Raw genomic sequence first — 60,948 nt, forward strand, 5'->3', positions numbered from 1 at the left:
TCAAGAATTTTTCTGATCGTTGACATTTCCCGATGACACTCTCAACGTCCGCCTTGCTAAACTTCTAATTGGGTTAGTCATATTTGTCTACATTTGGTCTACATCTTCTTCTAACCTAAAACAACCCTTAAGAATATTCTTAAATTCTGCTACTTTCGGTCTTTTCAAATTTCTCCAAAATTCTTGGTGTAGCACCTCTTATTCCCTCAATTGGTTAACTATTCATAGATCAAACCATGGCTAAGAGACTCTACTGTGAAGCACATGCGTCTTTCGAAAAAACCTTATAATTTTTACAAATCTAAAATCCCTAATATAAATAAGAAGACAATCAATTTTGAGTGGGATGACCCCTACTCCTAATCATGCATTATTGCAAATTGCAAAAATGCAAAACTATTTTCATTTCTAACACCATATCAAACCCGCCATGAATACCTTGGTATCCATTTACTCTTGAACCAATGTGACCATTAAAATCACCAATAACAAATAGAAATTGATCTTGAAGAATATTTCGAATCAAATCATCCAAACAACTTCAAAAAGTCATGAACTCGATATTCCCCAACTAAACTTGAGGCGCATATACACATGTTACAGTCTCGATAACCATCTCCACAACTTATCTAATAAACATAATTCCATCGTCACACTTTTTGATCTCCACTTTATTTTTGAGTTTTATAGACAACAAGATACCAACACCATTACGGGAGTGAACTAAACCTGAATACCACAGTTTAAACCCCTTAGCCTCTTTGATCATTTCCCCATTCCATCTAGTTTTATGAATACAAGCTACATCTATTTTCCTTTTCCGCGGTACATCAACCAATTCTTAAAAAAATCGATTAAAGTTTCAACATTCAAACTAGCTTATTGGACCCCACACCGTCCTAAAGACTCCCCATCTGGTATTTGTACACCCCTTATTCCTCTACGTACATGAGCTCTATGATGGACCATACAAATTGTATAATAATGATTTAAAATGTTATATGTATGCGATAGAGTATGATTAATGTCAATACAAATAAGGATAATGAATAAGAATCAGATGACAAATATGGTAAAATGGTCTGAAGATTTGTAATTAAATAACAAAAATGATGTTTTGTGTGAGGATATAATCCTTACAGAGTAACTTACATGGCCAACATATTCAAAACAACTCATTTCAATATATAAATTCATGTTTTGCCAAATAATTTAGGGGTCATTTGGTTCGAGGATGATATGAGGTTGCAATGATGAATCAGGTTAAGCTGGTATGAGTGTGAGGTCTCATATATGATATCATGGTTAAGTGGTTGAATCAATATATATACAATTTTGTAAAGAATTAGTTATTAATTTATATTAATTAAGAATATTAATAAAATTATTATTGTTATATATTATTACATCATTGATTTAATTTTGTAATAAACATTAATATTTCATTACTTAAATAGAGACAAAAAAATCAAAAATAAATGCATCTCATGCCCACCTCATCACCACTTGGGTATCAAAACCCTACCTTGGGGGTTTTAAATATTCATACTCATGAACCAAACGACCCCTTAGTTTTGTAAACAATATGAATTTTCATGTTTTTCTTAAAAGAATATATTAGAAAGTATTTCATTTTGACTATTTGATAAAAATAAATAATTTTTCAAGATAGAATATACATTTATTTTAAAAAAATAACTTCTTATTTTTCCGTATATGAATATGATAAACCAAACATTGTGTCTGTTCGGGGTTAAGAAGTCAGCGCTTCTTTTGAGTAGAAGCCCAAAAGATAAGCTGGGCTTCTGTTTGGGAAAAAGAGCAAACCGCATTGAGTGGGCTTCAGAAGTGATAAACAGAAGTAAGGAGTCGATGCTTTTTTCTTTAGCTTCTGAGCTTCTCATCTTATTTTCTATTTATCTTCTCTTTCTTCTTTCTATATTTTCTCTTTTCAGTGGTACTCCGTGCGCTCTAGCACTCTGTCTATTTGATTTTTTGCTTTGTAATAAAATATCTTAACACATTTATTTTCTAAAAACTCATTTCCACCGTAACAATATTATTTGAAATTTTATTTCTCGGTTGTTTTATTTCGCAAGTATGTAATATTAATATTGCCTTTTTTAATAAAAATTTGCTGTAAAAGATATCTACTAGTGTGCTGTCATGAATAGACCTATACAAAAAATATTTGAAAATATAAAAAAAAAATTGGATAAAATGATGAAACACGTTAATATTTAGTTAATAATTTGGAATTTGTAAATAAAAATAAAGGTTATGAACTTATGATCGGATTATATAATGTAATTTTTTTTAATGTTCAAAAAGTATCTAATTTCAAAGAAAAAAATTTATAAGTTTAAATAGTCAAACACTTAATAACTTAAAATTTTTACTTCTGCTTTCCACTTCAACTTCACTTTTTTATTTTAAGCAAGAAATCATTTTTTTTAATTCTTTTAAAGTTAGCCAAACGGCATTGTTATCGTTGTGGTGCAACCGAAACAAACCGGACTTTCTAATTGTAAACCGGATGAGACAGGCCCAGCCCATGGGTTGGGGGTGGGTATATCTAGGTTATTAAGTTTCAACGACTGCAGTCGCACGCAGACAGAGCAAACTCGTGTTTGAGGTAAACAAGCAAACTTTGTTTATTCGATCATTGATTTGTTATTTGCTGTAGATTTTTAATAGCTTTCGAGTCTTTAAATTAGTACATGTAATATGTATGTATTCTTGCATCTGCTTACAGATTACTTCAGTAATCATGGCTGATGAGGAAAATGTTAACGCTATCAAGGAAGAGGCTGCTGCGGATGTAACTCGCTCTCTATCTTCATTTTCGATGCTATATAAATTTACATACTATCGATTTAAATTAAAAGTGGGCTTGTTATCCACTGATTTTTTCACTTGATTTTAGATTGCCCCATTCGATCCTTCAAAAAAGAAGAAAAAGAAGAAAGTTGTGATTCAAGATCCTGCCGATGAGCCTGTGGACAAGCTAGTTGAAACTACAGAATCTGGTATATTAATTCAACCGTGACCCCAATTTTAACATGCTCTAAAGTTGTTTCGGATGATGATTTTCTCTGTATTTTCACCTTGCAGTCACTGAAGGACTTGACACTGCTTTTGCTGGTTTGAAGAAGAAGAAGAAGAAACAGGTGTGCCGTGGCATCTCTTGTCGGAATTTTAGTGAATGTATCTTGTGACACATGTTCACCTGGCCCCTTTAATTGCAGGTTCAGACTGATCTGTTGGATGATGAGAAAGAAAACGAGGCAGATGATTTGGCTGGTAAGTTATCTTTAATTTTTTTAACTAGTTAATTTTTCAATATAATTTGTTGTGTAGGAATCAATAATTGATTAATTTCTCCGTTATGGTTGTTATCTTGTGACATCCCTTGCTATCCTATTCTCACTCTCGTCTTCAGATGACATTGGAGAAGATGAAGAAGGAGAAGGCATTATATTGCAACAGCAGTTACCATGGGAAGGAACTGAGCGAGATTATGAATATGAAGAGGTCAGTCTGAATGTTGCTATGAACTTGGTGACTGCATTGTTTGTAGCTTTTGTTTTTGTTGGAGTGTGCTTTGTTCACTCTCTTTTAATGTAAGTTTCTAAGTCTGACGTGCAACTTATATTTCCTAATGTCCTTTGCTGTCAAGGAGAGTACAAAATAGTATTATATTCTTGCACACTAATGTTCTGAATCACTTCATTGGGTTAGCACATTGCTGAAAGATAAAGCTGTGCAATAGAAGTTTCTATAACATTTCAAAGCTTGATGATTTAGTTAGCATAACCATGTCATTTATATGTTCCTAAGCCAATTAAGATTGGCTGATATTTTTTTATTAAACATATTGTTGGCATAAGAATGGATTTATTTGTTAAATAGTGAGTTCAATAAGTTTGCACGAGAAAGAAGCTCAGTAGGTTGAAACTTGAAATACATCTAGCAGAAATTTATTACATTTTGTTTAAATGTCAAAGTTCGTATATATGGCAGATGTGGAAGATTACGTCTTCCTTTTCATCTTATTGTTTCTCCTTATCAATAATTTTTTAAGATCCCCTTTTGCTAATTAGTGTATATATATAGAGGATCTTGCCCTGACTAAGAGAATAAGAGTGTCTATTGTTCAACTTATCCTGTTATTTAGCGGGTGTGGGTAACACTTTTCTCTTGATATTTGCAGCTCTTGGGCCGAGTGTTTAATATTCTTCGTGAGCATAATCCTGAACTTGCTGGAGATAGAAGGAGAACGGTGATGAGGCCTCCACAAGTTCTTCGTGAAGGGACTAAGAAAACTGTTTTTGTGAACTTCATGGATCTCTGCAGAACGTATTGTCAGATACTTTAGCTCTATAGCATATAATAGTTTTTCCTGACATGCTATCCTGCATTTTTCTTTATGGATCACTCAACTATACCGTAGTAATGATAAGTGAGTCCATATGCCAAATCTAGCTACATGTTGTTGGTCATATACCTTTGTTTGCTCATATACTTTCTTGCTATATCTGGATTCTTAATGTGCGTCTCCCCAGGCAAGTTAGCGTGATTTGCGTCTGTTCTGTCCTTATGCAACCATAGACAACTTGTACGAAGCAAACTGTTATGTAAACTTCATGAATCTCTGCAGAACTTATTGTCAGATACTTTAGCATTCTAGTATATAATAGTTTTTTCTTACATTATATCCTGCATTTTACTTTTGCATGGATCACTTAGATATAATGTACTAATGATAAGTGAGACAATATGTCAAATTTAGCTACATGTTGGTCATTTACCTTTGTTTGCTCATGCTTTCTTGCTATATCTGGCTTCTAATGTGCGTTGTGCATGTGCGTCTCACCAGGCAAGATAGGGTGATTTGTGTTTGTTCTGTCCTCTCAATGCAACCATAGACAACTCGTAAAATCTTTATCTGTGTAATTTTGTTGTACAAGTTTTGGGCCCCAAGTCGCAGTTTTCTCTAAATTGTCATGTGTCGATGTCTTTGTGCGAGAATCATACGTATGATTGTTTTTTCGAACTTATTGATTAATGTATAGTTTACTGTTAATCTGTATTGTTTCTTTTTCAGGATGCATAGGCAACCGGAGCATGTAATGACATTCTTGCTGGCTGAATTGGGTACAAGTGGGTCACTTGACGGACAACAAAGATTGGTAGTTAAAGGAAGATTTGCCCCAAAAAATTTTGAAGGGATTCTGCGACGATATATTAGTAAGTTTCTTGCAGTTTTTTTTTTCATAATCACATGTCCCGTCAGGATGCTGTCTCTAATTTGTGCCCTGGAACTTTAAGTTGTCCCCCGTTTGCTTTTCGGTTTGCTTTTATGAGCTACATGAGTTGACCACTTTAAGTACCGGAAGTTGAAAAAGACTCATCTTGGAGATATAATCTGATTCCAAGAAGCATATCGAATAAGAAATTCATAAAATACCTATAAATTGTTAGGACTTCATTAATCAACACTCAAGCATTGTGTCAAGTGCAGCCAGCCTTTGAAGGCGTTTTTTTGTGTCTTTACTGTCTTTCAATTGTTTAATGTTGTCTTGCAATTTCAGATGAATATGTCATTTGCAATGGCTGCAAAAGTCCAGATACAATTCTTTCAAAGGAGAATCGTCTTTTCTTTCTTCGTTGTGAAAAGGTGCACATTCTCCCAACTATGCACTTTCTCGTGTTAGATATTTATATGCAGGAGATTTGGCTAGTAGTTTGTGATATTTTTTTTTTTATCTCCAATCAAAATTCCTTCGTGGTTTTTTTTGACCTTGGAATAATAATAGTTCAGTAATGCTTTCTTGGACACTTCAATGCTTCCCATGGCCAATTGATTATATTTTACGTGGTTTTGAAGTTTTGATGGGTGACATTGCCGTCTTAATCAACATTTATCAAACTTTTAAAATAGATGATATTGGACCGTCTTCCTCTCGATTTAAATCTTGAGAATACATTTCAGTTTGGACCGATTTAAAGTACTTCAACTATATCGGTTGTTGTAATCAGAGAAAATAAGTTCTGCAGCATAAAATTTGAATGATTTGGGAAGACAGAATAGCTGTGAAGCAGGGATACGGCAAACTACTGAAGAATCGCAGGGGGGTGGGCGCACCGTGCGGGGGGTGCGCAGCGGTGCGGCGCGGTGCAGCAGGGGGTGCGCCAGGTGGCGTGGCGACGAATATCCTTGACCGATACGCGGCGGTGCGGGAAATGCGGTGCGGGAGGGGCAACATCGGTAATTTCACAGCATATTAAACAGCCGTAATTGAAGCCCCCGATCTAGTCTCCTTCTTTCCGGCGAGCGGCGGATGTTTCTTCTTCGCATAAGGCTCGATCTGCTCCGACTGCTATGCATGTATATATCTGTGTGTATTGTATATCTCTGTTGGTGCAGTGGTTGGTTGTTGTATTGGGCTTGGGCCTGGCTATATACGTGGATTATGAACAAATAACTGCTAATCTGGTTGTTGTCTCCTTTTAATTTCTTTATTTTGTATTTGCTGACTTTTTTATAATTTTGTTAATTTTGTTTTACTAATTATTTTATATATAAATTATATTTTTTTAATATTATATATATAAAAAATATATTTTTAATATTTTATTTTTGTCGTATCCCGCCGCACCCGTATCCTCATTTTTTGAAATTTGCCAAATTCGCGCATCCCCGCACCCGCACCCGCACCCATGCTTCCCAGCAGAATAGTAATATTAATATGGGAGCGTCACTCTATGGTGGTGCCAGCGACGGCGAGCTCGGCTGTCTCTAGCGATGCCTTCGGCCTTTTTCTCCCATAAATACACGGGATCATGAACATCTCATCTTTTCTAATCTTTCCGTAACAGACATCTGAATGAAATTTGCAGTCTCCATAATTTTTATTGGGATTCTTTTTAAGCCATTGAATCCATTTCCTTTCATACTATTTATTTATGTTTTTTTCTAAAATTGGGTTTCAATTGTCCGTCATGTTTAAGTTCTCAGTTCTCACTAATCAATTTCTTTAAGATCTTCCTTTTTCAAACGAGTTTAGGGTAAATCTTTCTCTTGTAAGTATTAGAGTTATATATATTTTTAAAACTGTAATGGGGCCGTTTGGCTAAGCAGAAGCCACTTTTTATTAAATAGAAGCCCTGCTTCTGCCCCGAACATGCACAATATACATGATTTGGAGTGCTTAGTCATTGGGTTGACTCAGCAGGCCCTGTTCAGCTCATCTTGGGTATGATATTCTTTACCATTTAATTGAAGATGGGTTTAGAAAAGCCTCCATTATAATGGGGAGTATAAAAAACTGAATAACTACTTTGTTGCCTCATAATCACAAACTATTAGTCTAAAGGTTTAGTCTTGAAAAATCTTTGAGTTCAAATTCAGGATCTTTACTTTATTTCATGAACTCTGTAATCATGAAATCCATTTGTTGTCAGCTCTGGACTCTTTAAATATATTAGTGATAATTGTATCTTTTGGATGTTAAGATGAAGAAATATAGTGGTGGAACAGTAATGAGATGTAGAATAGAAGATTGGGTTTAGGAGAATTGGGGTTTGAGAGGTCATGGTGACTTGAAAACAGAAGAATTAGGATCAGGAAGGTTTTTGTTTCGGCGTTGCTTTGTTTATAATGAGTTTGCGTTTGCAACAGATTGGCATGATTTCTCTATTAAAAGCCAGATACTTGTAACGGTTGTGCAAGTTTTTCATGTTAAAATGCCTCTATGCCTGTTATTTTTGGTTTACTTACTCGAATGCAATCTATTCCAGTCTGATGACAAGTTGCAATTTAGACTTTAATGGAATGATCTTATAGTCATTTAACCCTTATTTTTTGTAATTAGTTGCATATATTGTTACTTGAATATGATGTTATTTTTTTAGTTTAGTTGCTCAAATGCAAGCTCTTACAGTTTGATGACTAAATTGGAAGTTGGACTCCAATTGAATGATGTTCTAGCTATTTAACTCTAATGGTACTTAATTAGCTGTGTCAATTATTACCGCCTAATTCTATTCTTTTATTTTCCCTGTAATTTTTTTTTTGGCTGAGTTTACCTTGCCAAAAAGATGGCTGACTTTGTTTTTACATACAATAATTTCCACCAGTACCCTTGTTCAAGTAAAACACTAATAGTCTAAATCCGTGAGAACTGATTAATCATTTATGGCCTGTTTGGGAACTTGAATTTCATTTGAGATTCTGGATTTGAACAAATGATATGTTTGGATATACAAAGAAAGTTGGATTTGGATTTCATTTGAAATTCAAGACATTTAAATACCACTATGAAGTTGAGAATTTGAAATGACTCTCTCATGTTATTTGAAATCCAAAATTTGAAATGAAATACATGTTCCCAAATGCAATCTTAAGTTAATTTGTATGTACACCAAGTCACCAACCAAATATTAATTATTAATTATGTTGTATATTCCAAGCAAGAGTTTATTATCTTCCACCTCTATTATTATATTTATGTACTACTGATTAAACGAGATTGATCGCCCCTTTGGTAGTTTCTACTGCCTCTACTCACACATTACAAGAGGTGCCTAACCTGCAGAATAGCTTTTAGGCCTTCCTTTGTTGATTGACAATGACAAACGCTTGCAAAACTAAGTAGGGCTTTTAAATTGAATCTTAAGTAGTTCATCAATTGTGCAAGGCCTACCATAGGGGGTTGGTTAGTTGATGTCGAAAGATCTCGCATTAGTTCCGAGCTCCCTTCGTCCAAAGAGGTTGTCTGATTGATCGGCTTTCGAGTAAGCGGTTTTGTTCTTCGCCTCATCATCTATTGTAGATTAGTAGTGCGTCTGGCCCACTCTACTATAATTGTGAAAAGGTTGGAACACTTGGCCAAAGAAGGGTCCCGGTGGTTTAAAAGATCTCGCAGGTACCCCAAGTTGGCTACGTTATGTTTGTGCTTCCGTTTTTAAGTTCTTGAACTCTGAAAGGAATGCTATGTAATAGTAGGAACTGCAAAACGAAGTATCTCAACCGAATCAATAGAAAAACAAATCATTTCTTAAACTACTATTATCTTCTTTTAATATGTATAAATGAAAAAAAAGACCATTAACCTGATTTAGCTAATATAAATACGTGCAAAAAAAAATATGAGAAGTTACATAACTATCTTGTATTTATCATGCAAAATCATAATTAATTATGTGTGTACATATTTAAAGAAGGAAACTTATAATATTAATTGATATGTATGTGTGTGTGTGTGTGTGTGTTTAGGGTCCTACTCTACTACAAACCAGTGATCAGAACAATTAGCCTTCAATTAAATAAATACATATATACACATTACCTTCTAATCATCACCATGATCATTGATTCCAGCCACCACCATTGATTCTTGCCACCACCAAACTTGTTGATTTACTACAAATAGCCAATAGGGGGCAATAATATGTTTATTTAAAAACACAACAAAAAGAGCATAGATTTGTTTAAAAGATTGTATAGATCTAAAGGTGGGGAAAAGAGTTGAAGGTCAGAAGAGAGGCTGCTGGAGAAGATGAACGGAAATGAAGAGAGAAAAAAGAATCCATGAGCAAATGGGTGAAATGGGCAGCAATATGTTTGAAGAGGTGGGACAACAATGGTGGAGATGGCGGTTGGCGTACAGCCGGGGTCGGGTGAGAGTGGCTGAGGTAAAGATGGTGGGTGGCTGGGTAGGAGTGAGTTTGTTTTATTTAGTGATTAATCGAAGTAATTTAGTGATTATTGGAACTCGTCTTGTTTTATTTAGTGATTAATTGAAGCAATTTAGTGATTGCGTTTACTGATTGGGGCTTATTTGTAGGTTTGTAGTTTAAGATGTTTTGTATTGGAGCAAATGCCTATATATGGGTCCCACTTCACTAGAAACCTCCTTGATATAAAAATTAGAAACTAAAATTTAAAAAAAAAAATCATATCGAAAGCACATGTGGTATGCCAATTGATCGTTGGGAGATGAAAAAAGAGGGAAATCAGATTTCAAAAAACCCTCACCGATTACGGGAAAAATCAAGATTAGGAGCCCGTTTGGCTGAGCTTATGGCTTATGACTTAACGTGACTTATCTGATAAGCTGACAGCTTAAAATGTCTGTTTGGGTAATATTGACTTATGAGTTATTAAAAATATAATAATAAAAATAAAAGTGATTTATGAGTAACTTATGACTTATGGGTAAATCTTATCAAAGAAAAACTTTTTAAAAATTAAGTCACTGAAAAAAGTACCTCAAACTAACTTCTGGCTTTAAGTCAGCATCTGGCATATTTCTGACTTTAAGCCAGCTTCTGACTTGTTACACAAACAGACATTTTTCAGCTTAAATCTGGAAACAATTTTAAGTCCCAGCTTAAAGCTTGGACAAACACGCTCTGGATTTATCTAAGGGCTTAGATTAGTTTTGAGTTTTCGTTTTAATTTTTGGTTATTTGATCATTTGTACACACACATGTATTTACCATGGTTATCACGAAGACGAGGCGTCGAGTGTTGGGGTGTTCCAATACAATTTGGGTTGCCTAGACATATATGGGTAATAATTGTATGTATAGATAATTATTATAGAAGGTATGAATTAGCCATAAAGTTAGATGAATAGGTAAGACGTGTATAACAAGTATGGTAAATCTTTGTGGCTGAGTTTATGGTGCTATATCTATAGTTATATTGTGTCGCTTGGAGTCGCTCCAAGTGGCTGCTTGATTATTATGAGGCTTTAGTATGTTAGTTGGATTGTATTATGAATAGTAGTTTTGATTAATACTTCAAGTTGGGACGTTGATTTCAGCGTTATGCTTTTGTTTTATATTTTTGTGCGCAAGCTATTCATTAGAAGGTAATCTCATATTATACTCATAACACTGAGTTCCTTGAAGCTCAACTTGGTGCAACTATGCACCAGGATAATCATGATCATGATAACCTATCCAATCAATGATAGAATGATAGTATGGTGACAAAACATATAACTTGTACAAATCTTCCCATTTGAACTTATTAATCTATCACGTTTGATTAAAATTATAAAATTGACGTGTTAAGTTATATTTATATTAATTCTAGTAATTATATGTATAAAAGACTTGTTGACTATTTGTGACTAGTCAGACGATTTATGGATTAGTCTTCTTGAAGGTACTCGGGTGTCGAGACTCGATTGGCTCCGTAATAACCACGGTTCTACCTATAATTTGTAGATGAAAATTTTCTTATAAACACCATATGGACCCACAACTAGAACCATACAAATATATTAGAGTGGAGATCCGCTGGGGCCTCCCTCACCACTATTTGGATATTAGATCTGGGGGACTGTGTTGATGGAAGAACCATTCTTTTATAAAGCTAGGGTCCATGTTTTTTTCCTTTTCCCCTCATACTATTTGTATGTTTAGGCACCATCACAGTGAGTGTAGTTATAAACTGTAGTGAGCATGATAGTGCATCTATTGGTTATGTTTCCTGCCAGGTTCATAGTGCCATTTTAGTGCAGTTGTTTTCGACCAGTATAAATTATTTTCCACCCTTGTAAAATAGTTGATGTTTGTGCTTTTCTTGCAGTGTGGTTCTGGTAGGTCTGTTGCTCCAATCAAGGCTGGTTTTCAGGCTCGTGTTGGTCGTCGAAAGGCTGGAACCTAGGTCGTGCTTGTCACATCTATGCCCAATTTGTGTGTTCACTGAGTTGTGCTTGTCACATCTATGCCCTCTATGTATTAGTATGTTCCATCAAATTTTATTGACTACCTGTTCATAATGTTTGATGACATTACAGAAGTCTTGTGTATTTTGAGATATTTGAGTACTGAACTCTGTGATTAAGCAGTGTGATCATCTTCGAATCTCGTTTATTCAGTTTTACATGGGTTCACATAAATGCGCTTATTTACAAGAGGCTGACTTGTTTTTGATAAGAGAATTTTTGGGTGGGTATCCCCTAACAATCTAACATGTATGTTGTAATAGAAAATCCAATTTTGTTGGGAAAAAATATCATAAATCTTTTGGTGTATGTACGTGTACTAGTTTATAATCAGTGTTTCATAATATAGTGTTTTATATGAAAAATGTTAGGTATGTCAAAAAATATCTTCTTGATTATTCTCATACTTATAATAAAATTTTGGGATATGTAACATTATTCGTTATTACATGTGTGATTGTATTCTAGAAAGAAGACATATAGTCTTAATACTTCAATTTTCTTAGAAAATGATCTTTTAATACTTAAAGAATGATTCGCTAGATTGTAATTATATAATGAAATATTAACTGAATTTAATATATGAAATATATATATATGCCAATATTCTTAGTACACCGTTGTAATTCATCAAATTTATTATAAATTCTATTATTGAATACATATAAATATATTTTTGAAACCGATTCTACAAGAATGATTTTGAATGATTATTATTTTGTTATACAATCATGTTGAGATATTGCATAATTTTAGATGATATTTAGAAAAAAAAATTGTATAACTTTGTTTTCGGTTTAATAATCAAAATTTATAACTACACTAGAAATTGCTGAATCAACTGCTCCTATTCCATAAAAAAATATTATATATATATAGGCAAGTCCTCAAATACAAACTCCTTACAGTACAAATATACAAACAATCACTAAATGTGTTGAACATAAGCACTAAATGTTTGAATAGAATCACTAAATCTACCAGGCGGGTCTGATGGAGAGATAAGGGAAGGGAAGCCCTTATGGGGCGGCGTAGCCGCGTGGTGATGCAGCGCGGCCGGCAGCAGCCCCGACGCCAACACGGCTGCAGTGCCAGAAACACGATTGAGGGAGAGAGACACGATTGAGGGTGAGCAGAAAAGCAGTGGTGATATCGTGTGCGTGTATAGCACTGCTCAGTGAAGACAAACAACCAGAGAGAGAGCTGCTGGCATTGGTGGTGGTGGTGGGTGGTTGAGAGAGAGAGAGAGTGTGTGTGGCGTTGGTGTGTGGCGCTAGTGGGCGGTGGTGTTGGTGATTCGAGGTGATTATGGTGGTGATGGTGATGGATATATGTATGTATTTGTTAAATTAAAAACTGTTAATCACTAAATATTATTGTCATAATCACTGGTTTGTACGTTTGTACAGTAAGGAGTTTGTACTGGAGTAGGACCCTATATATATATACATTATGTATATATTTATAACAATTTGCTACGGGACTGCATATAAAAGGATATGCTATTATATATAAGATTCTATTCCAACATTATTAAATTGAAATAATACATATGATATGCAAATTACCAGATATGCAAATTAAAAGTTGTAAGATGAATAAAAATACGGTGAAAATAGATTTCGAAAAAGTTACTGAATATTTTCTAAAAACACATATAAAATTGTTTTGTAAGAACACTCATATAAAATGAGTAATTTGAATACATATAAAAGAATTAGGTATATAGGTGAGTAGATAAAAATGAAAATAAAATACCCTAGAAATTATTTGATATAGCATGTGACCGATAAATAAAAGGGCTTAACTCATAAATACCCAAGTTTAAATCATTTTTTGCAAAATTACTTTCATTTTTTAAAACAAATTGCAAAAATACTATACTTCAAAACATATTTGCAAAAACACGGTGGTTGCATATGCAACCATATCTGCAACTCTAGCAACCATATATGCAACCACAAATGCAACTTTGAATTTTTTTTAAAAAAAAATTACGTCAAGTTGAATTATAAGTTGCAATTGGCTGCAAGTAAAAAAAATGAATGCCCCTGCAGGGCTGATAACAATAACACAAAAACAACCACAAAAGCAAAATCAACAAGTATTGCAACCAAAAAATCAACAAAAAGAGACGAATTTGATGGGGGATGTGGGAGGGGAAGGAGAAAAAGGGGTTAGGGTCAGGGATTGAGTGGATATGGAGACTCGGTCAATTGAGTATATCACAACTCTCGTACATCTTCAGTCCTCTCTAACATTCGCTTCACCTCCAAGATCTCACAGGCCGAGATGGAGGTGGGCGATGTGATGACGAGAGATAAGGTAAGTGATCGTGGTGGAAACGGCCGCCCGACGGTGAATTTTTTGAATGAGAAAGACGAAAAGAGAGTTGGTTAACTGGGATGGGGAGGAGAGATGAAACACGTAAGGTTACAATTGTTTTTTGAAAAGCACGTAAATATGAAAAGATTCTGTAAGTACCGTATAATTGCAATTAACTATATGAAATGTGGTATATTGGTAAATACCCTAAATAAAACAATTATATTACTTTTTGCATTTTAACTAAGAAAGTGTTCATGTATTATACCATAAAATTAAGAAAATTGTATTAGCGATGGTAATGTTAATTGAAGATACGGTATAACCTCATTTACAACCTCGTTTGTAACATTAATAATCCAAAAATCAACCAAATTAGTTGAGTTTTTTGATCGTAATTTAAAAAGTAAATTTAAAAACTTACATTTTTTCAAATTTATCTATATGTAATTTGAAATCGAGAATACGATATTTATGGAGAATATATTCGACTTGTGTTTTAATAAATTTTCCATAATTAGAATTTTTAGAGTTTAAGCATAATGATTCAAAATCTAATGAATGTTGGTGAGATTTCAACTTCTTGAAATACACTGAACGAACCATAAATTATCATCAGATTTTAATAGATTTAAATAATCTTAATTGAATATTGTCAGATTTTTATGCACAATTTAAAATCTTGATGAAATATTACAGATGTATATGATAATTTAAAATTTAAATTAAATATTCCAATATTCTAATATAGTTTTACAAATCAGTGAATACATTCAAATTTCATAAATAAATAAATATCTTTTAAAATTTTAATTAAATGCAACTCTGTGTATATAAATGCTGACTTGGTTCAAGTAGGCCTGTCAATGGATCGGGTTCGGATCGGATCAGCGTAAATCCATATTCATATCCATTTATTTTATCGGATTCAGATTCGGATTGGATCATGGCCGGATATTTTATAGGCCGATCCATATCCGGATCCATCAGGATCACGGATCACGGATCGGATATCCGGATTCCAGATCCATTTAATTTTTTCTGATTTTTTATTCAGATTTAAAAGTATTTTTAAAAAAATTATATCGGTGATTCTTCAAGGAAGGGCAAGATGAAATGAGACACCATGATACATCATACAAGTAACTTGTTACATTTTTATTCAATAAAAACAATCACAAATTAAGAGGAAAATACATAAAATGGTAGAATTTTCGAGATACCAATACTAGTTGCTATAACTCTATAGCTCATTCATACGAGTTAATTAAATGATTAATGAAACATAGTCACAATCCACGACTCACATAAATAGTATTCTGGGACTATTGTAACTAAAAATAACTACTACAATTAAATATATATATATATATATATATATATATATATAGGGTCCTATTCCAGTACAAACTCCTTATGCTACAAACGTACAAACTGGTGATTATGACAATAATATTTAGTGATCAGCCATTTTTAGTGTTACTAAACTCTAACAACCCCATCTCCACCTCCATCTTCACCAACTCCACCTCCACCTCCTTCAGCTCCGCTTCCGCTGTCACCTCCACCATAACCACCTCCACCTCCATGATGCCCGCCCCCTCCATAACCACCACCTCCATGTCCACCTCCATTATTTTCTATCACCACCAAATCCACTCTCACCTCCACCGTGCCCTCCCGCCTCACCTCCGTCACCTCCAGCCTCACCTCTGTCGTCTGAAAACACAGCCACATCCTGGTGTCACTGTCACTAGCTTCTGTGCTGTACCCGTTGTTTTACCAATTTCTAAAGTGATAATCACTAATTTATAAAGCACAAATCACTAATTTGCAAAGCGAAAATCACAAAAGTATATAGCAGGAGGCGTAAACAGCGGACTTGTGGAGACGTGATGGTGGGTGAATTCGCCTCTGCCTCTGCCACTACCATTGCACTACCACCGTTGACACCCCATCACCAACATCACCACTGCCAAAACGTAGTATCATCAAACACCAAAATCACCGCAACTTCAGCACTAAATTATATCTATATGTTTGTATCTATCTCAATGGGAACAAAATTCAGTTGTAGCAAACTATATTGATTTACATCGGGGCAGGTTGAGAGAAAGACGGAGGTAAGAGAAACGAGGAGAGAGAGAAAGTAGATCTGAGTAAAGAAAGAAAAATGGATTACTGTGTATGAGTTTTGTTATTTTTATATATGGTTTGTAGTTTGTATTTTAAGATTGGTTTGTATTTGAGCACTCCCCTATATATATATATATATGGTTCTATTCCAGTACAAACTCCTTATGCTACAAACGTACAAACTGGTGATTATGACAATAATATTTAGTGATCAGCCGTTTTTAGTGTTACTAAACTCTAACAACCCCATCTCCACCTCCATCTTCACCAACTCCACCTCCACCTCCTTCAGCTCCGCTTCCGCTGTCACCTCCATCATAACCACCTCCACCTCCATGCTGCCCGCCCCCTCCATAACCACCACCTCCATGTCCACCTCCATTATTTTCTATCACCACCAAATCCACTCTCACCTCCACCGTGCCCTCCCGCCTCACCTCCGTCACCTCCAGCCTCACCTCTGTCGTCTGAAAACACAGCCACATCCTGGTGTCACTGTCACTAGCTTCTGTGCTGTACCCGTTGTTTTACCAATTTCTAAAGTGATAATCACTAATTTATATAGCACAAATCACTAATTTGCAAAGCGAAAATCACAAAAGTATATAGCAGGAGGCGTAAATAGCGGACTTGTGGAGACGTGATGGTGGGTGAATTCGCCTCTGCCTCTGCCTCTGCCACTACCATTGCACTACCACCGTTGACACCCCAACATCACCACTACCAAAACGTAGTATCATCAAACACCAAAATCACCGCAACTTCAGCACTAAATTATATCTATATGTTTGTATCTATCTCAATGGGAACAAAATTCAGTTGTAGCAAACTATATTGATTTACATCGGGGCAGGTTGAGAGAAAGACGGAGGTAAGAGAAACGAGGAGAGAGAGAAAGTAGATCTGAGTAAAGAAAGAAAAATGGATTACTGTGTATGAGTTTTGTTATTTTTATATATGGTTTGTAGTTTGTATTTTAAGATTGGTTTGTATTTGAGCACTCCCCTATATATATATATTTATTAATATTCTACCGGATCGGGTCATTAACGGATCGGATCACCCTAAATCCATATCCGCTCCATTTATTATCGTATTTTTCTTATCGGATCAGATTTCGGATCGAATTTTTTTCCGATGAATCCATATCCGTTAAGAAGGTCCCGGATCGGATCGGAGCTCCGGTCCATTGACAGGCCCAGGTGCAAGCCTAGAAGGAAGATTTACGGAACGCGGTATTGATAATTAGGATTTAATAGGTGGAGACATTGACTTTTATTTTATTTATGGAGAGAGAGGAGAGATTAAACTAGATGTGATACAGACCTGCTAGAAAGGATACTACTGGATTCAAGGAACAAAAACTTAGTCGGCGGTTCTCCCTCTCCCTCTCCCTCTCTCCCCCTCGCCATCGCCCTCCCTCCTAGTTTAAATCATAGTATGTTTTTTGTGTGCCTGTGCTTATATGAATTCAAAGCCCCTGTGATCATATTTCATTTCAACTTAGGCGACGACAGTCTATCTTCAAGGTTTTGTAATTTGATTGTTCAAACGTAACAGAAACAAACAATCTCATTCTCAGATCAATTCTCCATCTCATCAATTATACTCTCCTTCCTTATCTTGCATACACTATTATTTTTGTTTGGGGTTGCACACAAAATCCCTTATTGTTGCTAATTTTATAATATTGTTTATGATCAAGGCACTAACAGCGGATCATATTGTAGTCTTGATAGTGTTTTTCTTGTGTGTCAGGTGATGCAATGGATTGCACATGCGGAGTAGCTCAACTTATCTCTTCAACAGCTTGTTGATAAACTAACCCAGCCTGGATATCTCATTAGTCTATCTCTTAAGGTCTCATTGCACCTTCCCCTCTAATTTCTTTTTTGTCTTTTCTCCCCCTCTCAGTTTACGTTTTTCTTTTGTATTTTTTATTGCATTTGTTCGATAAATTAATATCAATACCTCACATAGAATTCTTTGATAGACTTGGTCAAAGAGAGAGCAAGTACAAGTTGAAAAGAACTCTTGACATTTTCTAATATTCTCCACATTTTCCTCTCTGTTCTTTCCACCTAGGGGTGAAAACGAGTCGAATAGGTATGAACAATAGTATGGTCGGATTCGGCTCGAATTTATAGTTATTCGTTCGAATTCGGTCCGGATTCGAACTAAAATTATATAAGTTTGTTCATATTCGATTCGAGTTCGAATATCAATATTCGTATATGATCCGGCTCGGCTTGAACGGATGCTAAATTTCTCATTTTTATATATTCGTATTCGAATCCGTAGAAGATAATTAAGAAATTATGAATACTTAAATAATTATTTACTACTCCCTCCATCCCATTTTAAGTGTCCACTTTGCCAAAAAAAAATTCCCAAAATATGTGTCATACTCTTTAACCCATGCATTTTTTACTAGTTCCAATATGGTATTAATTACAACCAACTAGTTCCAATATGAAGAAAGGTCAAAAACATAGTAGAAGTGATGCTATAGGTAATTAATATTTATAAAAATCAAGACAAATAGGTGTGTGAAGATAATGGTAAAAACATTACATTAATTGTTTCTTAAGATGTGTGAAATTTGCAAAGTGGACACTTAAAATGGGATGGAGGGAGTATAACTAAAATGAAATCATTTGTAGAGTATTATATTAATATAAATATTATTTATATGATATATATGAGAAAAGTTCTATGGAGACTAATTTTTGTGGAGGCTTTAGAGACTTAATCACAGCCATCCATTTCTTACCCATCCAAGGGCTTGCAGATATTTGTCCTGCACATTTTTTTTCTCTCCCTATCCTGTCCTCCACTTCTAAATCGGTGAACAAGAAGCAGAAATTCTAAATTCTGCATAACATAAAATAATAATTCTATAATATTGGTGTTCAATCACCGAAATCCTAACAAATAAAAATAATAATTGCATACAAAATAAAGATGTAGTTGGACATTGTTATGATGGGCACTAAACTCATTGTCATTGTCCTGCAACGAATTGAATTTGTTGCAAAATAACACTTAAATATATCACAAATATGCTAGACAAATTATTAATATTATATTACTAGAAATGCGGGACAAAAATAGTGTGAGTTATAAAGATAGTTTTGAATTAAAACTGAAACAAGAAATACAGGACAAGAATATTAATAATACATTACTAGAAATGCAGGACAAGAATAATGTAAATTATTAATATTACATTACTAGAAATGCAAGACAAGAAATATTTAATCATGTCCATTAATTGTCATATTATTTTAACGGCAGATCTTGTAGTCTCTAAGGACTCCAATCTCCAAAGTTTTGGTCTCCATTGAGCTCAACTCTGATATATATTATACATAATAATATACATGATTTACGAATTCGATTCGAGTATCTTTATTGAATATGTATATTCGAGTACTCTTAATTTAATCGAACTACTCTATAAAAATATGTTCGAGTATCAGAATGGTAGGATCCGACTCGGTATTCGTTCGAAATATAAAACCGGATTCGAATTCTCTCATTTTTTAGACGAATACGAATTATCTTCGTTTTTAACGAATCGAATCCGAGTTCGAACCGAATTACTCGGATTCGTTTTCAGCCCTATTTCCACCTGGTTGGCGAAAATGACTTAGTCCCATTTCTTAAAATGCCCGTGATAATCAAGTGAATAAATATGTAGAGAGAATGAGGAACCTTGATCCCAGGCAACTTAAAATGACTTAAAATTATACTCCCTCCGTCTCTTAATACTTTTCCTGTTTATCTTTTTCACGTTTGTCAACACACATTTTTTATCGTTAATATCTTTAATTTTGTATTAGTATTAAATACAAAAATTTCACCGTATTAAAGTACTCATGAATATGAATTCAACAAGATCACTCATGATTATATTTAATCTTATATATTAGACGTAAATTAGTAATTTGTCTCATGTTATGAACAGTCCCGACATATCAAACGAGAAAAGAAAAAAGAGACGGAGGGATTAAAAGATTGTGCATATCAAAATAATATTATTGTGCATTACAATATGATAAATTTATATCATTTGAACATCTCATATAAAATAGGTGAATGTACAATTTTTCATGTAATATTTTTACCCAGGACTATGAGTTTATAACAATAAGATTACAATAAATCTTTGTCGTTGAATATGTAAAAGAAATAGTATTATTCTGAACATGATGCTCCACTACTTCTAAATATAATAAAAATTTTGTATCCAGTGTTATTTCTACGTAACGTTATCATTTGTGGGGTTAAATTATTAAAAGAAAGGAATAAAACACATGATTTGAGGTTCACTGATAGAGAACTTTTCTAGAGCGTGCTTCAAGAAACTCTAACGCTTCTATTGTCACTCCACTTACTCACCTTAAACTATCTATAGTCAGAGATGAAGCATTTCTAGCACCTCTTGTTTTCCCTCACAATTTTCTTGCTATTAAAAAATGATATATGCTGGTTTACCTGTCCAGGTATTTAATTGTACACAACTAAGGGTCTGTTTGTTTGCCAAAGCATAACTTCATTTTGGTAAACAGGGAAAAGTTTCTGGGAAAAATCATTTCTGGAATTTATAAATGTATATATATTATCTCTGACTATCACATAATAAAAATATGAGGAATACCAAGAAAATGTTCAGAAATTTTGGAATTCTTTTCCTCTTTTGAGAAGTGGAAGACATTTTCCCTAAAATTGTAAAGTTTTTAAAGGGAAATTTTCACCTCTAGAAAATATTCTATTTTCCCTAAACTGAACAGTCACATCGAAAGTAGGGAAATAACAGCTTTTCTTTGCAAATAACTTTCTTTCTTAGGTGAATATGTTCGGATAATGAAACCCTAAAGTTTGTCTAATTTGCAAGTTGGCCTAGAATTCATTATAATTTGAACTTTGTTTCTGACATAAATTATTTTTTCAGGAGCCTTCATCTGATCCACATTCAGAACTCCTTAAAATGACATCATCGGTAAGAAAGTGCACTACTTGGCTGGAAAAAAAATGTCCTGCCTGATTTCATATACACAGGTCACATGTATATTATACATATACAGATATGAGAACATTCATATTTCATATCAGTCGTAGGCTGCAGGATATTTGTATCATCAATTGGCCAAGTCCATTTCCTACCTTCCCATCTTGCTCTTTAATAATGATATGATGTGCAATTGTTATTATATTTCATTACAAACACAAGAAAGTAAGGAAAATATATTCCTCAAGTAAACAACACTATAAAAAAAAAAAAAGGAATATACATTCCTCAAACTATATAAACGTCAAGAAATAGCTTCCAGACAGTAGAAATCAGGAAACTGTCTTCCAGGAAGGTATTTATGAGAAACAAACGGAGCCAAGAAATTGAAATATTATTAGCTGATTGTAATTTCTCTTTTAAATTTGAAGCAAATGCTAGTAGCTCACAAGTCTCTACTGTTTGCTCTTTAAATTACCTGTCACATACTGTTTGTAAAGTCATCATCTCATGGACCACAGAGCAGTAGACATATTTTCTGTTTGGAGAAGTAAACGTAAAAACCTCTCTCTTATATATATATATTCTGTTTCAAGTCCTTTGCAATTTGATAAAGATCCCGAAGTTGCAATTAATTTGTTAGATGGAATCATGGAGAACGGAGAGCAAGGCAAGTGAGAACTTTTAGCTGAGCCATTAAGTCTTTACGTCATTATCCATTAAGTTTGCCCTTAACATACTCTATGGTACACATTTTTATGAAGAATTAGATTGTAAGCATTGCATGTTAATTTGGACAATAGGAGATAGTTTTACCACAGTCGATAGTCAGCTGTGTTTATATATTGTTCAAATTTTGTGTCACAAAACTGTTCTGAAGCCTTCGTTGGCACGCACGGAATTCGTTTTTTTATTCAGGCTGAACAAAATAGGATGAGAAGGACATTAACAAAAAAGTCGCATTCGTGGTGGTGGGATAGCCACATCAGCCCTAAAAATTCAAAATGGCTTGCAGATAATCTCGAGGGTAAGAAGCTAAGGTTTTCTTTTCTACTTATATTGTTTACTTTAAATGTAAAAGTTTCCTTGCAAATAAAATTGAAGATTGCATGTACTCCCTCTGTCCCCTTTTACATGCCCCTTTTGAAAAAATTACGCATCTTAAGAAAAAGTTTAGTTGAGTATTTGAGTTATTTGTATACCCTTATACTGAATTAAGTTGATTTATGTGTATATGTGTGGTAGTCAAACATGAAAACTTTTATTCAAAGGGTATTTTTTGGGAAAACATTCAAAAAATTGCTTTGAAAAGAGAAATGAGACAAGTATTTTGGGACAATTTTTTTTTTACTCAAAAAGGACATGTAAAAGGGGAAGGAGGGAGTAATATTCTTAATCATTTATCTTGAATGCTGGAAATTATTTAATATTGATAAATCTTGATCACTCCATCTATAGTATATCTACTTGATATCAATATCCATACAACAAAGAATCATGTTTGGGTTGTTATATGGTAAATGACTTTCTCATCTAATTTAAGAGTGCTTTTACTTTTTTTGCTGGTTAGCTATTCTACTGTAAATATTTGTGCATGTCATATTTCTTTTTGGTGGAACATGTCAAAATAAACTGACAAAAGGGTCTTCCACAGAGATGGACCAGAGTGTCAAGCAAATGTTGAAGCTTATTGAAGACGATGGAGACTCATTTGCTAAAAAAGCCGAGATGTATTATCAGAAGAGGCCAGAACTGATTGCGCATGTTGAGGAACTTTACCGAATGTATCGCTCATTAGCTGAGCGATATGATCATGTGACAGGAGAGCTGCGAAAGAGCATGCCTTCAGATCTTCAGATGCAAGGCTCAGGCATCTCTGATGTTGGTTTTGAACCTCCTTCAACATTGTCATCTACAGATCAGGGGTTGACTCGCCGTAAATCAGGTTCTCGAGCTGCTGGTTTTGAATATTTTCTTGGCACAGGTGGAAGCAGCTCAGATTTGTGCGACAAAGGAGAGGAATCGTCAACGCTGGATTCCGAGTCAGAATCAGACAATTCTTCAGTTAATAATTACTCAGGACAATCAACCAATGGTGATGACCAGGGCCTACGTAAGAAGGTTAGTGAATTGGAAGCTGAGCTTCGTGATCTGAAACAGAGACTTCGAGTGCAACAAGAAGAACATGTTGATGGATCTTTTAGGGTCACTAAAATTGGGAATTCTGAAGGTCTGTTTGCTCGACTTGCTGGATATGAAGATGAATTGAGTGCAGTGAATGCAAAGTTCCAGCTCGCCAATGAAGAGATTGCTAGGTTGCGGAATTTGCTGACTGAACCTGACGGAATGCAAGAAGGTGTTGAAATTAAAGGAGCAGGAACTGAAACTGAGGGAACGGGAGGGGCAGAATCTCAGCTTGTCAGGTTGGAAGGAGATGCTTCAGACCAAGAAGACAAGATCAGAGTACTTGAGAAAGAGTTGATAATTACAAGAGAAAAGGTTCATGATTCAGAGAAAGAACTTGCCTGTCTAAAGCATGAACTTGAGACTACTACGTCCTTGGCCCAACACTTGCATGATCAGCTTGGGTCAGCTAAGAAAGATGCCTCTATGTGGAAATCTAAGCTTGATAAAGAGAAGCGAGAAACTTCTAAGCTACATGACAGGATTGTCAGGTACAAAGCTAACCTGTCAGAACGTGATCAGGAAATCAGAGCACTTAAAGAAACAATTTATAATGCGAATAAGAGCTTATCTGAAGAGAACCTGCACCTGCAAGCACAGATGACGAAATTAATAAAGGAACACGCTTACCTAGAGGATAATCTGAAAGAGTGGGATCTGCGTTGCCAGTCTGCGGAGGAGGAGCTTAAACGATTGAAGGCTGGAAAAGCAGAAATGGAAGTTCTATTTAGAGCTGAAGTTGAGCAACTGAAGGCAAGAATTTCTGAAAGAGAAGACTGCATGGAAGAATTGAACAGAAGTGTGGAGGTTCTTACATTAGAATACAACAAGGTGATGATGGAGATGGCTGAAGGGAATGTCAAGATTTCTAAACTCACTGCAGACATAAGTTCCAAGGATGATCAAATCGAGCAAATGAGCAAGCATTTGCATGAATTACACATTGAACATGTCGAGCTGATTGCTGAAACTGAGAGGGCACATTCAGGAGTTACAGCGTTGAAGCAAGAGCTTGAGAGAAAAGAAGTCGTCATCATGCAAAGAGCTGAAGAGAAACGAGAGGTTATCCGGCAGCTGTGTTTCTCACTTGAGCATTACAGGAATGGTTACCATCAGCTTCGCCAAGCTTTTGTAGGACAGAAGAGGCTTCCGGTTATAGCTTCATAGTTTGTTTGTTATTACTCTAGTTTTACATGCATGCTGCTTTGCGTTTAAAGAATGCTGGAGGTTCAGAACGTGGTCTTTTGTATTTTCACAACCACAACAGATATCACTCGGATATAATCTAATAAAGTTTCCTATGAATTTATCCTGCGTGAGTTCCTTTAGGTGGGGTTATAACCAAATTCCAATGCAGGAAATCTGTCGAAGCACCTGCACCAAGATTTCTATTTTATAACTTGTCGCGTTGATATTTTCGTAGTCTGCCCGTTTGGTAACCAGTAAATGAGACTGGGGATTGGCTCCCCGCGAGGCCTTGAAGCGTGATGAACCACTAGTTCCATTTGAGCTTCTTATTACTACTCCAAAGGTAACATACTTGGTTGACATATTTTAACTGTAGATTAATATCAACACTCTTTAGAACTCTAATAAAATATCATGACACTTTCAATTTTTTCAGAACAATAAATACCAAATTAGGGTTCACACAGACGGTTCGTTGTGAATTGTGATCAGTTTACAAGTACAAATTGGGTTCGTTGTGAATTAACCGTTTACAAGTACAAATTGGGAAACCCCGTTGACTAGGTTGAAAATAATCCCAGAGTATTTCTGATTAAAATTCGGGTTTCACTTGTTAGAAACAAATATCATCTTTTTTCATATAAAAAGCTAGTGATTTCAAACCTCATTTTATAACTCTAACTAATATACATTATATTCAATAATATATATCGTATTATAATTATATAAACATTATAGAAAACTAGTGATTCCAAAACTTATTTTATAACTCAAACTAATATACATTATACTTAGAACTCGAATCCGAATTTATTCTAGACGAACCGCATCAAATATGAATATTGATAGGCAAACAAATTATTACGAGCGAAATAATAAAATGTTAATTTAAATATGAACTAAATCTAAATGAGTAATATAAATTAGAGAAAAATCTAATCATGATTTTGAAAATTCAAAGAGTTTTCTAAGTATTGTGAATATTTTTTTTCCGAGAATACTGAATTTGAGGGACAAGAAGAAAATCTTCCGGAAGTGGATATCAATATTTTTAGGACAAATATTAATATAGAGTGAATAAATCCTTCTTTGATAAAATATCTCGAGGGTTGAAGAATTTATTAATTTTTGAAGGATTTAAAATTATTTATTCCGGAAGAAAATAAAATATTTAAATATAAAATAAATTATTTTAAATATAAATTTGTGAGACTTAAAAATATTAAATCTTGGAAATCCTTTTTTCACTTTTCATATAATTTAATGTTTGAATAGAAAGACAATATAATTCTATAGTATACATGGTCCCCACTTTTAAAACAAATACATTTTAATACATAGCAACAATAAATAATTTTAAACTAACTTGCAAAAGAAAAACTATACATTCTTGATTAATCAAATAAATTAATGTCATATATAAAAAAATTTCTAAGTGAATTAAAATTTAATATTTATCACAAATATCATATATATATCGAAGAAATCCTTTCACATTACTTTTAGATATCTACTTCTTTATATTAAAAAAAAAAACTACGGACAAAAAGAGCCAATAAAATAACTGTAATGATTATAATACCTTCATTTAACAAAAAAAATAACAAAAATGTAATTATTTTATAATAAATATTAAAATTCAATTAAATTTTATTGTTACATGGAGTTCAACCCCGTACTCAAACAATTATTCCAAAAAGCTACGCATTACTATCACTAGGCCGTCCAAACCATGTTAATTTGGGTTTTCTGCATAACCCAAATTAACAACTTCAACTTTGCACTACATATGGTTTATGATCAACTTTCAGATGATTTCCTAGCACCATATCAGTTATCATTTCAGCAGTTCCCATCGCCTAACAAAAAGATTGCAGATACATCAGATCAAAAAATATTCGTTACAGATTAAACATACAAATATTAAACACATTATTCTCTAACACTCAATTTCAGTAGCAATGTAGCACTGAAAAGAAATGGCGAGCTATTACCAAAGTGAGCCCCTCTCCTTCATGTCCAGCCGCAACAAATACATTCGACAAACCAGGAACTGGGCCTATTACTGGCTTCCCATCGGGCACTGAACAGTATACAATAATATAAGATCAAAAAAAGCCAAGTAACAAAACATGATTTCCAGTTATACTAATATTCTATATCCACCGTAAATAATTATATATCTTTCCCTTGCACACTTACTGTAAGGTCTTAATCCTACTCGTACGTTCCGCCTTTCACTAAGACTTTTAAGAGAAAGTTCTTGTAAACAAGGAAAAAACACCCCTGCTCGCTCCCATATGCAATTGATGATGGACTCGTCCACATCTGTGTTGAACCCAAGTATTTGCCTGCTACTTCCTGTATACACATGAACCATTCTGAAGCATGTCAGTTCCACAATACAATCACTGAAGGCAGTCCACAAATCCGAAAATAAGAGAGATACAGAAAACAGTGTAATTTAGTTATTAATATAATGTACTCGCAAGAAAGTACAATAAAGAATCAAACATAGGCAAAAAACCAGATAAAGATACCGAAGAAAACAAAGGCAGCCTAACTATGCAATACGTACCAAGTATAAGATTTCCCATTGTATCCATTGTGGCTGTCATCGAAATAGACGTGAATTCTGCATGGTTCACAGATAATGGACCAGAAACAGCGGATTCTAAGGTTGCATTTTGGTGACCGACATAACCGGCCTCCATAAGACCATGGTTCAGCTTGAAAAAATCGAAGTTTTTTATCACAAGCAAGTGCCCCTATAACACATATCATATGCCTGGGAATTTGAGATACACAGCAACATGACAATTGACAACAAAGTATTGAGAGTGAGTTATCGTAAGAACATTAAGATTAGTAATTACCTCTTGACAAATTTTAATTTCTACTTCATTGCTCAAGGGATGTGACACAGGCTGTTAATCTATTTAATATATCGAAAATCTAATAGTAAGGCTACAAATAAGGTGAACAAAACCACACAGCAGTGGTTATTCAAGAGTGAGCAGATATAAGCACACACGTACTGATATACATAAAGGTTTTTTGTGTTCCTAATTCCTATATAAGCCATGGCAATGACCCAAGGTCATAATTTATTACCAAAAGTCTAATATGTTGTCATGCTCTCTAGAAGGGATCACTGAGACTATAAGATTTATATATTGTATGTTAGGCATAAACTTTAATGGTATTCTGATGCTTCAGTGCAACTACTAAGAAGCATAAATCTATAGGCTAACTTTAGAGCATTGGTGCAATCTATACTATACTATTAAAGTCGAAATATTAAAATTTTTGATATGTTAGTCGGTTTGTCGGTATTTGGGTCGGTTTACGGGTCTTTTTTTTTTTTGCTAAGCGTTTAACGGGTCTTTTGGATTATAACTAAAAACCAATTATACATCTTCACTATAAAATATCTCTTCGGCCTATATATTTGTAAGTCCTATGAAGGAAACTTATTTAGCATACCCAATAAACTATATTAACCCCAACATGCCTATTAATTATTTAAAACCTATTTTAATTAAAAGACACATATTATTCTAACATAAATGTATTTTTGAAATTAAATTAAATAATATATATACAATATAAGAACAAATATTATAAGTCACCCGTGCAATGCGCGTGCTATAAGCTAGTAGAGTATTAACTATTAAAGTGCTTAGCAAAAAAATAAATAACTAGCATACTAGATTACAGTATAAGAACAACTCTAACCCAACACTATAACAACTATGATAATGTAACTTAGAGTGTAAACCAAATCCAGTGCAACACAAAAATAGTGTAGAACTTACACCAAATGGATAGTCTGACACCAAATTTGGTGTCAAAAGTACATTTGGTGTAATCTTTGCACCAAATTTGGTGTCTTTCATAATTCTAATAATGCCCTTGCTTTTTGTTAATATAACAAATTTGTTCCCCTTATATCATAGAAAGATCCTTTTAGTGTAAATAATTGTGTCAAAGACAAATTTATTCCCTTTATGTTATAGAAAGATTCCTTTTAGTGTAAATTATAGTGCCAATGGGTTGGAATGCAGTTTATAAATGATGTGATTTTGACACTAGAATAGTGTATATGCAAAATCAAAATATCAGTTTGCCATTATAAACATTTGAAGTGACTCTGCTTCAGTTTGTGACCTGTTTAGCTTCAGGCAGAATGCTTTAACACGAATTCACACAGTGAAAGACAAGCTTATCCAGGCATTATTACATATACCTGCCATCGAAATTCTCAAACAACGGTGTAACCATGAATATGTAACCGTGAAGTGTCAAAGAAAATACGGTGAAAAAGCCTCGAGATTCTGACCTTTCGTGGTTTTACAGGAAATGACAATTCCACTCCCAAGTCACGAATCAAATTAGGCATCAATGACCCTGTCCAGCAACCAGTTGCAATCACCACAGCCTTCTTACTAAACAAAGTATTCTTAGAAGTCTGCACAGCTGTAATCTCTCCTCTGCTACCGGATCTGAACATACATGTCAACAAATACATTAGTAATTATTTTGCCCTCAGAACATCTTTTACAATAGACTTCACAATTTGTGTTTGATCCGAATTGGTAATTAACCTTAGCAAACACTTCACAGGCTCATGATAATACTCTCTGTATCTTCCTGCAGTTGTGTACTGTCTGTTAATCTAAATTGGTATGTATACTATGTCAGTAGATGCATGACAGCAATTTCAATAACGTTGATAAAAACGGAAGTGTGCAGTTGGATCAAAAAAATATTTAAATGACCTTCTCAATATAAGCAACTGTTTGTCGAGCATCCAATTGGTAATCATCTGGTAGAAAGGCCGCCCCACCTTCTTTTTCAAGCGCAAGCGCAGGTTCTTGTACTAGCAGCTCAGTGGCTGACAAGAACTGCGCCTTCAACCCAGCCTTGGACAGCTCATCCACCCTCTGTTTTAAGATGACTGATTCTTGAGCAGTTTTACCAACTAACAAGCTCCCTGTTAGTTGAAGCAGATATCAATCTTTAAAAAAAATTGAAAACGTGAAGGGTGGATATTATTATAATTGTAAAAAGTAAATAGTGAAGTAACTTTTTTTTTTTGACAATATCTGTTCTAATACTTCTCGAGACGAGAATCGAGACAACAAAGGACAAATCCATCACTTGGGCTATTCAATCGTACTCAACAGTGAAGTAAGTTTGTGTAATAGAGATGAGATATTCCAACTTGCCAGTCTTGTTCCAGCCAAGTAAGTGCAGAGGATCAAGGCCTTGGTGTGTCATAGTTTGTGCAAACTCCTCCCAGAGAAGACGGCTTCGACTTGCTAGCTCCCACTTTTGAGTACCAGGTGTCTTGTGTACCATCCATATGTAACCCTGTCCTGCACCGGTGGCGCCGGCGCAAGGGACAGCGGCGTCTACCACAGCAACGGACAGATCGGAGTGAAGCAGGAGCTGGTGAGCTATAGTCAATCCGATGATTCCAGCACCAACTATTACCACGTCGTACGAGTTGAAAGCCGAAACAACAGCAAGTGAACCGGATTGTCGTGGCCTGTATCTTGTTTTCGAACAAAATGTCAAACTAGTTGACGGGGGCAGACGATTAAACAACGACGATTGGTTCCAAATACTAGAGAACGATGACCCAAATCGGTTATTATCATTGTTATTAGTAGTATATTTTATTAGACTCTGAGAAATCAGGGCAGCAGCCATTTTTACTTCTTTGCAACTCACTCTCACTCGCTACTAGTAAGTAGTGTCTCTCATCTTTCATCTTAGAGCCGGAAGCCGCCCCCTCTATGTTATTATTTCTTTTTTATAAAATGTGGAGAAAATAAACTTTTTATTCCCCAAATATTTATCTTAATTCTTAAATTATAATAATGGATCTTTATGTATATATATAAAATTTTTAATTAACTCATTTATAACTGTCACCCAAAGTTTTGTACGCGATTACCGACTTCAAAGTTTGGTTTATAATTTTTTTAAATTAATTTCAAAATCTATTTTGTAAATTCATTATCCTAAATGAAATTTCTTAATTTCTCTAAATTTGAAAATCCTAAGTTCTTTCTAGGCTGTTTTACTTTGCTTAAATTTCTAAGTTTTTTTTTCCCAATTTATGCTTAAACTAGTGAAAAAAACGCGCTTCGCGCGAGTGAGAAAAAATAGAATATAAGACATTTTAACAGATCTTTATAATTTATATTTTTTGAATCCTTTTATTCTATAATTGTTGTTGAAATATAAGAAATATAACTTTTGTTAAAATTCTAACCTTCAGCATTTACTAAAAAAATAAAATTAACAGCTTTGTCCCTTTCAAGTGATGATCTTGATTAAGGAGGTGGAGCTTACATCAGTTAATAACGTAATTAGGCAACTTGTAACATTTAGAAGCCTACTTCAAGCTTGGAACGAATCTGGTTATAGTGTGCATGAAAGAAAGTTGAAGAAAACCATTCACATTGATTGTATTCTAAGGCAAATTATATGCGCAACCACCTTGTTAGAAGCCAAAGGAAAAGGAAAGTATATAATGCCACATTGGCCTGTTAGACAGCTCCATCCTTTTCTTACTTGTGTTGCAAAGCCTCTTTGACATTGTTTTTGTTTGCTGAATTACATTCATGTGCTTCTTGCTTCTGTTCTTCAGCCTCTTTTTTTTCTCTTGTTTCATCTCTGTTGCCGGGCTCTGGCTCTTCCAGAAGCAAATTATCTTCAGGTTCACTTGTTTTAATTTTCCAACTTCCATGGATATCCTGCAATATATTATCGCAAGGACATCTTTAAAGAGAGCCAGAAAGAGAAGAAAGCATATGAAAGTGAAACCATACCCAAAAACACACATGCAACAGTCTACCTGGCAATAGCTTCCTGTGTTCAAATGGTGATACATAAATAAATGGCACGGCAATAAAAAGTCAGCACTCACTTGGAGGATGCCACTTCAATAATATAAAGATCTAAAGAAGAATGTCCACAGACTGGGTACAAAATATATTAGTCTAACATGCTGAGAAAATTTAAAATATGAATAATAATGGTAATTTGTAGGTCAACAGAAAGACAGAAGGTCTTTTAACTTGTCAAAAAGTATAGGGGTAGGAGAGTTGGAAAGTTTACTGAGCATGAGGAAATGCTTAAAAAAATGGTGATGGTGTGATAAAGCGGTGATGGTGTGATCATAACGTGGTAGCTTGAAGTAACGTGAATAAGTGACACGAAGATTTCTATATAGATGGAAGGAAAATTAAATTCGAAGAAATAATCTTGGCTGTAATGTTTGTGCGTAAGATATTGTATGTATGTACAAATAACCTCGTATACAAAAATTGCCTTAAGATATTGCATAACCTATAACAATTAGATAAAGGTACAGATGGATCAAAATGCTTTCATTTATAGTGTCGCTTACACCAGTTTCTGCCTTTAAGAGTTTAGAATGAAGTATCAGATGCCTGCATTTCAACAAAGTCATTAAAGAATGGTAGCTCCGCTAGACTTGTAAAAAATCAAAAACTCATAAGAGATATACCCTTACTTTATTACCTTATACTATAAATGACAATATGCAAGAGAAATCAGGCTGGATAAAATATTTTCCAATTAAGTAATCTATAATGCACTGACATTCAATCACTTTTTACTGATGCAATTCGATATATTTAGTAAATACCACAGGAGCTAGCAAGTGCATTTATCCCATGGATAGGAGAACCTTCATTTCTTAACAATCAGGGTTTGAGTGTCAGTGGTGATATGGGAGCTTGAGTGGGCTAGCTGACCTCTTTAAGACTTGCTTGTTTTTGTTTAAGAGAAAGCAAAAGAAACAGAGTATCCAGATGCACAATAACGTATGTTTGGGCAAAACGATCGACTAAGTGGAGAGGGGATTTAGCATATTATGCATGAGCACCAGATTCTAAAGACTAATATGAAAGTTACCTGGTACATGTTGATAGTGATAAGCCAGCTTTGAGTAGTCAAATTTGCGATTATTTTAATTTCGCATTGCTCATAACCCATAAATATTAAAATGGTACCTGCAAAAACCATGAACATAATCACTCAATCTAAATCAGGCATGTGATTATAGAAAAGACAGCATGTGATATGACTGATGAGTGATGAGTATGGGTTACTCAATCCCAGTTATGACCTCTGGAAGAACCAAGTGCAAGATGAAATGACAAGAGGAAAGATACCAATAAAGGGTGTCATATCTGCAAGGGTTAGTATAACGGATACCTCTCATGATAGTAAGAGATTAATGATTCAAGCACTTACAGAGATTTGTGTGGGACCAAAAGTAGCAGGAAGTTACATTGAATGGCTAGAAATGAGATCAGATAACAATACTACAATCTTGTATACATGGAATCTCAATTTCACGAAGACTGCCCTTAAAAGCAGGAAAATCAGCTTTCTATGCCGCACATTGTCAGCATAACTATTACACTAAATATTACCTAAGAGGTAACAATTTTCACAAACATTCCAGTTCAGATATATGTGCATACATCTGTGTGTGTGAGTTTCTGTAGAACCCCTGTCAGTTGCTTTCAAGAATCATGACCCCCACACGGGAGTCTACAGGCCTTTCAAGACTTCGACATGTACAGTGATAAGAGGATTCGGTGCAAGGGGATATCGTATATAACTATATATTAATATTAACATAATAGAAATCTATGTTTGATGATATGCATTGTATAACCTCTACTGCCTAGTTCTTAACATAACAAACAAACATTTCATCAAAGTCAAAAACCAAAAACATAACTTAATCATCCAAAACACAAAAACTCGACCTAAATTTCCAATTTTGCGTATGTGAATATAAACGTCAATACTTTTATGTGCTAGTTCACACCAATATTTGTTTTTTGTGGAAGTAATTAGCACTGATTTCAAGTACGAAAAGTGAAAATAAAATCGTAAATCAGCATTGTACCTTTTTGGCAGTGTAAAAACCAGCAGGGCCGCTTGCAACGACGCAGTCGCGCAATGGACGAGAAGAAAACGTTGAATAGCATCTCCTCAGAAACATTTTTGCGGTGCAAGATCTCCTGAGAAACATTTTCACTCTCGACTTTAGTTTTTTTTTTATATAATTATCAAGCGAAGGGTGTAATATCTCAGAAGCAAGCTGAAGTTTAAATTGAAAACAATCCATATAATACTAACTTTTCTTAGGCAATTTGTCGAACAGGTGATAGCTGCCAACACATATAAAGCTCCATTCATATAGACACGGCTTAGTTACTTTACAATAATCAAATCGCCAAATCAGGCGAGAAGCATACCTTGGAAAAAATTTCCTTAGCAGGCTAGAAACATACCGTGGGGAAAAAATCCTCAGCAAAATAATTCCAGCGGCGTCCGCCGATGATGTGCTAGAAAATGATACTTTCAGATCGCAAGCGCACGATCACCGTTTTAATATTTATGATTCGTCCACAGAGATTAAAATAATTTTCGCAAATCTTTACTTAAAACCTAGGCGGAATAGAACAATTAGTGAGTGAGAAGGGGTTTTATCTAAATTAAATCTAAAATTATCAAGTCTAAGAGGAAAATTGATTAACCTAATTAATTATCAGCTAAATCGTTAATCCAATTATTTTATGAAAACAATTGAAAAGAAACTAATTAATTGATTTATCTAATTTACGAGGAATACTAGACAATTGAAATCAAATTAGCACAAAACAGCACCATGAATCACAGCTAATGACAACTCGACTTGGCCATACACAAAACTATTTAAAATGGCAGAATTTAACAATAAGCACAGAAGCTATAACCACAAACTCCAGCGTAAATTTTAACTAACAACTAGGCTAGCATTGGCTTCAACCAAAAATCATTAACGCACACTCTAACTAGTATACTCGATGAAATCCCAGCAAAGCTCGGGTTAATCTCGACTAAAACTTGACATCAAAACCAAAGAACAAGACTCAGCCTACAAACCAACACTCCAAAACAAAACCACCAGACTTTACACTTAAGATTAATAAAACAAACTAAAAGACAAATGAGCTAAAAACAGGATCTCGACGGAAGCTCAAGAACGAAAACAGAAACTCGGCAACTCAGAACATTCATCTTTCAAAAACAGAACTAAAAACTGAAGAACCCAGCAAGACAGAGCATGAACTCGCACGATTTCAAACCCAGATACGACTCGAAACAGAACTCGGAAATGCAGCAAAGAAAATCGACTTAAACAGCGGATTAAACTACAGGACTCGATAGCGGACTCAGAATCATAAACAAAGCACAAACCCAGAACTCGGCAAGGAACAAACATTCAAGAACAACAAACTACACAACTCATTACAAACTCGGTACAGGGCATGAACATGGTACTGGACTCGGCTAAACTCAGAACAACGCGATAATGAAACGGAAAAGAGAAAGTCACAAAACGCAGTAAACGGAAAGCCAAGTAAAGATAAACAGTGGTATTTTGAACGAAAATCAAATAGGGGAAAAACGGAATGGGTTTGAACTAAACGAATGGAAAACAGGGGAGTGGGGAATGGGGTTTTAAAGAAAAACAACACATGTGCTGCAGGTGAGGTTTTTTATAAAATAAAACAAAATCTACGAAACTTTGATGTAAGTGGGTTTAAAGAAAACGAGTGTTGATAGTTTACTAATAAAAATGAAGCTGCCGAATTAAGAATAAACTGCCGAACTGATAACTTGAAATCTGGAAAGTTAAGACTCTAACACAAATTAATTTTGTGCTAGGACTTAAGTTTCTACCAAAAATTAAATCTAAATGTAAAGAGAGCTACAACTAATAAGTGGCTCCTTCCAATCTACAAACAACTTTGAACATTGTAGTTAGAGGAAGATTTCATAGCCAAAGGAAACATAAAGAACAAGAATGTAAGAACAAATATGAAATTTTGCATTAAAATATTAAAATGTGTTTACAAAAGGAGGAGAGAGCATACAAATTAAAACTAGATCTAGACTAGAGAAAGGAGGCTACTAAAAGAAGAAAATCCTAGGTTTAAAAAGATGATTACAAGTAAAGGGGGTGGGGGTATTTATAGCTAGAAATGTAGGGTTTAGGGGTAGGGTGGCTACATCTAATCCATCCATGTGTGATGTGTGTTGGGTAAATCATAGCCATCCATGTGCCCCCTTGCTTGCCAACTTTCTTTGATTTTCTTCTTTTCTTTTCTTTTTTTTCTCCCTTTCACTACGCCATATATGGCCTATCGCAATGGTGCAAACACGAGTGTTGCAAAATTATGTTGCATTAGAGGCACTAATCCATACCTATCGCAACGATAGCCATTCATGTCCATTTGATGTTGCAATAGCCAACACTATATGTTGCATAGAGTATTGGTAAAATAATTTTTGTAATATGATAATAAAATGTGCATATAATATGATTAATTTATTAAATATAATATTTTAAACATGAAATATTAAAATATAATTATTATATCAAATAATCAGATTATACTTAAAATAATAAAATTTGAAACTAATTAATTATTTCTAAGCAATTACAATGCAACTGAATTACATTTTTAAAAATATCAAATACATAATAAATTTATATTTTTAAATAATTAATAAATTCAAAGTAAACTGAAATATTAATATAAAATATAAAAAATAAATAAATTTGGGTGTTCCCGCTGCTGAAAAAGCGAGCGGCAAACTTCCCCCCCCCCCCCCCCCCCCCCCCCCCGTTTCATTTCGAGAGACAAAAACAAACAAAACAATTAATCGGGGCTTTCAAACACAATACACACTCACTCCGCTCACACAAACAAAACTCACTCACCTCCGCTCAAACTCACCCCTCTCCGCTGCTCAAATCCACCTCTCCGCTCAGATACACCGTCTCCGCCGCTCACACTCACCTGTAATTAGGTAAATTCGGGGTTTCAGGTTTTCAATCATGGCTTCGATTCAGGGCTTCGATTCAGAGCTTCTTCAATCGACGGAATTAGGGCTTTCTTTTCTTCATTTTGTTTTTACGTTGCTTTTCACTGTTATGTTCTTATTTTGTGTCTTTATTTTCCTTAGGGCTTCGATTAAATTGGGGTTTTACTGGAACTAGGGCTAGCTTCGATTTGCAGCTTCGATTTGCTTGGATTTAAGGTAAAATCCGCTATAATCCTTTGATTTTCACCTTGAATACATGCTTTGTTTTTGATTTTATATGTAAATGTATGTGTATTTTGTGTTGTGATTCTCTCTCTCTCTCTCTCTCTCTCTCTCTCTCTCTCTCTCTCTCTCTCCCTCTCCCACCCACACTCTCTCTGTCTGTCTCTCTGTCTCTCTCCCCTCTCTCTCTCTGTCTCACTCTCTCCCTCCCCCCTCCCTCTCACACTCTCTCTGCCTCTCTCTCCCCCTCTCCCCCTCTGTCTCTCCCCCTTCTTAGAGTCTATGTTAATTTGAGCTATTTGACTTAAGTTTTGTATTTTTTTTTAAATTTTATATGTAAATGCTTGTGTAATGTTGTGTATTTTTTTAGATTTGAATGATTTAACTGTTCAACTTGTGATATCATATAATTACTGTAAATGTGTGTTTGCTTATAACGATTTAAGATTTGTATGGAATTAAGTAATTAAGTATAGTTACTGTTAAATTAAGAATAGCATATAATAAATTAAGATAGTATTCCTGATATAATAATATTTAGACTTTGGATGTTCTTTTTTTCTTAAGCTTGTCTTGCTCTGTGCTAGCCTATAACTGGCGGTGCTAGCTGCTAGGTTCTCCATGTTGTCTCCATCTCCAGTAGTAATAGTATTAACCTATTTCCTGCTTTTGGGTATATTTTGGTCATCAACTAGTTGGTAAATTAAGGATTTGGTAATTTCTTTTGTTTTAGTTTGGTGAATTGTGAATTGTGCTTTTGGTTGGAGTTGGTGAATTGTGGATTTGGTTGGAGTTGGTAGCTGCTTGGATTTGGTTGAACTTGTGTAGCTATTTTGGTTTGTAGATGTTGAATTGGTTGGATTTATTGGGAATTTTAATATTTTAAACAGTATATTTTCAATTTGTTTCATGAAAAAATGTTGCCATTGATTCATAAAATGTTGCAGCTTGATGTAATAAAATGTTAAAAAGCTCTCTTTAATGTTGCACTAGCTCATATCTATGTTGCAGTTGTATAAGAAAATGTTGCAATTGCATAACTAATATGTTGCAGTAGAATAACAGGTGTCCATATGTGGGACTGACACGTGTCTCCATATGGTAGAGACACGTGTCTTCATCAGGTAGTGACACGTGTCACCAGACTGTAGAGACACGTGTCACCATCTGGTAGAGACACGTGTCAGCGTCCCATAGAGACACGTGTCAGCCACTAGACTGACACGTGGCACTGGGGACCCAGAAGTGGGGCCCACATGTGGGACCCACAAATGGGTCCCGTTTTTTTTTAAAATAAGGAGGTCTAACGTAACATAAAATATTTGTTGCTATAAGGTAGTCAGATGTTGCAATAGCGGTCTATTGTGACAGAAAAGCCCGTGTTGCAGTAGGTAACCATTATGTTGCAATAGAAGCCTAGGGCAACATCGAAAAAAGCAACTTAAATTTTATGTTGCAATAGCCAATTTTCGGGCTATGGCAACATATTTGGGGGTTATTGCATCATTTTTTTTGATGTTGTTGAAGGCCATATATGGCGTAGTGTTTTTCTTGCATTTTCTCTTCTTTCTTTATTTATCTACAATTTCCTGAAATAAAATAAATAAGCGATTAATACTACGAAAATGAACAAAAAATAGGCACTTAAATATGCAAAAATATGGACTAATCAAACTTCCCCATACCTATCTTTTGCTCGTCCTCGAGTAAAATCAAAAGAAAAGAAAATAAACTTAGAAAACTAGATGCGATTCCTAGGCTCCTTTTCGTAGGCGTGACGGGTGATTTTAGGTTCACCAACCCGTTAAACTCGTAGACGATCTCTACAAGAGGAGTTTTGTCTCCTAAGGGTTTACAGAAGATATACCCATAAAATCTTTGAGACATTCTAGCAAGTGTCTACTCGACTCTACTCTAATTTCGTTGGTGTTAACAAAAAGCGTTTTTAAGGAAAATACGACTTAAAGACTCATCTACTAATAATCAAGATACAGTTTTCTCTAATCTATTTGCATCGACACAAAGATTTACTAGAAATCCAAGGAGTGTAAGTAATTTAAGGCCTTTGATGGATCCTAATTGTCTAATAACACTTTCTCTTTTTCAACCAATTTTGAACTGACCCAATCTCTATCGAAACAAATATCTAGCCAAACTTCACAAACTCTTATTCTCTTTTTTTTTTCTTTTTTTTTTTTTTTTTTTTTTGCATTGACTTTATTTTGTCCGTTTTCTTAGGCAAACAATGTTACCCATGTAGCGAGCTTTGGGTCAGTGACTCCCAAACCAAACGGTCTTAGGGCACTAGGTTTTGAAATCCCCCGACGGACTTAATTGCTCGAATAACAAAGGCCACAAAACGAGACTAGCCAATCTACTTTTGCCCATTTATCTAAAGATTTTATCTATAAAGAACAATGGGTATTGAAGTAGTTATTCCTTTTCTTTTTCTATCTCTCCTTTTTTTTTTATTCGCAAAGGTTCGATTCGACATTGTTTCAACATGTGGGTTCTCTCTCAGGTATCGAATAATATCACTAGACAATCTCTCCATCAAAGGTCTCGTGCAAAAGTGTGTGCCATCTTGGAATTTAAAGTACAAATCGGTCGATACAAGCTTCAAAAAGACAACCTTACTCAACTACGTTCAAATTATCTAAAAGACACTACATATATATACTTTTCGAAAACATGCTAAACACCAACTACTCCTAAAGTTCGAGTGAGGGAAAGACAACTTAGCTAAAAGAATCTCTATTTTTGGATTTTCTAATTTTTTCATTTTTTAGGGATTTTCATTTTTTAAGAATTACACTAAAGCCCTCCCCATACCTAAATCATGCATTGTCCTCAATGTATGCAAAAGAGAGAATTGAAATGAGAGAGTAAAGAGGAAAAATACCTGAATAGGAGATGAAGGGATTTTTATTAACTACTGAAGCAACTTACATGATCAAGGGTCGACGAGGTGGATGACCTCTTCCTCCGAATCAACAGGCAATTCTAAAAATGGTTTAAGGCGTTGACCATTAACTTTAAAAACATTACCATTTTTAGGATCCTGAATTTCAATAGCACCGTGAGGAAACACAACTTGAACAATGTAAGGTCCATTCCATCTAGAACGCAACTTACCGGGAAACAAATGAAGCCTAGAATTATAGAGAAGAACTTTCTGGCCGGGAGAAAAGGATTTTCTCAAAATGGTCTTATCATGGAATGCCTTAGTTCTCTCTTTGTAAATTTTAGCATTTTCGTAGGCATCATTTCTAAGTTCGTCCAACTCACTCAATTGCAACTTCCGATGACTACCGGCGGTGGGTAAGTCGAAGTTCAATTCTCTAATGGCCCACATGGCCCTATGCTCTAACTCAACCGGCAAATGGCAAGCTTTACCATACACAAGTCTACAAGGAGACATTCCTAAGACGGTCTTAAAGGCGGTCCGATAGGCCCATAAGGCGTCTATCAACTTGGTGGACCAATCCTTCCTATTCGAGTTGACCGTCTTTTCTAAGATTTGCTTAATTTGCCGGTTCGAAACCTCTACCTGGCCACTAGTTTGAGGATGATAAGGGGTAGCAAGCCTATGAGTGATGGAGTACTTCTTAAGAAGGGACTCGAATTGACGATTCTTGAAATGCGTCCCTTGGTCACTAATGATAGCCCTAGGTGTACCAAATCGAGAAAAGATATTCTCTTTAAGGAATCGAAGGACAACTTTGTTGTCATTGGACCGGGTCGGGATGGCTTCTACCCACTTAGAAACGTAATCTACCGCTAGAAGGATGTAAAGGTGGCCAAACGAACTAGGGAATGGGCCCATGAAATCTATGCCCCACACATCAAAGAGCTCTATAACAAGGATTGGGCTCATAGGCATCATGTTCCTCCTAGTGATTCTTCCTAGATGTTGACACCTACTACATGCGGAACAATACTCGGCAGCATCCTTAAACAAACTAGGCCAATAAAAACCACATTGGAGGATTTTAGCGGCGGTCTTCTTCGCACTAAAATGACCTCCACATGCTTGATCGTGACAAAACAAGAGGATGCTATGAAACTCACTATTTGGGACACACCTCCTAATGATTTGGTCGGGACAATGCTTAAAGAGATACGGGTCATCCCAAAAGAAATGTTTCACTTGAGAAAAGAACTTGGCTTTATCATTTTTGGACCATGTCGAGGGAATGTCACCGGTTGCTAAGTAATTGACTATGTCGGCGAACCAAGGGAGAGTGGAAATCGAGAGAAGGTGTTCGTCGGGAAAGGACTCGCTTAAGGGCAAGTCATTAGTGGATTCAACCACTAATCGAGAGAGGTGATCGGCAACGACATTCTCGCAACCTTTCTTATCCCTAATCTCTAAGTCAAACTCTTGGAGCAACAACACCCATCTAATCAATCGGGCTTTAGAGTCTTTCTTGGAGAAAAGATACTTAAGAGCGGCATGGTCGGTGTAAATAATGATTTTGGACCCGATAAGATAAGAGCGAAATTTTTCTAAGGCAAAGACTACGGCTAGAAGTTCCTTCTCGGTGGTAGAGTAATTGAGTTGGGCATCATTTAAGGTCTTACTAGCGTAGTAAATGACGTGAGGCCTCTTATCTATTCGTTGTCCTAAAACCGCTCCTATGGCATAATCGGATGCGTCACACATAAGCTCAAAAGGTTGACTCCAATCGGGAGACTTCATGATCGGGGCCGAAGTCAATTCTCTCTTAAGGTCTTCGAAGGCATGAACACACTCACTTGTGAACTCAAATTTGACATCCTTAGCTAGAAGGTTGGTCAAAGGTCGGGCCTTTTTGCTAAAATCTTGGATGAATCTACGATAAAATCCCGCATGTCCAAGGAAAGAACGAATTTCCTTAACGGACTTGGGAGGAGGGAGATTAGCTATTAGGTCGACCTTAGCCTTGTCTACTTCGATCCCTTTTTCAGAAATTTTGTGTCCTAAAACGATTCCCTCTTTAACCATGAAATGACATTTCTCCCAATTTAACACTAGATCCGTTTCCTCACATCTTTTCAAAACTAAGTCTAGATTGTTAAGGCATTGGTGAAAAGATGGACCAAAGATGGAAAAGTCATCTATGAAGACTTCTAGAAAGTCACCTATCATTTCCGAGAAGATGCTAGTCATGCACCTTTGGAACGTGGACGGGCCCGTGGTTAGGCCGAAAGCTAGACGTCTATAAGCGAAAGTTCCAAAAGGGCAAGTAAAGGTGGTCTTTTCTTGGTCTTCGGGTGCAATTGGGATTTGAAAATATCCCGAGTAACCATCTAAGAAGCAATAAAACGCATGACCCGCTAACCTCTCTAGCATTTGATCGATAAAGGGCAAAGGAAAATGATCTTTTCTAGTGACGGCATTGAGCTTCCTAAAGTCTATACACATTCTCCAACCGGATTGGACACGTGTTGGAACTTGCTCATTGTTCTCATTGGTTACCAAAGTAATGCCCGACTTCTTAGGCACTACATGGACGGGACTCACCCACTTGCTATCGGAAATGGGATAAATGATCCCATTGTCTAAGCACTTAAGAATCTCTTTCTTAACTACCTCCATCATGGGAGGATTCAACCTCCTTTGAGGTTCTCTCACGGGCTTGGCATCTTCTACCAAATGAATCCTATGTTGGACAATCGCCGGGCTAATTCCTTTAATGTCCGAAATGCTCCACCCTATGGCTCCCTTATGCTTTCTAAGGATTCCTAAAAGTTCTTCCTCTTGTGACGTAGTCAAATTAGAGGCAATGATAACGGGATAAGACTCGTTAGGGCCTAGAAAAGCATACTTAAGAGTGTCGGGAAGAGGTTTGAGTTCTACTTCCGGCGGTTGTGACTCAACGGTTTTCTTAGGTAAAGGCAAATGCTCGGGTTCAACATCACGCTCTTGATTTGTTGTAGGAATGGTGGATTCTAACATTTGGTTGACCTCACGTGTGTAATCGGAAACATCCCAATCCTCTCCAAAATGTTTTAAGCAAAATTCAAGGGCATCTTTAGGATTCATGAGATCTTGATCAACTATTTCATCAATTAGGTTAACATCCATAGGTTGATCATAGAAATCATCGGATTGTTTCCCCACATGAAAGATGTTGAGGTCGATTGTCATGTTGCCAAATGTTAGCTTCATTAAGCCATTCCTACAATTAATCAAAGCGTTGGATGTAGCTAAAAAGGGTCGTCCTAGGATGATGGGAATTTGATTCTTCGGGTTCCTAACCGGTTCGGTCTCTAGGACGACAAAATCTACGGGAAACACAAAGTCACCTACTTTAATTAGCACATCTTCGATCATTCCCTTAGGAATTTTCACGGATCGATCGGCTAATTGAAGTGTGACATTTGTTTGGCGGAGCTCCCCTAAACCTAAAGCTTGGTAGACAGAATATGGACGGAGATTAACACTAGCCCCTAAATCAAGTAACGCCTTATCCACAAAAGTTTCTCCTATGACACATGAAATTGTAGGACACCCGGGGTCCTTGTATTTCACGGGAATTTGGTTTGAGAGAATCGAACTAATGTGAGAGGTAAGGAAAGCTTTCTTAGGAACATGGTTAGTTCTCTTATGGGTACATAACTCCTTAAGACACTTAGCATATGAGGGAATTTGTTGAATTGCATCTAAAAGGGGTATGTTGACCTTGACTTGCTTAAACACTTCCAAAATCTTCTCCATTTGAGCCGATTGCTTCGGTGAAATAAGTCTTTGTGGGTAAGGGACTCTCGGTTTATAGACTACTTCACTTTGCAACTCGGGTTCCGGGTTTGGGTCACTCGACTCCTCACGGGCTTTTGAACTCTCGGGTTTGTCATGATTAATGGGAGTAATGGGTGGACTTGGATTAGAAGTCGAATCCCCTTTCTTACCAAGGTTCTCACCAACGTGGGTCTCTACTTGTTTACCCGACCTAAGAGAAATGACCGAATGCACATTATCCGGGGGTCTTTGATTAAGAGGGAATTTCGGGTTCGGCTCCGGTTGGCTCGGGAATTTGTTCTTTTCTCGCTCACACAACGTGCTAGCTAATTGACTCAATTGAGACTCTAACTTAGAGACGGCTTGCACATTAGAATGCAAAAGTTGCCGATCTTGGGTTAAAGTTTGCATGAAAGTTTGCTGGGATTGAGTCAAGTTAGTTTGCGATTTCACTAAGGCCTCTATGCTCTTTTCTAAGGAATTGAGTCTCTTATCCGAATCATTAAAACCGGGAGGATTCAACGGAGCTTGACTCGGGTTTTGATAATTCGGAAAAGAGTTAAGATTAGGCCTTTGGAAATTGGGTTGTGGAGTTTGAAAGTTTTGACCTTGGTTCCATGAGAAATTCGGGTGATTCTTCCACCCGGGGTTGTACGTTGGTGCAAACGGGTCATTTCTAGGCTTGGGTTGAAACATCGCGTTCACTTGCTCAAAATCATGAGATTGTTGGATCTCGGGATGGGAAGCATTATAGGTCGGGAACATAGGCAAAGATGAGGGGCCACTATGAGACTCTAAAGCCTCGAGTCTCTTAGTAAGGGTTGCTAATTTGGCATCGGTTGCCACATTGTTTCCTATCGAGTGTAAACCCCTAGAGCTAGACGCCTCGATCGACTTTTTAGGTTCCCTAGTAGACTCCCATAACATTGTTTTCTCGGCTAAGTCCTCGAAAAATTCCCACCCTTGGTCCTCATCTTTCTCCATGAATTTGCCTTGGCACATAGATTCTAACAAAGCGGTTGTTTGACTATCTAAGGCCTCGTACACAATCTTACAAAGTCTCCATTTCTCTATTCCATGGTGGGGGCATTGTGATAAAAGATTTTTGAAACGATCAAAGAATTTCCAAAAAGACTCATTTTCCCTTTGATGGAATTGATTTATTTCATTTGTAATACGAGTCGTTTTGTGGTTTGGAAAATACTTTTTAAGAAACATTACCACAAACCCCTCCCAAGTGGAGATAGAATTGACGGGTAGACTATACAACCATTTTTTAGCATTTTCTTTTAAAGCAAAGTTGATTAGTCTAAGCCGAATGGAATCTTCGCTCAATTGTTGGAGTTTTTGCAAACCGCAAACCTCCTCAAATTCTTGAATGAAAAGATAGGGATCCTCACCTTCACTCCCTAAAAACTTAGGCAACATGCTAATGTGATGTGCCTTAATCTCGAAATTATTCCCATTAACGGGAGGAAGAGTGATGCACGATGGTTGAGCGGAACGAGAAGGGTAACAACGGTCTTTAAGAGACAACGCCATTTTAACTATCGGTTCTGGAACTTCTAGGGTTTCGGAATCCGAAGGGGATGAGGGAATCTCGATTATAGGCCTTACTAATCTAGATGACTCGCTCCTAACCCAAGTAGTTCGCATAAACGATAAACATGTAGCAAATAAGTGCAAAAATTAAAACAAACAAAAGAAAGGGTGTAAAAGCGAAAGAAAAACTTAATTCTAGGGTTCCCTAAAAAAACTGAACTAGACCTTGCTCCTAACGTTAAGGACCACCAAAAACTCGATAAATCCAAAATTATTCGGACCGGTCTGGCCAGTTTGGAGCAGGCATTGCCAAGAGGCCAATCTCCGCGCTTAGACACCAAACCTTAATCGGCCAGGTAAGCTTTCGCTTGCCTAGACACCGAAGAGTCGGAATAATAAAAGATTACCTCGTCTTTTAGGTACCTTCCTAGTTGAGCGCGAAATCCTAGGGGCTAACGTCTAATTCAATTTTATTAAAAGGCTAGGGAATGCAAAATGAAGAATTAAGTCGTTGTGGGCCAAGGAAAGAGTGATGAAATCCCTCCCCTTATCTTGTGATTGGGTTTTGCCCTTAAGATTTATTTAAAATAATGCACCACACAACGAGATAATAAAAGCGGTAAACAAATATGGATGATTTAAACTACGTGTCCTAATCTAGAGAAAAGAAAGAAATTAACGCACCTTAGGGTCCTCCAGCGATCACCACAATTAAAGGTACGAAAATTTAAAAACAAAAATTAAAATCTAAATGATGTGCCCTAAGTGATTAAATGCATGATGCGACACGTATGTAGTTGTAACTAATATTTTTGGATTTTAAAATTTTTAATTTGTTTGTGTTTTTCAATTTTCAGATTTTTTTTTTTGTGATTTTCTAAATAAAGACGAAATAAAAGTGGAGAGATACGGGATACCAAAGCAAGCTTCCAAATCCGAGCAAAATTTGTCCACTTTACTCCATGATTCCCGAATATTCCTCCTCGAAACAAAAACAAAAAGTGAGAAACAAACTAATCCGAAAGATTAAAAATAAAGGAGCGAAAAATTAATTTTAATCCCCGGCAGCGGCGCCAAAAACTTGATGTGCTAGAAAATGATACTTTCAGATCGCAAGCGCACGATCACCGTTTTAATATTTATGATTCGTCCACAGAGATTAAAATAATTTTCGCAAATCTTTACTTAAAACCTAGGCGGAATAGAACAATTAGTGAGTGAGAAGGGGTTTTATCTAAATTAAATCTAAAATTATCAAGTCTAAGAGGAAAATTGATTAACCTAATTAATTATCAGCTAAATCGTTAATCCAATTATTTTATGAAAACAATTGAAAAGAAACTAATTAATTGATTTATCTAATTTACGAGGAATACTAGACAATTGAAATCAAATTAGCACAAAACAGCACCATGAATCACAGCTAATGACAACTCGACTTGGCCATACACAAAACTATTTAAAATGGCAGAATTTAACAATAAGCACAGAAGCTATAACCACAAACTCCAGCGTAAATTTTAACTAACAACTAGGCTAGCATTGACTTCAACCAAAAATCATTAACGCACACTCTAACTAGTATACTCGATGAAATCCCAGCAAAGCTCGGGTTAATCTCGACTAAAACTTGACATCAAAACCAAAGAACAAGACTCAGCCTACAAACCAACACTCCAAAACAAAACCACCAGACTTTACACTTAAGATTAATAAAACAAACTAAAAGACAAATGAGCTAAAAACAGGATCTCGACGGAAGCTCAAGAACGAAAACAGAAACTCGGCAACTCAGAACATTCATCTTTCAAAAACAGAACTAAAAACTGAAGAACCCAGCAAGACAGAGCATGAACTCGCACGATTTCAAACCCAGATACGACTCGAAACAGAACTCGGAAATGCAGCAAAGAAAATCGACTTAAACAGCGGATTAAACTACAGGACTCGATAGCGGACTCAGAATCATAAACAAAGCACAAACCCAGAACTCGGCAAGGAACAAACATTCAAGAACAACAAACTACACAACTCATTACAAACTCGGTACAGGGCATGAACATGGTACTGGACTCGGCTAAACTCAGAACAACGCGATAATGAAACGGAAAAGAGAAAGTCACAAAACGCAGTAAACGGAAAGCCAAGTAAAGATAAACAGTGGTATTTTGAACGAAAATCAAATAGGGGAAAAACGGAATGGGTTTGAACTAAACGAATGGAAAACAGGGGAGTGGGGAATGGGGTTTTAAAGAAAAACAACACATGTGCTGCAGGTGAGGTTTTTTATAAAATAAAACAAAATCTACGAAACTTTGATGTAAGTGGGTTTAAAGAAAACGAGTGTTGATAGTTTACTAATAAAAATGAAGCTGCCGAATTAAGAATAAACTGCCGAACTGATAACTTGAAATCTGGAAAGTTAAGACTCTAACACAAATTAATTTTGTGCTAGGACTTAAGTTTCTACCAAAAATTAAATCTAAATGTAAAGAGAGCTACAACTAATAAGTGGCTCCTTCCAATCTACAAACAACTTTGAACATTGTAGTTAGAGGAAGATTTCATAGCCAAAGGAAACATAAAGAACAAGAATGTAAGAACAAATATGAAATCTTGCATTAAAATATTAAAATGTGTTTACAAAAGGAGGAGAGAGCATACAAATTAAAACTAGATCTAGACTAGAGAAAGGAGGCTACTAAAAGAAGAAAATCCTAGGTTTAAAAAGATGATTACAAGTAAAGGGGGTGGGGGTATTTATAGCTAGAAATGTAGGGTTTAGGGGTAGGGTGGCTACATCTAATCCATCCATGTGTGATGTGTGTTGGGTAAATCATAGCCATCCATGTGCCCCCTTGCTTGCCAACTTTCTTTGATTTTCTTCTTTTCTTTTCTTTTTTTTCTCCCTTTTTCTTGCATTTTCTCTTCTTTCTTTATTTATCTACAATTTCCTGAAATAAAATAAATAAGCGATTAATACTACGAAAATGAACAAAAAATAGGCACTTAAATATGCAAAAATATGGACTAATCAGCCGATCCTCTGGCTACAAATCAAGCGCTACAAATCAAGCTGAATTATGGAAACCAACAATCTGTAACTTATAGTAACAATTAATAAACCGGAAAGACAAAGCGTTTTTTGTTTGACGAAGACAAAGAGTTTTTTAAACCTGACAGAGGTCACAAAGCATAGGAGCTCTAGGAAAATAGGAAACGCGAATGAGAGTATTAGGAGACGCCTTTTGAGACATTAAACCAACATTAATAGTTTTTATTTTAACCTGTTCAGATTGGTCAGTATTCAATTTTCGACTTGGCTTCTGAAGTGGAAACCTTCTCATACAGAGATTCAGTTAAATTTCACAGGTGTGAGCTTAGACTTATCTTTTCTTATTTTATATATATATAATATCATTTTTTCCGTTTGTGAAAGATCAGTTTGATGTTTATTTGCAGATTTTTAAATTTTGATGTTGAAGGCATCACCGTCAAACCTGGGAACTTAAAGCTCAATTCAATGTTCTCAACAGGAGATCTAAACAACATTGGGAGTGATGAGGAGAAGGGGGGGTAGGCTATACCCGAGTTGGTTATTAGAGGGTTTCAGGAGCATTATAGTGGAGTGTGATTTGATAGACTTGGAGATAAAGGGAATAAGGGATACCAATTTACATGAGAAAGAGGGAGGCGATCAAGGGCTCGAGATAAAGCTCTGGTGTCGTCCTCGTGGATGGATGAATTCAAGGAGGCCCAACTCACAAATCTTGAGATATCTACTTCAGATCACTACCCTTTGTTTCTAGTGCCAGAAGTACAGGTTTTCCCTCCAGCTACATATAGGTTCAAATTCGAAAATTCATGGTTAAGGGAACCTATGTGTAAATAACTACTACTCCCTTCATTCCAAAATAATAGTCACTTTGACTTTATGCACGCAATTTGAAGTATAAGAAAATCTTACTTTTACACATTATTTTTCAAATCTTCTTTTTCTGAATAAAAGTTTAACATCTATATTTTTATTCAGAAAAAGAAAATTTGAAAAATAATATGTAGAAGTAAGGTTTTTTTACACCTCAAATTACGTACACAAAGTCAAAGCGACTATTATTTTGGAATGAAGGGAGTAGTTCGTAGTACTTGGGACTCACGACACTACTATGCGACAATAACATACATGAAGACTGGTCCGGAAACTGAGAAACAAAACCAGTTACAGCTTGGATGATATAAATGATTGGTCAAGTGGATTGCTCTGAACCCAAACAAACTACAATTTACTTGTACTCTATATACTAGAAGTCTAGAACATAAACAATGTAGCCGTTGCACAAGGATTCAAAACCCACTAAACTGTAAGACATACCCTTCCTCCCAGGAAACTTTTAATAAATTACAGGTTACAGTTTTAAATCTTAAAATTTAACAAAACATAGAAGAGCACCAAACTGTAAAAACAAAAATCCAATGGCCTTCTTCATAAGAGAAAATCAGAAAAATGACCAACTTACTAATCATCCGGAAAAGGCCCACTCTGGAGCAATGCACATGACTTCTTCTTCTATGATCTTAACGTCTCCCCTTAAACATTTAAATATCATAATTGCAGGATCACTGAGTTGACGACATCGGGTAACGTACAGGATTAAGAGATTTCGGCACCCTTCCCTAAGGGCCTGCAGACCTCGATCGCAGAGGCACCGACACCGCTTCACGTGAAGCCTCTCCAATTTATGGCAAGACAAGCCAATTGATTCCCACCCTGGTCGCTTTACTTCATGGCATAAAGCCAAGTTCCACTCTTGAAGCAAGGGGCACCCTCTTGAAATTGCTATGATGGACTCATCAGTGACAGTCCTGCATAAACGAAAATCCAGGAGTTTAAGTCTTTTGGCAAATCCAGCGCCAACTATGGTTAAACCATTCCCGGGGACAGCCCAATTTAGATTAGAAATATTCAAGTATTCCAATCCACCTCCACTCACAATCTCTGTAATCCCTTCCGTTTCAAGCTTACAGGAATCAGCTTCTAAATAGACGAACGTCCGGGGACACCCGTGAAACCCAACACCAGTAATGTTTCTGCAGGAGGAAATCCTGACTGCTCGAAGCTGATGACAATTCTGCGAAAGAGCTCTAATACCCGTGTCAGTAATAAGTGGACAATATGAGAGATTCACCTCTTCTAGTGCTCGACATGATTTAGCCAACGCCTCTATCCCAATGCTACTAACATTGCATCTATAAAGACTAATACATTTCAAAGAACGACAGCCAGAAGCAACCACAGACAGTCCATCATCAGCTAGAAAGCAGGGATACTTCATCTGGGTGAAGAACTGCGTAGGGGATATTTGGGGGTGCGGGGGTGCGGCGGGGTGCGCACGGGATACGCCACGTGGCGTATCGGTGGAGGCAGTGATGGGGATACGCGGGGGTGCGGGGATGGGGGTGCGGGAGTGGCACAAATCGTAATTTTTTACAACTTTTTTTATAAAAAAAACTTAAAATTAGTTGGTCAAAATCATGGAAGCCATGATTATGCTCGATCGAATCACTTAAATTGCAATATTTATTTGTGTATTTTAATTGTCAAGACTTAAGGATGATTAATTTAGTTATTCAACTATTTTATTCTACTTAAATGCATCTTATGTATTATTTATCTATATATATAATATATTTAATATTTTAATATTAGCCGTATCCCCCCGCACCCGTATCCCCATAATTTGGAATTTGACGAATTCCCGTATCCACGTACCGCGCACCCGCACCCGCACTCATGCTTCCTAGATCATCAGTGATTCCAAAACAACAATCTAGATACAGCGTCTGCAATTTCGAGCCATAATATTGCAATTGAGATAACCCCGAGTCAGGAAGATGTACGCATCCTGAAAGGCACAATAACTCTAGGTGTTGGAAGCGATCAAGCATTGTATACAACTGGAAAGAACCAACAGTTGAGCTGGTTCGAGATAATGAAGTGCGGTGTAGGTGGCGGAAGGAACACGGGAATTGCAGAGACCGCCTGCTTGTATTTTCTATGAATAGCCAGCGATGGCAAGTGAGACCAAAGGATTTGCGATCAAAAACAGATTCAAGGCGTTGAAAAATGAAATAGAGACAATCATCAGGAAGGTGCAGAATGGAGGTAGTAGTATCTCTAGCAATAGTATCCATGGAAAAAAGCAGAAGTAGCAAATAATATAATTTGATTAGAAAACAATTAGGTCTTTAGTCGGAAATCACACCAGCAATTCGGAGATATAACAATCAATTACTTACGTGCATGATGAGCAAACCGAACCAAAAATCGAAACCAAAATTGAAACCGAAACCACACAAAATCGTATAAAACCGAACCAAATAAAACCGAACCAATTACAAACCGAACCGAATAAAAACCGCACCAATAACATGGTTTGGTTTGGTTTTAAATTTTTCATGACTCATACTTTAACATAGTAATTCTAGGCATGAATATGTAGAATGAAAAAATATTATATAATTTTGTGTCAGGTGAACTACCACAAGTGTATATCATTGTAACTCATTTAGTGTACCATTGCAGGATAAAAGAGTTGAGTTTGCCAAAGGATCAGTACCAGTGGTACATGGATTTCCGTAGGCATGGAACTGCCAAAAACTCCGGCTTCAGTCTCATGTTGACCTCCTGGTTCTCTATGCCACTGGCCTCAATGATGTCAGAGATGTTATCCCTTTTCCACTGAGCCTTGGCAAAGTATATAACTGATTATCATTATGTATATCCACTTCAATCTAATTTACACATGTAAATACTCAAGAAGATAAGTTATTAATGTAAATAATACGACACATGTTTGTCCAGGGATTCAGATAATTTCAAAAGCTTGACCAACCTTGACACTCCCAACATAGTTTTATTTCATGAAATGAGGTGGCATACAATTAAGAAATCGAACACAAGGTAGCAAGATCAACCTCTTTACGTTGCAAGACTACATATTAAAATCGCATAACAACTTAAAATCGCATAACTACTTTTGGCGGAAGTTCTATCTCTCACATTTCCCTAAAAAGCACCTGTCGCTCACAAAATAAGTACTAGTGTATAAGTTCAATTCACAACCATATTACAGAAACACCCTGAAATCTAGTTTCCATACCTCGACATACCTGCATCCACTTTTGAAAGACTTGACCAGAAGTCTAAAAGTAATAAACCGGAGCAAGAGAAACAAAATGTATCAACACAACGAACTTGAAAAAAGTATACTGCTTTATCAGATTTTATCACGGAGAATTGATGTTTTACTGAACTTCTTAGGTAAGTGATCAATAATTACAAAAACAAACAAGAAAAACCTGCAGTCCATTATATTTATGCAGGGAGGCAAAATGGCAATGCCTGTGATCAGATGCAAGAGAAGGAAAAAATCCATAAAACTTTATTCTCGACTTACAAAATGCAATCCGTTCAACAGCATTTTGTACGTATTCTCTTTCATCATATGATCCCTCTTCCTAAAGTCATCAAGAAATTGAAAAGCTTGATCACCCTTTCCCTCCCTACATACCCCTTCCAAAAGAGTTTTATATGTCAAGAAATCAGGCGGCAGAGAATTACTCAGCATATCAAACAACATCAATAGCAACATCAAACCTCTGTTCCATCGCCAGACTGCAAATCAAAATCATATATTTTTCTGAACAATTTATCTTTTTTCTGAACAAAAGTTTAAACATTAAACTTTTATTCAGAATTTTTATGCAAAAAATCATAGAATTATATTTTAAAAAGTCTTAAAAAACGTTGTTAACAATCCAGTATAAATTAAGGAAGGACGGACGGTGAGCAGTAAGCTTGCGAAAGAGACGGAGAAAAATATGAAAAGGAGAAAAGAGGTTTTTGAAGGAGGAGGAGGGATGGAAGGAGTGCGGGGCAGGGCAATTGCGATAGTCGGACATGGTTAGGAATGGCAACGGGCTGGATGGTTAGGATATCGGACATATTCAAATCCAAATTATTTTTAAGATCCAAATGCAAATCCAAATTTAACGGGGTATATTCGATTGGGATTTTAATGCATTGTTTTTAGTTTATGGATTTTAATGGATTGTATGGGATTTTGATTTTTTGCGGATTCTTGATGAAATGTCGCAGAGTTGATAGGATTTAGGTACAATGCTTCAAAATCCCATTGAATTTGGTGGGATTTCACAAAACTTAAAATACACTGAAGAATGCCACAAAATCTATCATTTTATGAAATGAAAAAAAATCCATCAGCATTTGAATACCATCAGATTTTAATGGATTTTAAACAATCCCAATTGAATACCATCGGATTTTAAAGCATAATTTAAAATCCCAATTGAATACCACTAGATTTTGTAGCATAGTTTAAAATCCCAATTGAATACCTCAAGATTTTAATGGATTTCAAACAATCCCAATCGAATACCCTCGGATTTCATGAATGCAAAAAAATGCTTTAAAATCCCAATCCAATACACCCCTCTTAATCGGGTTTCACATATCAAATTCAAATCCAAATTCACGGGTTTCGGATCGGGTTCGGATGTTCAGTTTTATCCAAAACCCGAATCCCAAAATTTAAGTAGTATTGTAAAAGTATTATTTTTGATTTTTTCACTCTTGAATTTCATTATATTTAAAATTAAACTACACTAATAATATTAATAAAGTAAAGTATTACACACTAATAAAATCTCGAACCGTATTTAATAATTTCTAAACACAAATTTTCACTATGAAGAGTATGAAATTTTAAAGTAATTCACTAGTTTAACAAAAAAAGACACTATCACCCAAGAATATACATATTCACACTTTATCTATATATATTATTAACGAAATTTAGTATATTTAAAATTAAAAAAAAAGTATATTAGTATACTATATACATATATACATATATACATACTTGGATATTTGGAATTTTTTTCGGGTTTCGGGTTTGAATCGGGTTCGGATCGGATACGGATTTCAGGTCGGGTTTCGATACGGAATACCTAATATCCAAATCCAAGTTCAAACTCATTGATCTAAAAATTAAATTCAAATCCAAAATATCGAGTTTGGTAAAATCTATTCGGGTCGAAACGGTCGAATATCCATTCGGATCGGATTTTTGTGCTATCCCTAGACATATTAGTACTTAGTATTAGCAATGTGGCTGGGTGGTGGCATTGGGGGTTGCCTACTTGCCTGGGATGGATCACAAATATCCAATCAAATTATGAATTAGAGTATCTCATTACTCAGTTAATTAGTATATCTGGCCCGTGCTTCGCACACGGGTAATGTTCGTTGTTTTCATATTTTTATAATTGATAATTTATATCTTATATGTACACATTCAATAATCATATGTTCACTGCATATTGTTACGTGTCCCTTTTTTCTAACTCCATGATTCCACAATTTTACGGAACATACATACCATAGTTGTGTTATTAGATCGGCATCTGTATCTTTTTAGGAATTCATCGAAAAAGCTCTATCTCATAAAAACGAAAAAGCTCTATCTCATAAAAACATGTGATTATTGGATATTCTAATACTGATTATGATAATACTAAAAAAATTCATAAATATGCATACTGTTTTCTTTACATTTTTTCATGAAAAACGAAGTAAGTATTTTAATAATAATTAAATTAATTTTAATGGGAGCTCGCGCGGGCATAATAGCCGTGGCATTTAGGGCTGTAATACGGTCCGGGCGAGCCGAGTTTCGAGCCGGGCATAATTCGAGCCGAGTTTTATTTAGTCGAGCCGAGCCGGCTCGTTTAAGAAAACGAGCCTAAATCTTTGCCCGAACTCGACTCGTTTATTTTCACGAGTCGAGTCGAGCTGGCTCGTTTAGCTAAACAAGCCGATTTTCACGAGTCGGGCGAGCCGGCTCGTTTAATTTAACACTAAATCGAGCCTAAAACGCTACCCGAATCCGACTCGTTAATTTTCACGAGTCGAGTCGAGCCAGCTCGTTTAACAAAACGAGCCAAAACCTCTGCCCAGACTCGAGCTCGTTTAACTAAACGAGCCGAGCCGAGCCCATCAAAACGAGTTCGAGCCGGGCGAGCTCGCGAGCTGCCCGAATCGTATTACAGCACTAGTGGCATTATTAAATAACAAAAGAAGTGTTCTATAATAAAATTTTAATTTTTTGGAACTTTTTTGTAATAAAAGTCATTTGTTTTAGTATATAAAAGTGCAATCAAGTTACAATAAAAGCAACTTAATGCGTGGGAAGCAATAAAAATAGAAGTTGAGTAAGCAACTGCATATATAACTAAAAAAGAAATCATGTAACTTATGCAAACCGATAATTTCATTTGAAAATCATAAAATAACTAAATTTCACTAATATTAATTTGATAATTAAAAAAACATAAGCACTGTATATAAGATAAACAACTCTTTACATTTATTTAAATGAAATTTGCAGCATAATGTTTCCGCAGCTGCTCCCAAGTCCCAACCTCTTTGCATATGGAGAGTACCAAAATCTCACCAATTCTCTGTCCTGCGCAATCTATGTCAATATATCAAAATAATCACGGTTAAGCGTTAAACTCAGTGATGGTTAAACTCAGTGATGGTTTGTATTTTCTCACCATAATGGCTTGAGGATGCTTGTTTCCCATTCAATATGTTATGCTGGTTAGTTGTCGCAGCTAACCGTATTTGTTTTTCAATACTGAGACCACGACCTTTGCGTTTAGATATTGGAGGCATTAAAAAATTATCTGTTATACACAATTTGTACATACTATGTACATACTATGGACGACACTTGTTGATGTGACTTTAAGTATTTTTTGTGCAATGCCGTACCAGTACCATTCATGACATTGTCACTTGAATCACAATGGACCATAGTAGACCGGGTCAGTGTTTCCAGTGGGGTGTTTGATATATCGTGCATTGCATTGCGATCAGTGGCCATTGTTATTATGTGATATCCACAAGTTTGAATCTTTATCTGTGCCCGAGCTTATTTCTTCACGTAGCACCATCTTTTTTCCGTAGTTACCAAATACAATGGGTGATAGCGGTCAACGCACACAGTTAGGCGTCCTATCTCAGAGTATGTATAATCTGATCCATACCGTACCCGATACATATCAAGTATGTCTTCTATACATATGTTTAGGGTTTAGGGTTTATCTATACATATGATGCTGTTGATTTTTATGTATAGGTACGGTACGCAAGCGTTCATCGGATACATCAGAATCCGATGTGCAGGGAGGTTAGATGTCAAGTTATACGTGTGTTTAGTCATTATTTTCGCATTTGTAGTCCATGTTGTTACCAACTAATCATGTTACCCATATCCAGTTTCAAAAAGACGTGGTTGTCGCAACGCTCTTGATGCCTTTCTGCAGAATAGGGTTGAGAATATGCGAAACAATGGTAGGGTTGAGAATTAGATGTTGGCTTATTCTTAATCTTTGATTAACACACTATGATGTACAGTTTGTGCTTTTTGTAGCTTCTCCGTTTGGTTCCTGTCACCAGGGTGTTCACGGACATAGTCCTCAATCACAATCCATTATGTCTCAATCAGGTTCACACTATATTCTTACAATAAATAATATTAGAAGCACACATTTTTGTTTTTGATAAATTCTTTAAGCTTCATCTCTATTTTAGGAGTCACGAAGAAGCGTCGCGGTCCAAATGTCGACTCATTATTCAGGAAGAGTGATTCTGGTACAATGACTAATCAGAACAAGGAAAACCGTACGCCTGACACAGGTACATTTCCAGTACACGGTGTTTTTTCACTGTGACTCCGAAGTCCATTAATGTCTCTAACATTCTAGGATCATGTCCAATAATTTTCAGGCGTTCAACACAGAGGACGTGGTCTCAGTATTGAAAATCAAATAAGATCAGGTATAACGTGACATTGTTACACAAATTAACATTCATGCCTGTTAGTTTGTACAATATCTCAATGGGTAATTATAGGTATTTGCAAGACCACTGACCGCAATGCAATGCACGATATATCAAACACTCCACTGGAAACACATGGTCCATTGTGATTCAAGTGACAATGCCATGAATGGTACTGGTACGGCATTGCACAAAAAATACTTAAAGTCACATCAACAAGTGTCGTCCATAGTATGTACAAATTGTGTATAACAGATAATTTTTTAATGCCTCCAGTATCTAAACGCAATGGTCGTGGTCTCGGTATTGAAAAACAAATACAGTTAGCTGCGACAACTAACCAGCATAACATATTGAACGGGAAACAAGCATCTTCAAGCCATTATGGTGAGAAAATACAAACCATCACTGAGTTTAACCATCACTGAGTTTAACGCTTAACCGTGATTATTTTGATATATTGACACAGATTGCGCAGGACAGAGAATTGGTGAGAAATCGAGGACCATGACCAACGAAGGGACAATACCATAGTTTTTGTTAATAGTTTTTGTTATTATCTTTACAATATGATTTAGGATTCAAATTATGAATTATATCATTACTCAGTTAATATAATAATATTGATAGTACAGATAATATTTGTTTTTCAACTCATATTTTTTATTTATTTTGGAAGGAAATAATGCAATAAAAAAACCAACTAAAAAACATGATTGTAGGCATGATACGAGGAAATCAAATGACCAGCCTCCTCACCTGTCTGGATCATACAATGAAAATTTTAATTTATCATTAGATGTAGCTAGAAACAATACTCGTGTTCAGATCTGATAAAAAAACAAAGTCTTAGCGGATTTGCAAATAAATTATGGCTTCTGATGCTAAGCTCATGCATGCCATTTGGTATGACAGCTATGGTGGCGGTGCTGCTGCCCTAAAGGTCTCTCTCACTCTCTCTCGTGCATGTTCTTTGTTTTTCTTTATGTGGACGAAAACCGGGGTCATATTTTGTTGAATGTAGCCCGGATCACATTAACACTTCCTTTCCTCTTTTAATTCGATGACACATTTTGAACAACTCCTCCCCTTGTTAACACCACCATAGATAACTTACAGAATGATACTACAATATTATGATCCTTGTAAAAGAATTTCTCTAACATCTTAAGATTCTAGAAGAACAAGTCACTTGACAAACTATAAGCTCGGGCTGATGGGAGACTCGAATTCGACATCAACAAAAAGTTATGTCCTAAAATGGGCGTCTGTAGTCCACTTTTCGACCCAAACTGGTCACCCAAGACTTATATATTGTTATGTACTACAGTGTTGTTCATAAATTCAATATAAGATGCATTTTGCAGAGATGAGATTCATTCACCGGCCATTAGGCCCAATATCAGTCATGATGATTTTTTTTTTTTCGCTATCTTGTTATTCAGCGTGTTGAAACTCCTGTTCCTACTCCCCAAAATGACGAGGTCCTGATAAAACTGGAAGCATCAAGCATAAATCCAATAGATTTTAAAGTGCAGAATGGGTTGCTCCGTCCAATTGCACCCAGCAAATTTCCTTTTATACCTGGTAAGTTGAACTGTGTTGGCCGATTGTATTTTCCCCTCTCATCTTTTCTTGCCGCTGCACCTTTAACCATGTCATGATGAGTGTTCTTTATCGAACTCACTAAAATGTACTTTCTATATGAATCAATATAGAAAGTATGCTTTTGAATATAAATCTTCCTGATATCTTCCTTTCCATTCCTCATCATCTTCATTTTCGTCCTATTAGAGCAGTTTTCATATCTTATTTATGGTGTAGCTTATATTCTTTGTTGGAACAGTTACCGATATAGCAGGAGAGGTAGTCAAGCTTGGATCTGACATTAAGAAATTCAAAACTGGTGACAAAGTTGTTGCTAAGCTTCAGGATATGGTATGCTTTAGTGATGTTTATATTGTTCCTTGCATATTTTTTTTTTTGCTAAGTTGTTCCTTGCATATTTTAGAATGAAGGTATCACTATTTACGGACAGAAATCAGAAGTTAGTATGTATAAGATTTGTTTTTGTTCCAATGTTTGATCCCGCTCTTGGGTTTAAGAGGTTGAGGGTTCACAGCTTGGCAAGTCTGTGATGAGAGTAGTTAATTATTATTCTAGCTATTACAGGTCTTGTAAAGCATATGTCATGGGGCTGGTGCTGAGATAGAGCTGGTAGCTAGAAACTAAAAGATCCCAGAGTTTTGCGGGCAAAATCTTCTCACAACTTGCATACAAAAAATGGATGGATATTATAAGAAATTTATTTAACTTGGTCAGCCAAAGAACTCCACGTTGAGACTTTAACTTCTGTATCTGTATTTGAACTTATAGTTTTTTCAGAAGACCGTGAATTTCATCAAAACATTCACAAATTATACCTAGATACACGTCTTTGGGAATAGGCAAAAAATAAAAGGAACAAAACTGAAATTGAATCAACAGGAAGCAGTTCGTATATAGATACTAGATCATTTTCTTGTACCTTATTTGTATTATATCTAGTTAAATATTAATTACGATTTATGACTTAGTAGAGTGGAGGTGGACTAGCTGAGTATGCTGTTGCAAAGGAAAATTTGACTGTTGCAAGGCCCCCAGAAGTATCAATGGATGCTGCTGCTTTAGTTACTGCTGGACTTACAGCTCTCCAGGCTCTCACAGAAAGTGCACTACTGAAGCTTGATAAGAATTATCCAGAGGCTAATGTCCTTATTACAGCTGCTTCAGGTGGTGTGGGTCACTATGCTGTTCAGCTGGCCAAGTTAGGTAACATACATGTAACTGCTACCTGTGGAGCCCGCAACTTTGATTTTGTTAAGAACCTAGGCGCTGATGAGGTTATTGACTACAAGACTCCAGAGGGAGCAGCAGTGATAAGCCCATCTGGCAGGAAATATGACGCTGTTATCAATTGCACCACAGGTATAAGTTGGTCAACTTTCGAGCCTCAATTGAAAGAGAATGGAACGGTTGTAGATTTGACCCCTGGTGCTGGGACCTTGGCAAATTTCGCCCTGAAGACGCTCACCTTCTCTAAGAAGAAGGTGGTGCCTTTTTTGGCTAACTGCAGATGTGAAAATTTGGAGTATCTTGTCACTATGGTTAAACAAGGTAAAGTAAAGAGTATGATTGACTCGAAGTATCCCTTTAGCAAAGCTGAAGATGCTTGGACAAAGATCATGAGTGGCCATGCTGTTGGAAAAATCATAATTGAGTATTCCTAAACTAAGGGAAGCTTCTACCTCTAAACTACATAATGATTCCATGTAGCTGTGTTCAATCCAGTGATAATTGATAGTGGCAATAATGATATTTGGTTATATGTTACAACTGAAATCAGCATGTTTAATGAGACTATTATGTGATACTCCTCCTTGATTAATTAGTGTGCAAGTGTGGCGGGTGAATGATTGTGTTGCTGAGTTTCTAATAAAAGATGTCTTGGCACTTTTTATTACTAATAAGTCGGGAGTTTTCAAAAAGTGACGTTTTGGCTCAACTAATAAGATTCTTGAGGTTCTGTCAAAAAAAAAAAAAAAGATTCTTGAGGCGGGAACAAGCATATTTAGTCATTTTTGCTGCTAATAAAGCTTTCAATCAGTTCCTTTAACTGGTGCAACTAAAGGAATAGTTTCCTGCTTGGATTGTCGTGATGTTTCCCAAAGTTTTCAGATATACAACGATCTGCAATACATGTGATGCTTCTGCCTTTCCAGATATATTTATAATAGTACAAAACACGTAGTAGTAATTTGTTGTTGAGATCATTTGACGTTTTTCACTGGGCGTTTATAATTTGCGGTTTGATTTAGATCTGAGATAGGTTTTTCTTTTTGATTCCTTTCGATCATAGAAGTTGTGATCAGGCACATCCAATGGATAACAATTGTACTCTGCAAACTCAAACGGATCAAAAACGCTTATATACTCAACGCTCCTGCCCTCCTGCTTCCTC

The 60,948-nt window shown here is 35.8% G+C and overlaps 8 protein-coding genes across 17 annotated transcripts; 3 read left to right on the forward strand and 5 right to left on the reverse strand.

Annotated features, from left to right (window-relative positions):
- Nucleotides 1-2,525: 2,525 nt before the first annotated feature.
- LOC108204757 (eukaryotic translation initiation factor 2 subunit beta) lies at nucleotides 2,526-11,878 on the forward strand. Its single transcript, XM_017374356.2, has 10 exons — nucleotides 2,526-2,635; nucleotides 2,756-2,821; nucleotides 2,927-3,029; nucleotides 3,115-3,170; nucleotides 3,249-3,303; nucleotides 3,443-3,534; nucleotides 4,214-4,359; nucleotides 5,108-5,250; nucleotides 5,595-5,680; nucleotides 11,609-11,878. The coding sequence occupies exons 2-10, from the start codon at nucleotides 2,771-2,773 to the stop codon at nucleotides 11,684-11,686; spliced, it is 810 nt and encodes a 269-aa protein (XP_017229845.1). The 5' UTR covers nucleotides 2,526-2,635; nucleotides 2,756-2,770; the 3' UTR covers nucleotides 11,687-11,878.
- Nucleotides 11,879-15,554: 3,676 nt separating this feature from the next.
- Nucleotides 15,555-16,693, reverse strand: LOC135147815 (uncharacterized). The gene is made up of 2 exons (XM_064081443.1): nucleotides 16,454-16,693; nucleotides 15,555-15,791 (listed from the first exon to the last, which is right to left on the reverse strand). The coding sequence occupies exons 1-2, from the start codon at nucleotides 16,691-16,693 to the stop codon at nucleotides 15,555-15,557; spliced, it is 477 nt and encodes a 158-aa protein (XP_063937513.1).
- A 774-nt stretch (nucleotides 16,694-17,467) lies between these two features.
- Nucleotides 17,468-24,715, forward strand: LOC108204427 (protein NETWORKED 4A). 5 transcript variants are annotated; one of them, XM_017373851.2, is made up of 5 exons: nucleotides 17,468-17,646; nucleotides 17,967-18,068; nucleotides 21,166-21,213; nucleotides 22,141-22,249; nucleotides 22,877-24,715. In XM_017373851.2, exons 3-5 carry the CDS (start codon nucleotides 21,202-21,204, stop codon nucleotides 24,571-24,573), a joined length of 1,818 nt encoding a protein of 605 aa, XP_017229340.1. In that variant the 5' UTR covers nucleotides 17,468-17,646; nucleotides 17,967-18,068; nucleotides 21,166-21,201; the 3' UTR covers nucleotides 24,574-24,715. The 5 variants fall into 5 exon arrangements, with proteins under 5 accessions (XP_017229340.1, XP_063945272.1, XP_017229339.1 ...); XM_064089202.1 differs by having other exon boundaries at nucleotides 17,475-17,737; nucleotides 21,166-21,272; XM_017373850.2 differs by having other exon boundaries at nucleotides 17,475-17,737.
- A 1,480-nt stretch (nucleotides 24,716-26,195) lies between these two features.
- Nucleotides 26,196-30,398, reverse strand: LOC108204032 (uncharacterized). 2 transcript variants are annotated; one of them, XM_017373301.2, is made up of 8 exons: nucleotides 29,826-30,398; nucleotides 29,376-29,590; nucleotides 29,202-29,272; nucleotides 28,937-29,099; nucleotides 27,173-27,362; nucleotides 26,797-26,955; nucleotides 26,589-26,677; nucleotides 26,196-26,453 (listed from the first exon to the last, which is right to left on the reverse strand). In XM_017373301.2, the coding sequence occupies exons 1-8, from the start codon at nucleotides 30,310-30,312 to the stop codon at nucleotides 26,367-26,369; spliced, it is 1,461 nt and encodes a 486-aa protein (XP_017228790.1). In that variant the 5' UTR covers nucleotides 30,313-30,398; the 3' UTR covers nucleotides 26,196-26,366. The 2 variants fall into 2 exon arrangements, with proteins under 2 accessions (XP_017228790.1, XP_063945288.1); XM_064089218.1 differs by having other exon boundaries at nucleotides 29,376-29,586; nucleotides 29,822-30,394.
- Nucleotides 30,399-30,862: 464 nt separating this feature from the next.
- LOC108204039 (uncharacterized) lies at nucleotides 30,863-36,058 on the reverse strand. Of its 5 annotated transcripts, none has more exons than XR_010289910.1 (6): nucleotides 33,793-36,058; nucleotides 33,560-33,674; nucleotides 32,551-32,648; nucleotides 32,021-32,063; nucleotides 31,440-31,479; nucleotides 30,863-31,364 (listed from the first exon to the last, which is right to left on the reverse strand). XR_010289910.1 is itself a non-coding variant. In XM_064089232.1 (6 exons), exons 1-4 carry the CDS (start codon nucleotides 33,850-33,852, stop codon nucleotides 32,043-32,045), a joined length of 294 nt encoding a protein of 97 aa, XP_063945302.1. In that variant the 5' UTR covers nucleotides 33,853-36,058; the 3' UTR covers nucleotides 30,863-31,364; nucleotides 31,466-31,479; nucleotides 32,021-32,042. The 5 variants fall into 5 exon arrangements, 4 of the variants coding, with proteins under 4 accessions (XP_063945302.1, XP_063945296.1, XP_017228796.1 ...); XM_064089232.1 differs by having other exon boundaries at nucleotides 31,466-31,479; XM_064089226.1 differs by lacking the exon at nucleotides 32,021-32,063 and having other exon boundaries at nucleotides 31,466-31,479; nucleotides 33,948-36,055.
- Nucleotides 36,059-37,316: 1,258 nt separating this feature from the next.
- LOC135151295 (uncharacterized) lies at nucleotides 37,317-47,578 on the reverse strand. Its single transcript, XM_064089234.1, has one exon. It carries the CDS (start codon nucleotides 45,131-45,133, stop codon nucleotides 39,707-39,709), a length of 5,427 nt encoding a protein of 1,808 aa, XP_063945304.1. The 5' UTR covers nucleotides 45,134-47,578; the 3' UTR covers nucleotides 37,317-39,706.
- Nucleotides 47,579-49,392: 1,814 nt separating this feature from the next.
- LOC108196993 (F-box/LRR-repeat protein 12) lies at nucleotides 49,393-51,211 on the reverse strand. Its single transcript, XM_017364457.2, has 2 exons — nucleotides 50,809-51,211; nucleotides 49,393-50,330 (listed from the first exon to the last, which is right to left on the reverse strand). The coding sequence occupies exons 1-2, from the start codon at nucleotides 51,209-51,211 to the stop codon at nucleotides 49,540-49,542; spliced, it is 1,194 nt and encodes a 397-aa protein (XP_017219946.1). The 3' UTR covers nucleotides 49,393-49,539.
- A 6,459-nt stretch (nucleotides 51,212-57,670) lies between these two features.
- Nucleotides 57,671-60,368, forward strand: LOC108198301 (chloroplast envelope quinone oxidoreductase homolog). The gene is made up of 4 exons (XM_017366065.2): nucleotides 57,671-57,891; nucleotides 58,394-58,535; nucleotides 58,795-58,886; nucleotides 59,528-60,368. The coding sequence occupies exons 1-4, from the start codon at nucleotides 57,820-57,822 to the stop codon at nucleotides 60,215-60,217; spliced, it is 996 nt and encodes a 331-aa protein (XP_017221554.1). The 5' UTR covers nucleotides 57,671-57,819; the 3' UTR covers nucleotides 60,218-60,368.
- The last annotated feature ends 580 nt before the right edge of the window (nucleotides 60,369-60,948 follow it).

Source organism: Daucus carota, chromosome 1 (assembly GCF_001625215.2).
Source record: "Daucus carota subsp. sativus chromosome 1, DH1 v3.0, whole genome shotgun sequence".
In the NCBI taxonomy this organism is placed as follows: Eukaryota; Viridiplantae; Streptophyta; class Magnoliopsida; order Apiales; family Apiaceae; genus Daucus; species Daucus carota.

Coding starts and splice junctions, on each gene's coding strand:
- LOC108204039 (XM_017373307.2), bottom strand. CDS start 33,852: ATGAATGGAGCTTTATATGTGTTGGCAGCTATCACCTGTTCGACAAAT. Junction 33,675..33,792: donor CGACAAATTGCCTAAGAAAA/GTTAGTATTATA, acceptor AATGTTTCTCAG/GAGATCTTGCACCGCAAAAA. Junction 32,649..33,559: donor GTTTTTACACTGCCAAAAAG/GTACAATGCTGA, acceptor TGGTTTTTGCAG/GTACCATTTTAATATTTATG.
- LOC108198301 (XM_017366065.2), top strand. CDS start 57,820: ATGGCTTCTGATGCTAAGCTCATGCATGCCATTTGGTATGACAGCTAT. Junction 57,892..58,393: donor GCGGTGCTGCTGCCCTAAAG/GTCTCTCTCACT, acceptor CTTGTTATTCAG/CGTGTTGAAACTCCTGTTCC. Junction 58,536..58,794: donor CAAATTTCCTTTTATACCTG/GTAAGTTGAACT, acceptor TTGTTGGAACAG/TTACCGATATAGCAGGAGAG.
- LOC108204427 (XM_064089202.1), top strand. CDS start 21,246: ATGTCCTGCCTGATTTCATATACACAG. Junction 21,273..22,140: donor GCCTGATTTCATATACACAG/GTCACATGTATA, acceptor TTTTTTATTCAG/GCTGAACAAAATAGGATGAG. Junction 22,250..22,876: donor GCTTGCAGATAATCTCGAGG/GTAAGAAGCTAA, acceptor GGTCTTCCACAG/AGATGGACCAGAGTGTCAAG.
- LOC108204032 (XM_017373301.2), bottom strand. CDS start 30,312: ATGGCTGCTGCCCTGATTTCTCAGAGTCTAATAAAATATACTACTAAT. Junction 27,363..28,936: donor TTCCTGTAAAACCACGAAAG/GTCAGAATCTCG, acceptor TATGTGTTATAG/GGGCACTTGCTTGTGATAAA. Junction 26,956..27,172: donor AATGGGAAATCTTATACTTG/GTACGTATTGCA, acceptor ATGTGTATACAG/GAAGTAGCAGGCAAATACTT.
- LOC135151295 (XM_064089234.1), bottom strand. CDS start 45,133: ATGCGAACTACTTGGGTTAGGAGCGAGTCATCTAGATTAGTAAGGCCT.
- LOC108196993 (XM_017364457.2), bottom strand. CDS start 51,211: ATGGATACTATTGCTAGAGATACTACTACCTCCATTCTGCACCTTCCT. Junction 50,331..50,808: donor TGATGATCTAGGAAGCATGA/GTGCGGGTGCGG, acceptor CCTGCTTTCTAG/CTGATGATGGACTGTCTGTG.
- LOC135147815 (XM_064081443.1), bottom strand. CDS start 16,693: ATGTGGCTGTGTTTTCAGACGACAGAGGTGAGGCTGGAGGTGACGGAG. Junction 15,792..16,453: donor AAGATGGAGGTGGAGATGGG/GTTGTTAGAGTT, acceptor CTGTGTTTTCAG/ACGACAGAGGTGAGGCTGGA.
- LOC108204757 (XM_017374356.2), top strand. CDS start 2,771: ATGGCTGATGAGGAAAATGTTAACGCTATCAAGGAAGAGGCTGCTGCG. Junction 4,360..5,107: donor TTCATGGATCTCTGCAGAAC/GTATTGTCAGAT, acceptor TTTCTTTTTCAG/GATGCATAGGCAACCGGAGC. Junction 5,251..5,594: donor GATTCTGCGACGATATATTA/GTAAGTTTCTTG, acceptor TTGCAATTTCAG/ATGAATATGTCATTTGCAAT.